At 36.4% G+C, this 72089-nt stretch overlaps 1 protein-coding gene across 2 annotated transcripts; it reads left to right on the top strand.

Moving 5' to 3' along the window:
• The first annotated feature begins 18586 nt into the window (after nucleotides 1-18586).
• On the top strand, nucleotides 18587-59026 carry LOC145684031 (uncharacterized). Of its 2 annotated transcripts, XM_081755847.1 has the most exons (5): nucleotides 18587-18742; nucleotides 28559-28687; nucleotides 37678-37981; nucleotides 46229-46360; nucleotides 54228-59026. In XM_081755847.1, the coding sequence occupies exons 2-5, from the start codon at nucleotides 28588-28590 to the stop codon at nucleotides 54463-54465; spliced, it is 774 nt and encodes a 257-aa protein (XP_081611973.1). In that variant the 5' UTR covers nucleotides 18587-18742; nucleotides 28559-28587; the 3' UTR covers nucleotides 54466-59026. The 2 variants fall into 2 exon arrangements, with proteins under 2 accessions (XP_081611973.1, XP_081611974.1); XM_081755848.1 differs by lacking the exons at nucleotides 18587-18742; nucleotides 28559-28687 and adding an exon at nucleotides 35677-35771.
• Nucleotides 59027-72089: the final 13063 nt, after the last annotated feature.

Below are 72089 nucleotides of genomic sequence, written 5' to 3'. Positions count from 1 at the left end.
GGGAGTTCAAAATTTATGCCAAAAATAGAGTTCCTTATGGGTTTCTATAGCTACACTTTTTAAAGGCATATCCTAAGGAAGAATGGGTGTTCAAATAATTTCCCTGTGAGAAGAATATATATATATATATATATATATATATATATATATATATATATATATATATATATATATATATATATATATATATACATATATATATATATATATATATATATATATATATATATATATATATATATATATATATATATATATATATATACTGAGAAAAAATTCTAGGTGGCGTACTTAAAAAGATGGGTTAGATCCTTAATTCCTGTAGTTTTTGGACTTAAGAGCCTGCCTTACTAAAAATAATACAAAATTTACTATTTTTCTTTTGCTTGATTATTCATCAGTGAAAGGAGATAATGAAATGCAAGTCACCATAATCATAGATAATGCTATTCTACAACAGAAAATATGAACCTGAAGAATGTTCAGTGTTGCCATCCATAGAAATTACAGTGTTGCCAGAAAAACAATTTCCCTAAAATCTAAGTTAAGGCAGCGAGTAGAGGAACAAACTCAACTGCATTTGGTTACGTATCATATTGTTTTGGTTTCCTGTGAACTACTTTTTAAATAATAGTTGTATTTAGTTTGTAATAAACAAAATAGTTTTAACATATAGTTATTAAAACTAAATAATAATGTTAATTAACGTACAGCAGACGTACAACTGAAAATGCATGTTTTATAATACTTTCTGTATAAGTGTTCCGTCTATACGTACTTTCCATATGAAACAATGTAGGCGGTCAGGATCTCACATACAAATGGACGTATATAACATATAGCTGACGAAGGTAACATAAGTATATGCATGTGATATACGGGAAACTGTTAGATGATAGACGTCCTGCAACGGCATGATGTAACATCTAAGGGCAGTGTCTATGTAGTATACGGATAACGTATGCTGCGTACTAATTTCTATAGTTGGCAAGAGGATCCGTATATTTGTACAATATACCGCTGTCTGGAGAACGGATTTTTCTCTGTATTTATATATATTGGCACGCAAAATGATATTAGGTACTCGAAATGTTATGTTCGATTTTGACCCCACAAAATGAAAGGCGTGGATGATGGTGTAAAAAAAAAAATCTGTAATTCAGAAAATATCCTCAGCAGCAGCAGAATCTTCCTTCAACGCTCGACCAGATTACAGATACCATGGTGTAAAACTAAGCGGAATACGAACCAAAGAAGTTACCTAATGAGTGGGTCATGATACCTTCGTTTCTGCAAATGGTTGTCTAGCGGATGGGACAAATGGTAATTCGAAGGTGCCATGCTAGAGGGAAAATGTGAGTGTATGAGCATCTTGCAACCAAATAAGAGGATGACGTCACGGACGATCTTAAAAACTTCGAGTTTTTTTTTCTTTTTTTAATTTTGGATATAGAGCCATAACATGGAAATTGTGATATGCGGTGTGTCAGCAATTTTAGTAATACAAATATTATAACAAAATTAACTAAGCTTGTTTATTAGTAGTACTAGTAATAAATCTAACAGTTATTTTTAATTCTATACTTGTTACTCGGACTGTGAAAATAAGGGCCCTGTAATTGTTTTATTTGAATTTCCAGGGAAGAGTTCCTTTTAACAAACTGGAAAACACATCCAGAAAGTAAGTTCCATTTGTAATTTCTGCACTAACAGCTCTGCAAGTACAAGAGTGAGAATATGCGCCAAGCAGCTGGACTCATTTGCAAGAGAGAGAGGCGTCAGTTTTCCAATAGACGGAAGAGCAGTGAGTTGTGGTAATGTTCAAGAAATTCAAAAGATACGTCAAATGTAAACTACAATCAGTTATACGACTTTTTAATACACAGAAAGTGTCAGCAACTGAAATTCACCGTTGAATTGAAGTGCTGTGGTGATCAGATTATGAGTGACTCGATGGTACAAAGATGAGTGCGACCGTTTAACCAGACACGGGACTCGGTGAGGAACGCTTACAGACTCTTCCTGGAAAACATTTTCTCATCATCGGATTAGCCCAAACCTCAGCCCGTTTGATTTTCTTCTCTTTTTGCACCAGAAATCTTTTCTTGCTGGCCAACTTCGAGGATGACAATGCAATTAAAAAAGTTGTTCTCATTAAATTATCATTACAGACATCATTGTTTGATATGAGGATATAAAATACGATGTCTTGTTATGATAAGTGTTTCAACAGGGGTCGCAAATATGCTGAAACATAGTCCAAGACTTCTGGTTACATTTCAGTGTGTCCTGTTCCATTACATTTTGTGTTTTTCTAATTTGTCAACGGATCTTGATTTCTAGATGATCTTTGTGCAGCCAAGAAATCTGAAATTCGAGCTCCTAGATTTAAAATCCAGTGTCCGAAATCATGAAAGCCGAGATTCTAAGAGATTTTATCCCATGTTTCAATACCTTAATCTCAAAACCCTGACATTAGTAATTTATTCTGTAGTTATTGGCTATCCACTCGTATGTATTTCTGAACAGTCACCAGCAAAATTTTGTAAATGCATACGATGATCTTTTGCCTATAACTTCCAATGAATTGAAATGTTTTTCTCTCATCTACCTCGTATTTATCAATGTAATGAAAAATTATCACTAGCTGTAAGTTATTTTTTCCATTATGGAAATTGTGTAAGTTAATTATCTTGTTAACAACAGCTATGAAATTCACTATTACAATTCGGAATCGCTGTTCCAGGGACTGCAACGAAGATCGGTTTATGGTATTGTAGCGTCCGCAAATATCATTCAATATCTGCCCCCCCCCCATTTTTTTCTTTTTTTCTTTGCATTTTATTGTAGCAGAATTCGCGTCTCATTCACTTCTTTTAAACTCCGAATTCTGTTGGGAAGTTCTTTTTTTTCTAGCTGGAAGCCAGACATCCTGTCTGCCTTCACGTCTCGCAAGCGAGTTCCCCCTTTCTGACCTGTAGGTCAAGAGCAGTTAAGATAAACATTCTCCCCTTTTTTGGTTCTATACAGAAGTCGGGTTCCTTATCTATATTGATGTAGTCTTTTAACAAGTTAGATTATTATTATTATTAGTGGTAGAATACTGTTAAGAAAACCCATATAGTTTTGTGTATCTTTTAAATCTCATTTTCTGTTTCTAAAAGAAGATTCTTTTTCGTTCTTCGGAACATTAAATATATATGTATGTCTTTGGTCGAAAACAAGTAAGATAAAATGTCGAAGGGTCTTGAGTTCATTATGTATAAAACCTTTCAAGTTTATTACTTGAAATCTTTTACGTTTAGTATATGTTTTATAGTTTAAGATACTGTTTGTACAATTCTCTGTAAAATCTCGATGTAAAATCATTCTTCCAGAGAAAGGGGCTCACACACCTAAACTCAAGGACTACACATCACACGCACACGCATGCGCATACACAAAATCTTATCTTTCGCCTGGCTCCGCCCAAGGCACCTTGTTCTAGCCAATCTAGATGTTAATGGCATGGCTTGTTCCAATAGCTAATATCTCCGCCCCTCAGAGTGGAACTCTTCTGCACCCGAAACCGTGTGCAAAGCCAATAATCTTTCTTTTCAGGATACTGGTCCCCCTCGGGCTCCACCCTAGGTACTTTTTACATCTCCACGCAAGCTTAACCTCTGACCTTACGGTCTTGGTTCAACGTTTGCTCACGTTACTATTTTGCACACAGACCGTAAATTGGTGCCGGTTGCACCTCCGATCGAGGCCCTTAAAAACGCATGTTTTGGGCTCTCTCATGGGACAACGTCCCTCTCCTGAACCCCTCAGAGACGTGCGGCCTACGAGGAGTACGCAATTCGTTAGGTACGTCTCAGTTCAGGAACTTATCACGAAGAAGTCTCTAGTTGTCCAACCCTCTGCCTTCCAACCTCTCTGCCTCCACGGAGGCCTGCCTACTCACTCTCTTGGTTACCTACCTCACTCTCTTGGTTTACCCAGTACTTGGCAATCTGTTTCTGAAAGCTCGATGGCTCAGCCAGGGTTCTCCCATAATTGCTGGTCGGCTTAGGAAACTGACGGTCAAAGTACTACCCTACCTAATCCTCACGGTAACTTGGCAATCTGTTTCTGAAAGCAAGACGGTTCAGCCAGGGTTCTCCCATAATTGCTGGTCTGCTTAGGAAACTGACGGCTAAAGTTACCTCCTTCCGAACTTGGCAATCTACTTCCGCAAGTTTCGCTCCAGAAACTGCTGGCAAGCTTAGGAAGTTGACGGCTAAAGTTCTGTCGCACCCCTATTTGATGTGTGTTTTGACAGACTCTAAGTTTATTGCTTAGCTGGCCTAAACACACGGGTAATCAAATAGTTACACCCTGTTTGATGTCTGTTCGCAGACCGGTAGATCAAACGGTAACCTTAATTCCTTCTGGTAACCATCTTTGTTTGATGTCTGCTTAGCAGACCGGTAGATCAAACGGTAACCTTTACACCTACCCTGTTTGATGTCTGTTCGCAGACCGGTAGATCAAACGGTAACCTGTTCCTAACCTCTGGTAGCCTACCCTATTTGATGTCTGTTCTGCAGACCGGTAGATCAAATAGTATACCTCTTACCGAACTACCCACTAGGACTGATTCGTGCCCTCCCAGTCTAGTGCAGTTTTGTTTTACTTGTGAACTTTTTTTTATCAGTGAAGTTATTTAGTGAGTTTATTTTTTGAGAACTATCTTTTGGAACACCGCCACGTAAGTTAAACTCTTTTATAAATACACACAGTACTTACACTATCGCCCCGGCTCTGATTCTTGTAATTTGCTTAGAGCCAATAAACTGCAGGCTTACTGCAAGGAACATATTTGTCGAGTTTTGTTTCAAGAGATATCCCAAAGGATTGTTTGGTTATCAAACCTTAATCAGGATAGCGATTCCATTGTTTCCACTAGAAGTTAAGTCTTGGCCCAGGCCAACGCTACCGTGTAATACTAAGATTCTTCAGACTGTTTTGTTAGCTGAGTTCCTGTTTCCAGTATAACTTTGCCGCTCGAGTTATACTTGGTGTTTTGCAGAAACTTTGGTTGACTAATTAGAAGTATTTTGGTAAATTACAAAACTCTCTTGTGTGGGTGCCGGTCTACGCAAACGCTTACCGCCGGCCCGGCACATAATTTGGTGTCAGCTTTGTGGGATATCTTGAACAACCTAGGATATCGTGAACTTTTTGGCCAGCCTTAGGATATCAGGAATAATCGTGACATCGTAAACTTTGATACCAGTTTAAGTTATTTAAGTGAACTGTGTTTTGTGCATGTGCATTTTGCATGTGTGATATTTAATGTGTGCAGAAAGTTTTTCCATCTGTTTAACTTTCATTCCATCCTCCTTGGCGGAAGCGAAAAAGGGAAAAGGACGCTTTTGTTGTTTGACTGGCCATCAATCAGCAAAACATCCTGCTCACTGTATCGTGACGCCAAACGCACATTAGTGATTTCAGTTCATTAGTGTTTAAATAAGTGCAGTGCATTTTAGTGTTAAAATTAGGCATTTTAAAGCCCGAATAGGTGAATAAATCACTCGTGATTAAACTCACAGGTGAATAAACTCATCGTGAATTTAGATTTAGTTAGGTTAAGTGAGAAATTCCTCTCAGAAACCATTATTGCTCAAACCTTCGAGTTTTCGCAAATCTAAGAGGTTCATTCATTTATTTAATTTGTTGTTTCCACGTAGAAACGTAATTTGAATTTTTAATCATGGCAGAAGCTGACGGAAGTAACGTACAGCCAGAATATGTTAAAGTTTCTCAGGCAATTCAAGTTATTGCAGAACCATTTACAGGAGATCGTTCTAAGTTGAGGCAATTTATTGATAGTTGTGAAATTGCTCAAGGGTTAGTTAACCCCCATGATAAGCCTGTATTATTGAAGTTTATTAAGTCGAAAATTTTAGGAGAACCTAGAAATCGTATTTTAGTTAGATTGAACGTAGATACTTGGGAAGCAGTTAAGACAATTTTAGAAGAGAATTATGCTACACATAGATCTATTGATTATTATGCTTGTTTATTGTTTTCTGCCAGGCAAGGCAAAAATGGGGGTAATAGCTCATGGGCTAGCAAATTAGATACAATTCGAGCTGATCTGAAAGCTGCTGCTTCGAAAATATGTCGTGAAACTGAAAGAGCTGGTGCTCATTCACTTATTGATCATTTGACAAAAGCATCTTTTGTCCAGGGAATTAGCGATCCCCGCATTCAAATAGTAATTCGTGGTAAAAGTACAGAAGATGATAGTTTCGCTCAATTAGTAGATTTCGCTCTAGTTGAAGAATCGCACATATTGTCTCAGAGACGAAAGCCATTAGATTCTAAGAATGAAGATAGGGCATATTCATCAAATCATAACCATAAGTCAGAGAAGAAAGGAAATAGGAAATTTTCCCAGAAAAAGCATTCTGAAAGTAAATCTAGAGATTCTCATAACTCTTCTCATTCCCGTAAGGATAGGAAAAATTTTAAGAAAAAGGTTCATTGTTTAGAAGATTGCGATCATTCAGTAGACTCGCATGAAGAACCGCATGATAAACATTGTAGTGAAAATAGTGACAAAATTGAGGATTCCAATTCTTGTTGTGCTTTACGTTGTACACACTCCTATCATTGTCGTGAAAAGCGTACCCATACTTGTGCTAAGAAACGCATCCATGTTTGTACCCGAAAGAACAATAGTTCTCCGCGTTGTTGTCATCACCGCCAAACGCGCAGTTCTTCTCCGCGTAGTTCTCGTTGCCGCAAAACGCGAAGCAGTACCCCGCGTCGCATTCAGCGTCGCCCAGCGCGAGATCCTTCTCCGCGCCATCCTCAATGTCATCGTCCAGCGCGAGATCCTTCTCCGCGCCGTTCTCAGTGTCATCGCACAGCGTGTGCTCATTCTCCGCGTCGCACTCAGCAACGCCCAGCGCGTAGTTCTTCTCCGCGTCGCCCAGTGTATGTGTGTCCCGAGCGCCGTACACCGCGTAAACTTTCTCCGCGACCAAAACCGAATAAAGTCTCACCGCGTCGTCATTCCGTCGTTGACATGCATGATTGTGAATTGAAAGAGAAATACCGTGCTGACCACAGCACCAAGCCAAAATCTTGTAGCAAGAATAAGTCTTTATGTTGTTTATCGAAACACAACTCCTCAAAAGTTAAATTAGAGAAACGTGTTGATAGTAATAGAAATCAGAATGATAATGTTAAAAAGATTTTCCTTTGTTCCACTGAACAAACGAGTAATAATTGTACGAAGGTGTCCCCACCTGAGAAACCTGATCGAAATTCTGTTAAGTCTGATACAATTGGACGTTACGCCCAATTATGCGAATGTTTCACTAATCGATGAAAAGGGTAAAATTAAAGTGCGAATGATGGATTTAAATAAGAATTACGAAATGTTATTAGATTCAGGCTCAGATCTATCGCTTATTAAGTATAGTCATTTACGTGAGTCAATGTTGAGAAAGATACATAGATGTGACTCCACTCCAGTGCATGGATTCAATAATTTTCATGCCCATACTTTAGGTACATTAGATCTTAGATTAGAAATAGGCAAGAATAGAGTGACTCATACTTTTCATGTAATGCGTAGTGATTTATTACCTCCTAATGTAGCCGGTATAATAGGCAGAGATTTTCTTCTTGAACATCATTGTGTAATTTCGTATGACGGACGAGCTGAATTGAAAATTGATGTAGGAACTAAAGTAAAGATCCCAGCACGTACTGAAAAGCTAATTGAAGTTAAGACTGAAAATAATGGGATAGGATTTTTGTCCAAACGTACTTTGGCAGACGGTGTATTCCTGCCAGACGCTATAGTTAAGGCATCCGATAACAAATGTGTTACTAGCATTTTGAATTTGACTGAAAATGAGGTAGACGTACAAATTCCTCCAATCTCTTTAGATTTTGAACCACTTCTTGATATGACAAAATCTCATAGTGTTTGTGCATTGAGCAAATCTGACAATGCAAGTCAAACTAAAGGGTTAAAATCGCGTTTAGAATTACTTAGGCAGAACTTGCGATTAGACCATTTGAATCCAGAAGAGAAAGTGTTAATACTGTTGCATTGTGAAGAATATCATGATTTATTTTATTTAGAGGGAGACAAACTCTCCTATACTGATGTGATTGAACATAGCATCCCCATTCATCCCGACAAACGAGGCACAGTCGTGACTCAGAAACCGTACCGTATTCCCGAGGTACATAAGGCAGAAGTACAAAATCAAATCGATAAGATGTTAGATGAAGGTATAATTTCCCCAAGCAAGAGTCCTTGGAATTTTCCGATACTAATAGTGCCGAAAAAGATGGATGCATCAGGCAAACCTAAGATTCGTATGTTTAGAGTTTCGTAGGCTTAATCAGATTACTATTGGGGATAGCTTTCCTTTACCGAATATTACAGAAATACTAGATCAGTTAGGGCAGTCGAAGTACTTTACGACCTTGGATTTAGCCAGTTCGTACCAACAGATTAGAATTAAACCTGAAGACCGTAGTAAGACCGCCTTCAGTACACCATATGGTCATTACGAGTATAATCGCATGAGCTTTGGATTATGCGGTGCCCCCACAACATTTCAGAGAATGATGAATATTGTTCTATCCGGATTGCAAGGATTAAAGTGTTTTTCGTATTTAGACGATTGTTGTATCTATAGTAGAGACTTAAAGGAACATATGTCAAGATTGAAACTTGTATTTGATAGGTTTCGAACCTACAACCTCAAAGTTCAACCTGATAAGTGTGAATTTCTTAGAAAGGAAGTGACATATTTAGGACATCAAATAACAGATCAAGGTCTGAAGCCAGACCCTCGCTTAATTGAGAAAGTGTTACATTTTCCGCATCCGAAAAATGTCAAGCAATTGCGTGGATTTTTAGGATTAAGTTCTTATTACCGTAGATTTATTGAAGGCTATAGCAATATAGCCAAACCTCTCACTCTTTTGTTAAAGAAAGATGTTCCATTCAAGTGGGAAACTAAACAGGAACTAGCGTTCCAAGCTTTGAAGGAAAAATTGACATCACCACCTCTCCTTCAATATCCTGACATGAGCCGTCCCTTTATTATTACCTGTGACGCCTCAGAAGTTGCAATTGGAGCTATCTTGTCTCAGGGCCAAATTGGCCAAGACAAACCAATCACTTACGCTAGTCATACACTTAATAATGCTGAAAGAAATTACTCCACAACCGAACGTGAATTACTTGCGATAGTTTGGGCTGCCAAACTATTCCGCCCATACATCTTTGGAAAGGAAACAACCTTTGTGACTGATCATAAACCTTTGCTTTGGGTGTTTAGTGTAAAAGATCCTAGTAGTAGACTTTTAAGATGGAGAATTAAGCTAGAAGAATATAATTATAAGATTGTTTATAAAGCAGGTGTCCGTAATACCAATGCTGATGCATTGAGTCGCATTGCATATTTAGACCCCGATCCAGAAGGTCAACCTTCTACCCTTGACGAAGATACAAAGAGTAGGATTCTGAAAGAGTTTCACAACCTTCCTGCCGGTGGACACCAAGGTATTCATCGAACTATAGCTAAAATCAAAGCGTACTTAGAATTGAACAATATCGATCCGAAATCTTGGAAAAGACTAAACACCGATGTCGAAGAATACATAAAGAAATGTGAGTCGTGTCAAAAGAACGAACTCACCCAACCTAATGTCAAACTTCCCATGGTTTTGACCACCACTCCTGATGTAGTATTTGAGAAATGCGCTTTAGATCTTGTAGGACCGTTTCCTGAGAATTCTCTTGGAAACAAATACATCTTAACATGCCAAGATGAATTATCGAAATATTTAGTGACCATTTCCCTACAGCAACAAGATGCAGAAACCGTAGCTGAAGCATTTGTGACGAAATTTGTTTGTGTTTTCGGTATACCTCAAACCATTTTAACCGACCAAGGTACTAATTTTATGAGCGATACATTTAAGAAAATGTTTCGCATGTTCCAGATTAAGAAACTACATACTAGTGCATTCCACCCTCAAACTAACTTCGTTGAAAGAGTTCATAGATCTCTTGCTGAGTATCTGTGTGTGTGGCATTATGTGTCTGAAAACCAACTAGACTGGGACGTCTGGTTGCCATACGCTGCTTTTGCTTACAATAAAACTCCACATTCAGTAACTAACTATACTCCACATGAGTTGATGTTTGGCCGGATGGCTAACATCCCTGGTATATTACAGAAACAAACTACCGACATTAATTACGTGTATGATGATTACATCAAAACCCTAATGCAGAAGCTTCAGAACAGTTACGAGTTAGCTAGATCAAAACTGAAACAAGCTAAGGTTAAAAACAAAGAACAATATGATAAGACCGCCTCTCATAAATAACAATTGTTTAAAGTAGGAGATCAAGTGTTACTTAAAGATGAATCTGTTAGAAGAGGACGATCCAAGAAATTGGGTTCACAGTGGATCGGTCCATATAAAGTAGTTAAAGTTAAAGGTGTTAATTGTACTATTGCTAATCGAAGAAAAACATTTGTAGTTCATGATAATAGGTTAAAGTTATATTATTAGTAGATAATATTAGTAGACTTTATTAGTAGGTAATGTAGTTTCCGTTTTTGTTCGCAGCCATCATGAGACATCCTCTCTCCTTGTCTGCTTGCTTGATTATATTTTTTTAATTCTTGGTTATATGTTAAGTGCAATTACACGAAAACTCTACAAGGTTGAGCAAATTAAAAAAATACATGGTGAAAAACCAAAGACGAATAATTAATGGTGTTAATTAACTTCATAAATTTAATTTGGTTGTTTGAAATCTAAAAATTCTCATTTTGGTATTTCAGATGTTAATTATCAAGGACTATTATTTAAGATTAGTATTCAAGTTTATTATTTACGATAATTAAATCAGATGTCATTTCAGATGTTAATTATTATCAAATACTCTTTTGAAAACTATTAATAACACTGTGTTGTCTATTAAACGTAGTCAATACTCGTAGTCAGACATATGAATTTGCATGTCATACATTAATAAAGACATCTAGATCAATTGTTTTTATCAATCAGAAAATTCTTGGTTATGTTATTAGTTTACCTTTGACAGATGGTTTAAGATTTAATATGTATAAATTAATTCCATTTCCAACTGAGCTTAAAGACAATAAGTGTTTCTTTATACAGCCTCAAAATCCGTATTTGATTATTGAAGTATCAAAGCAATATTTTGGTAAGATTGATGAACATATGTTTAATACTTGTAAGGAACTAACTTCATTTTCAAGGGTTTGCAAACAAACATTTCTGCTAAAACCTACACATAGTAACGAAGACTGTGAAGTAAAACTTATTGATTTTGTTAAATCAATTCCAGCAGATTGTAACAAACGTATAGTAGAATTAAGAAATATTTTATGGATTTCATTAGATAATAATGAATGGCTATTTGCTTCGCCATTCCCAGAAAAATTAACAATAGTTTGTGGAAATTATGTGTCGAAAACTGTTTTGATTCATAAAACTGGAAAATTAACTTTAGATAAAAACTGTAAACCTTATGGTCCAAATTCCTTAATCAGTTCTCAGGAAATATATGTAAGTAACAGTACAAGTAAAGATTTGCTTCCACTACTAAATGATAGCATTGATTGTTGTATATTCTCAAACTTAAAGATCAATATTAAGAATATGGAAATACTTTGCCGTTAAATCATATCATACACAAAGTTACAGATTTACAATATGCCAGCCATCTTGTTGAGGATGTTGAAAAATTAATTAATGAACAAGAATGGCAGATAAGACAAAGTAATCATGTATTTTCTTATTCTGTTTTGACTTATATAATCATGTTTACTATTCTGATAGTTCTTTGTGTGTATTGTAGCTTTAAGTTTAATTGTTGTAGACATAGGAATAAATGGTGTAATTCAGACTGTATCAGAACCATATGTTTTAAACCAACAAACATTGCAGGTGTACAATCAAATAGTCCAGCTCTTAATGCTACTTATCGAGCTGCTTCTGGTGAAATAACTTTTAACGATGAATCACAAGATGATGATTCACCTCATCTCAATCAGAGAGTTACTAGGTCTATGAAATATCGTTAAAATTTAATTTTGGAATTTTTTTCCTTTTCAAATTTTGATTGTAGCCAGTACGAAAAATTTTTGCCTTACAGTTAAAAATTTTTCTTTCCCTAGCAGGAAGGACTGTAGCGTCCGCAAATATCATTCAATATCTGCCCCCCATTTTTTTTTCTTTGCATTTTATTGTAGCAGAATTCGCGTCTCATTCACTTCTTTTAAACTCCGAATTCTGTTGGGAAGTTCTTTTTTTTCTAGCTGGAAGCCAGACATCCTGTCTGCCTTCACGTCTCGCAAGCGAGTTCCCCCTTTCTGATCTGTAGGTCAAGAGCAGTTAAGATAAACATTCTCCCCTTTTTTGGTTCTATACAGAAGTCGGGTTCCTTATCTATATTGATGTAGTCTTTTAACAAGTTAGATTATTATTATTATTAGTGGTAGAATACTGTTAAGAAAACCCATATAGTTTTGTGTATCTTTTAAATCTCATTTTCTGTTTCTAAAAGAAGATTCTTTTTCGTTCTTCGGAACATTAAATATATATGTATGTCTTTGGTCGAAAACAAGTAAGATAAAATGTCGAAGGGTCTTGAGTTCATTATGTATAAAACCTTTCAAGTTTATTACTTGAAATCTTTTACGTTTAGTATATGTTTTATAGTTTAAGATACTGTTTGTACAATTCTCTGTAAAATCTCGATGTAAAATCATTCTTCCAGAGAAAGGGGCTCACACACCTAAACTCAAGGACTACACATCACACGCACACGCATGCCCACACACAAAATCTTATCTTTTGCCTGGCTCCGCCCAAGGCACCTTGTTCTAGCCAATCTAGATGTTAATGGCATGGCTTGTTCCAATAGCTAGTATCTCCGCCCCTCAGAGTGGAACTCTTCTGCACCCGAAACCGTGTGCAAAGCCAATAATCTTTCTTTTCAGGATACTGGTCCCCCTCGGGCTCCGCCCTAGGTACTTTTTACATCTCCACGCATGCTCAACCTCTGACCTTACCGTCTTGGTGCAACGTTTGCTCACGTTACTATTTTGCACACAGACCGTAAATTGGTGCCGGTTGCACCTCCGATCGAGGCCCTTAAAAACGCATGTTTTGGGCTCTCTCATGGGACAGCGTCCCTCTCCCGAACCCCTCAGAGACGTGCGGCCTACGAGGAGTACGCAATTCGTTAGGTACGTCTCAGTTCAGGAACGTATCACGAAGAAGTCTCTAGTTGTCCAACCCTCTGCCTTCCAACCTCTCTGCCTCCACGGAGGCCTGCCTACTCACTCTCTTGGTTACCTACCTCACTCTCTTGGTTTACCCAGTACTTGGCAATCTGTTTCTGAAAGCTCGATGGCTCAGCCAGGGTTCTCCCATAATTGCTGGTCGGCTTAGGAAACTGACGGTCAAAGTACTACCCTACCTAATCCTCACGGTAACTTGGCAATCTGTTTCTGAAAGCAAGACGGTTCAGCCAGGGTTCTCCCATAATTGCTGGTCTGCTTAGGAAACTGACGGCTAAAGTTACCTCCTTCCGAACTTGGCAATCTACTTCCGCAAGTTTCGCTTCAGCCCGGACTCGCTCCAGAAACTGCTGGCAAGCTTAGGAAGTTGGCGGCTAAAGTTCTGTCGCGCCCCTATTTGATGTGTGTTTTGACAGACTCTAAGTTTATTGCTTAGCTGGCCTAAACACACGGGTAATCAAATAGTTACACCCTGTTTGATGTCTGTTCGCAGACCGGTAGATCAAACGGTAACCTTAATTCCTTCTGGTAACCATCTTTGTTTGATGTCTGCTTAGCAGACCGGTAGATCAAACGGTAACCTTTACACCTACCCTGTTTGATGTCTGTTCGCAGACCGGTAGATCAAACGGTAACCTGTTCCTAACCTCTGGTAGCCTACCCTATTTGATGTCTGTTCTGCAGACCGGTAGATCAAATAGTATACCTCTTACCGAACTACCCACTAGGACTGATTCGTGCCCTCCCAGTCTAGTGCAGTTTTGTTTTACTTGTGAACTTTTTTTTTATCAGTGAAGTTATTTAGTGAGTTTATTTTTTGAGAACTATCTTTTGGAACACCGCCACGTAAGTTAAACTCTTTTATAAATACACACAGTACTTACACTATCGCCCCGGCTCTGATTCTTGTAATTTGCTTAGAGCCAATAAACTGCAGGCTTACTGCAAGGAACATATTTGTCGAGTTTTGTTTCAAGAGATATCCCAAAGGATTGTTTGGTTATCAAACCTTAATCAGGATAACGATTCCATTGTTTCCACTAGAAGTTAAGTCTTGGCCCAGGCCAACGCTACCGTGTAATACTAAGATTCTTCAGACTGTTTTGTTAGCTGAGTTCCTGTTTCCAGTATAACTTTGCCGCTCGAGTTATACTTGGTGTTTTGCAGAAACTTTGGTTGACTAATTAGAAGTATTTTGGTAAATTACAAAACTCTCTTGTGTGGGTGCCGGTCTACGCAAACGCCTACCGCCGGCCCGCCACAATATGTTCGTCTGGGAGCAGTGGCTTACATGATCATTGGAGCATTCAAGCACACAAGCTCATATCGTTTCAAGACACGTCCGATGTTTGTATAGATATCTTAATATATATATATATATATTACTTTTCTATATACTTTTGTGGAAGAGGAAGAAAGATTGAAACGCGGAACCGCTTGCGTATGGTACTGTATGTGATTGATATTAGTTGATACCTTAGTTTTTGATATTCTCTTGTACGAAAAGCAAAGAATATTTGAGTAAGATATAGAACTTTGGGGTTAAATGAAAAAGAAAATATGAGATCTATTATAATTATAGGCGTAACCAGAGGGAGACTATGGATTTCCAGGACCCCTAGAACACAGTTTACTTTCTCCCTAGAGTAGTGTCAGATCACAGGCTGAAACATGGTCAGTTGAGAATAGTTTGAGAAACAAGAGCATGGAGATTAGAGATGAGGAGCCTTAAGACAGATCAAATCTATGCCAAGGACTTCAAGTAAGTATAGAATGTGGTTGCCATTCGACCCAGAAAATCCGGGACCGTCACGGAATCGAGATCTGCCGCGGCGTCCCGAAAATATTTCTCGCGACGCTTAAATGTCCCGGATTTCAGCGAAGAAGAAAGGAAGGGAATACTTTAGCTTGCTTTCTTCACAGATTAGGTATATAATTATTTTTCTTCAACTTCTGAGTATGGCAATTCAAAAGTTGGGGAAAAAACTTACATTGAACGAAGTATTTTGTTTCATTGGGCCAAGGACAAAAAGTTTTACTACTCAATCTTATTGCTATCTTTAATACTCTGTTTCAATCTGCATCTTGCTTCTGAAATATTTTAATCAATAATCCCTGACCGATATTTTGGAAATTTTCCACTGACCATTCAAAAACTAAAATATATTGTTTTAATTAATAAAACTGAAAGATAACAATGATAAAATGTTGGAATATCTTTTTAAATAGAAGCCAATGAATTAACCGCTCTAAAAAATGGACACAACACCAACAGACAAAACGCGTGAAAGGAAACATCATACCTCCAATGAGCTAAAACTGACTCTGAAAGCCACAAAACAACAGATCCTGAGAATTTTTTAAAAAAATGCTTACCAGGGGTAGGGGGTAAATCACGTTTGCTTAACTAGGGAGGAAAAGATCTACTAAAATGACAAAAAAATGTGATTACGTAATACTTGAACAACTCTATCTAATGGAAGAAAGTAAATTAGTTCATAACACACTTCTTTTCATCTGAACAACATAGTGGCAATTTGTAGCTTGCGAATTTCTGTTAGAGATCTTAAAGAACATTATTGTTCAACGCACTTGGCAACATTGAATCGCCAAGAGATCAACAATGATTTGTAAATCTCTGTGTGGCTTATCTAATGGTAACTACTTCCAAAGAAGCAACTATGCTCCACTGACCATACTTGGTCTGGTAGAGCAAAAACAAAGCATTGCATCTGTCTTACTGTTTCGAAAAGAGCATCCAGCGGTGACATTTTTTTTTTTTTTTTCACTATTGTGTTTTCGATTTCAATGGTTTCGCTGCCTGCACCTACACTTTGTTGAGTTCTTGCTACTATGTAAGCTTTTCCTTTATGGTGTTGTTTTGAACACCAAAACATTTTGTTTCTCTAAAGTATAAATGAAAAATTTCTTTTATTCATTTGGTCCTGTCGACTACATTCATAGAGTCATTTATTTAGCCTACGAAATGTAAAAACTATTCAGCACGAGAACTATTTCAGATAGTAAACAAATACTTACTATTTTGAAATCATATGTGTCGCTATATATATATATATATATATATATATATATATATATATATATTTAATATATATATATAAATATATATAAAAGTGTTGTACAAGGAAGTTTAGTAGAACACAGCTAAGGTAGTTTAGACACAAGGGCGCCCATGTTGTGGTTTCCAAGGGGGGCAAGTATAAGCGGCATTTAAAATATAGTTTCAAATTTTGCTGTAACTATTCTAAAAATTTAATTCAGTTTTCGATATTCCGAAGTACAATTTCTTCAAGGAGGGCGAACGCCTCACCTTGCCCCCTAATGAGCGCCCTTGTTTAGACACAATCATCTTTCTCATCATTAATATATCAAGAATCGAACTAGAGATTCGATGTGTACAAAGCCGAGTTATACACGATTTATGAAAATGTTTTAAGTTTTACGTCCCACGATTATGCTGGCCAGGCTAAAGGAGACGATAATGATGAGAAATGAATGAAATGATGGAATGAAAAAATGAGAGGAAACGGAAGAACCGGAGAGAAAGAGAAAACCCACGCACACTTTGTTTGTCCACCACAAAGTTCACTTGGAATGAGCTGGGATTGAACCAAGGACCTCAGGCACTACCTCAGGACCTCAAGTAGCTGGACACTCTACCACTGAGCCACCGCGGCCCCCACAATTTACGAGTTACATACCACATTTATTTAATGTAATGCTCTGTTCAACATTGCTTAAAAGAAAACAAGCGAAAACCACTGAAGCACATACAGGGTAGGCTATTATACGTACACTTTCTAAAAGCTGATTACAAGGTTTTGGATGCAAATTTACACATAGAAGCAAGAGAAAAGATTCCAGTTAAGAGTCTTCATCCCGGCGAAATTAAAATATCGCTTATTTTACAGTAATTATGTGATATCTTCAAATAGATAAAAGATAATTGAAATATGGAACAAGAGCGCCCTAGACAATATTATTTTGCGTGAGGTACCGTTGTCACAAGTCACCTAATGGCTTTTCGTTTTCAGCTGTTTAGAAACGCGAAAATAAATGCCGATTTTCAAAATGGCTCGAAATCGAAAGCAGATAAGTGAGTTGTGATAACGGTATCTCATGTAAAATAATATTGTCTAGGGCGCTCTAGTTCCACATTTCGATTATCTTTTATCTATTTGAAGATATCACATAATTACTGTAAAATTAGCGGTATTTTAATTTCGCCGGGATGAAGACTCTTAACATTTCCTCGCTTAGTTTCAGCATTATAAGCTGTCGAAAGAGTGGAAAATGAGTTAGGAAATGAGTATTACTAATGTAAGAAAACTAGCCAAAGAACTGGCAGTAGTTGTTATCATCTTAGACTTGTCACATGTTCTATCTAAAAACACATGATTCAGAATCCTAGCGTGGCGGCGCGGCGCAAGGAATTCCTTAAGGAAAGTGGGGACGTTTCCCGGATGTTCCGTTAGGAAAGGTGGATCTGATTCATGGCATATGGAACGATATCCCAATAAGTAACAAAAATCCATTGATACATCTGTATCTTGAATAAAATGAAGGCGGCGAAGAATTTTTTAGTGTGTTGTGCGTGGTTGCATAAGTACAGCTGGGAATGCCTATACTGAATAAAGAGGAAATTAAATAAAGTCTAGTTTTAATGTCCCATGAGCGTGGCTAAAAGAGGTGGGTTGTTAATAGAAGTTAGTGATTATGAAATAATTAGTAGGTCTCTTGCAGCCGCCACTATTCATATATCTTAAGCGTGTGACATACCGAATACTGTTTTCCTGTTGATCTACACAGACTGTATTAGCATCACCTTTGTATTAAAGAATGGGCAGGGCAAGAGTGACAGAAAAAACGGAACTATTCGAACAGACGGGGAGAGGGGGCGATGAGTTTGTGAAGGAAGCAGAATAGTCATTCATCTCCACCTGTTGAATAGAAGAAATCTTGCTCCACGTGAGTATGTGTATGTATGAGCATATGTAGGTATAGGATAAATATCTATGTGTGTGTGTCAGAAGGTATTTTTCAATACAATTCTTATGTCAACAGGTCCGCGCCCATCTGAGAAGGAAACCCCTTTAATTCCTCCCCCCTTCCTTCGCATGTCAAAAGAGGACGGAAACGACGTATGATGTGTGTGTGTGTGTGTGACATATGACGGAGAAAAGTCGCATATAAGAAGAGTGGAAGGAGTCGATGCGTGAAGACTATTTCACTGATCTCCATTGTCCAAAGTAGCAAAAGTCGTCTGACCTTTTGCATTGCTCTCTGCGTATTCTTTTCTCTCTCGTACTGGTTCGCAGCTTCTTCCAGAAACAGACCTATTGCTTTGGGAATCAACGTCGTTGTAGGTATGTAGAATGAAAATTTTATATGTAAATTATAATCATATTTATCTAAGAATTTGTAAGTATGTTATGGCAATCAATGGTGCAGATAGAGTTGATTTTTTTTCCTGTGCAAAAATAAGGGAGATTTCGTTACGACTTCTATGGGCGAATACTTTTCTAAAAAAAAAAAAAAAAAAAAAAAAATCTTAATTTAAAATAATTTATTATACTAAATAGTTATAAAATAATCACTGAATACAGAGGTGTTACAAGTATGTGTTTCACTTTTAGATGAAATCACACAAAATACAATCTCCTACTTAACGGTGTGTATTTTTCACATGCAATACATAAATATATAAATAAATGAATAAATCTGTTTCAGCAAAATAAAAATAAAATATTAACTAAATCAGATTGACAACAAATTACATATTTTAACACCATAAAATTCGTTTTCCTGAAAATTTTCTCGAAAACTACGCATCGGAATTTATCCTAGAAATCTGAAATCTTTGCTTAACGTACCACCGTTATATCGTGTAGTGATAATGAGAAATGAATGGAATGGTGGAATGAATAAAGTGGGAGGAAACGGGAGAACTCGAGAAAACCTACGCACACGGTGTTTGTCTACCACAAAGTTCACTTGGCGCAAGCTGGTATCGAACTAGAGACCCCAAGAACAATTTACCCTAGAGTATGACACTTAGTTCAGCTCGGTGTCATCAACAATAGGTTGATAAACTGTATGTTATCTTTGGACAAGATTAAAGGAGCAGTTCGAGTTAAAGACAAGATTGGTGCAATAGAAAGAGTTTTAAAAAAATAAGGGATTCTTATTTTTTCAAAATCTTGATTGGTTGTCTCGTTCAGCTTCTATAAGCATTTGTGTTTGGTGAATCACAAATGCTGACGTCAACCGTGGGCTAGCAATGAACTCCATGTGAGTCAGCAACCATTCCCTTGTGCACAGCTGATAAACCTTTAATAGTGGAGTGGATTTAATAGATTGTTTTGGGTTCGTTATCAGTCTTGCTTTGTGCTGAATTCTTGAAGGAAGTTTTGGTTAGTTGTTTTTCCTACAGCACTAGTATTAAATATATATATATATATATATATATATATATATATATATATATATATATATATATATATATATATATATATATATATATATATATATATATATATATAGAGAGAGAGAGAGAGAGAGAGAGAGAGAGAGACAGAGCAGTGATTACGTAGTGTTGTGCGAAGCAGTGTTTCTTCTAGACATGATTTTTTTGGGGGGAGGTGCACTGTATCCCGGTGCTCTGAGAATGCCTGCCCCCGGAAGAGACCAAAACAATTCGTCTATCATATAATAATAAATATAATAGTACTGTGTGAAAACAATGTGTGCCCCTTGGATTTTTTTTAAAGGAACACTGGCGCGAAGTAGAAAATACGTGTTAGTACCAGTAGCGACTCGTAGTCTGTACAAGCACCGGTTGCAATGTTGCAATATCAAAGGTATGTAGGTACGCGCAAGTGTTCCCCTCCCCCAGCATTCTTGAGTCCTATCCAAGAAATATTCAGGAAATATGAAGAGGAAAGTCTTTTAAGCTCTATTTGTATATTATTGATTAAATTATTTCTCGAATATTAATTTAATATATAAGCTATTTCCTTTTTTTCAAACAACCACTATCAATGTACGTTTATACACTATTTATATACAAAACCTCTACACTCATGTTATTGGACACGAGATAAATCGAATATATAGTACAGTGAAACCTGTCAACTTGGCCACCTCTCTAAGTTGGCCACCTGCTTATCTTGGCCTAGTTCGTCTTGAACCTGCATTTTCCCATAAGACATTCGTTACTTATTACTCTATAAGTTGGCCACCTGTCTATCTTGGAAGTTGGCCACACTGAAGCAATGTTTACCCTATGATGATAATGATAAATTTACCTGCGTATCTTGGCCACGAAAGATACAGTTTTGTTATTTTTCTTAACTCTTTCGAATTCCCATATGAGAGGCAGATGTTCTGTATTTGTGACTGCACACAAAGAAGCATAGATTCGCACGATTTGTTCTTGGAGGTCAATGGCCAGAACACTACCCTCATAAAGGGGTGTTGAAGGAAGGTGTGAATAAGAAAAAGCACGTACAGGAATTCAGGAAATGGTTGTACGTATTTGTTTACCCTGTCTGTTTTGGTAAAACCATTAGCTATATCAAGTCCTCTCATCAGTGGGGAGCTTTAGTAATTCCGGAAAATTCTCAAGGTTAACACTAACCATCTCAATTGTCAACTATTGGCACCTGTCGGCTTGTCAAAAGATAGCGGAGTGTTTGAGATATCAATTCCCTCAAGATTTTCTCAAAACATTTTCTGCTCCGAGGGAAACACTTCTGGCTCATTAACAAGAGGTAGTTATCTACAATATTAGAATGTGCATATCTGCCAAAAAGAATAAAACAAATATGTCTAGAATGAACCACCATTCAGTAACAACTGAAAAGATGTCATATAAATTGCATATGAATTTCTCAATTTATAACTTAGCTTTTCTTGTTTTCAATCTGAATAACTCAGTATGCTATAATATCAATTTCAATAAACTGCGTACATACTCTTCTATTTCATGGTTGTTTGTGTTATTGTATTTTCAATCCGAATAATCCAATGTACCAGACTAGTTTTCAGGAAGAGAAAGGTATGCACATATATTAAACATACTATAGTAATATTTTCTAGTACTGTATATTTTTATGATTACTCTATATACATTATTTATAAGTAGCTGTCGTGCCACTGGTTATTAAAATTTTACAATCAAGTAATAATAGAAATCCTATTCTAAAAATAAACAAATCAGACTTATTTTGTGTAAGTTGGCCACCTGTCTAAGTTGGCCACTTTTCGATGGAACCGATGGTGGCCAACATAGACAGGTTTTACTGTATGTGCTGTAAGCCATGAATGATGGCGTTAATCCGAAAAGAAGAAAAAAAGCAAGAAAATTGCATGCACGCAGTTAAACAAAATTATTTAATTATATAAACTATGCATTATTTTAGAATGGAAGGTCTTTCTTCGATCTTTCGGGCTTCAAATTTTTCTATGACTTTATTGAAATCTGAAATGCTGCTCGCCAAGTTTCTCTGAATAGAAAGCATCGCTACCGCAAATATTTTCCGCTTTATTTTCTTTGGGTCCAGAAACACCTCTCTCCTCCGACAATATGCATTTTGTTAGCATTTCTTTGTATAAATATGCGAAACAAAAAGTCCATTTTCAGGAACCACGTATTTTTTTGTCTGTAAAGAAGCATGAAATCTAAGATGTTTTCCTTTGAAAATTAAAAAAAAAAAAAATAGTTTAACATTCCAGCAAATTAGGCTAAAGAAGACAGATGAGTATTGGAAGTGAATGATTTGATATTAATTTATGCTCTCCGCCGGAAATCGAACACGGAATCATGTGCACGAAGGACACAGAGCTAGGAATTAGACCCGTAGTAAGACATTTTCTTCTTGGAGACTCGATTGACCCCCCTTCCCCCCAGAATAGGATTTTTTTTAAAAAATAAATCTTATCCCAAGAATTTTCACCTTTGTATTATAAATGTTAAATAAAATCTATTGACTTCGAACGACCGCCCCCCAAACTTTCAGCCTGGATCCGTCCCTGCTACCACCAGACTTTTGTTTGTTCTTTGCGAGTTTATGTTTTGTGAATAACTTCTTTCTTCCACGCGTCTGTATCTTCCTCACCCTATCAACTGAGTCAAGCGCTGCTAAGCGGAGGAATTCGTAACTATTACAGAAGCTGACCAGTTGCGGAAAAAATGCAACCGTAAGGGACCAATACGGGAAGATAGGAGCGTTGCAAGAATAAATCCACTTCCCCATGTTAAGAGATAGGAGCTCGCTGCCATATGCTCAATGTTACTGCTTCCAGTGGCAACGTTCGCTGCCACTGGAAAGGTAAATCTCTCCCTTTCTTTCCGTTTTTTAATTGACTTTTTTCATAAATGCATCAATACTGTTTTGCGCTCAAGAGCAAAGGTTTATTTTTTACTGATACACTACTTTAACACTTAAAAATATTTTTAGTATTTAAAAAAAAAATATCCGGTTGCACAACCATGCAACATATAGTACCAGCCGCCACTGGTTAGTACAGCGCGTGCTGTGTCTGTGAAGTGAGGTAGATATGCCCAACACGTGGTGTGTTTTCGCGTAATTCTCGTGCGTGTAAAGCTGAGGGACATAAAGTATCTTTTTTACGTTCCCAAGTCGTGAGAAATCACCAAATCGATATGGCTCAAGAAAATCAATAGGAAAATAGACCAAATAAAAACACTCTCGTGTTTATTCCAAACATCTTGAAGAGCCCGACTTCTAGCAGTCATGTTTACAGAAAGAAAAGCTAATGCCAGGAGAATCATTTACATGCAAACTCAGAAAGAATGCTGTTCCAAGTATATTATTGAAAGGTTTAGAATCTGAACCATTGAACACGAGCCGATGTTCCAGTTACCAACGTAAAAATATCGTACAAGACGCAAGACGGTTGTAATCAAGACGAGGCGTTAGAGGGTAATAGCGGCGGTGACACTCACGATTCTGAAGACACTGTTTTAGAAATAAATGTAAATACAACTGCTATACAAAGTGAAATGGGGAGTGAAATGTACTGGCTTGTAGAAGAAATCAGTGACGATGACAGCGTTCTTCAGGACATCGATTGATCGTTTTAATTTTTCTGTATCAAGCGACAATGATGATGAAACGGGTGACGAGAGTTGTTCCGCGGAAAGCGATGCGAATAAAACAAATTTAACCGGTAAAATATTTTTCATATTCTGGCAAACTTTACAGATGTTATTAGATTTTTGCCACATATGTCGCGCTTCTGTACATACCTTGAAGTACAAAATTATAGGGTCAGCATTGACAATTGCAACAAAACGTGAAAAAGAACACATGTTTGGCAATCGGAACCATATATATATATATATATATATATATATATATATATATATATATATATATATATATATATATATATATATATATATATATATATATATATATTTATATATATATATATTAAGGTGCTTAGGTGTTATAGTAATCTCATCCGTCATGTATTTAAATGATATTGGTTTCGAAATTTTAGTCCCTTTTGTAAAATGCTGAACTTATGTCACGTTTTATAATATTATATAGGCCTAAACTTTTGTGCAGCCCACCATCAGATATTATTATTTTCTATATGCAGGTGACATTTCTAAGTCTTTGCGATCTGTTCTGGATAACTGATAGTGAAAAACTCATGTACATGACCCGATTTAGACTCCGACTTCGTTCCTGTTTATTGATGAGGTCCTACGAGTGCTTCTTAAATTTATTATATTATCTGAGCCGAGCTTGTTAATCCGTTAATATTTTAACGCGTAACAGTGTCTTTAACGGTGGCATTCCATATCCCATTCAGAAAAATATACTGCCCCTTTGAACTACCAACACAGATAGAGCTAGTTCAATCATCATGCGACGTTCTTTACTGTTTTCAAAAGAGTTTATTTACGTCATAATCTAGCTAGGATTTCTCTTGGGAACAAGATGAACAGAAGTTATGTTTCATGCAACAGAAGTTAGAATAAGAAAGAATAGGAAAGAAATAAGAACGATGTGAATAATAATTTTTAAAAGATGGATTAATGAACGCTTTCACAAATACGTATTATTGCTTTTATTTTAGTTTATACGTTGCAAATAATATTTCGGAAACCACTTTACAAAAGAAATTGATTATAAAAGATTAATTACACATGATGAAATCGAAATTTTTGCTTTTAGAACTCCCTCGTGGCTCAACGGTTAGCGTACGCGCCTTCAAGGTGAGCGACGCGGGTTAAATTCCCGGTGAGAGCTCATGTAGCTCCAATTCCATGTTAAGTTGTAGGTCCATATCTTATTTAGCCTCGCTGCTGAAAAGGAAGCTAAACTAAAACATAATTTTTTTTTAAAAAAAAAAAGCAAATCGAAATACTCGTTTCAATTGAGTTCAAACTCAAGATTTTTACATTTTATTGCTCTTACGTATGTTCTTACGAAAAAATGTCAAAAAGTTTTCTTTAAAAAAAATATGGAGCAAAGAACTCATTATACCCTAATTCTAATGATTGGTCTTGCATGTACACTCATGTCTAAAATTATTGTCGCATATCTATAAATATGTTGTTGTAGGAATATAATTTGATAACGAATTCGCCCGGTATTTCTTATAACGCTCTTCTTCTTGTTTAGCTCAACCATAGGCTGGTGGGCAACATGGAAATTTTAAAACTTTTCCCTCGCTTGGAAGAGCTGTTTTATACTTCGGTAAGGTTTCTTCTTCGTAACGGCATCTAGATATTCTATCTTTGGTCTTCCTCTTCCTGCTTTTCCTTCTGCCTTTCCCTCTATTAGCACGATGATCCAATCGGAGTGCCGAATAAGATGGCCAAGCATGCTGTTTCTTCTTTTTCCTATTGTCCTCATGATCTGTCGTCCTACATTAGCTTCCTTTAGTGCGTCTTCATTCCTTTTCCTTTCGGACCATGATATACGCAGCATTCTGTTATGTTCTTCTTTTATGATGTTAGTATGTGTATAATCGGCAAAGACATGTATGAGACAAATTTCATGTCAAAAGAGCAGTAAATAAGAAAAATAAAACGAAAATAAAACTTTCTTATCCATTTAGCAACATTTTGTTTTACTCATTCTATTTAGTAATTGTCGTATTTATAATTCTGCTTCTATGAAATTTACCACAAATGTACATTTCCCGATTATATACATAATATCAGTATTAAAAGTACCCTGCAAATTATATTCTTACAAGAAGACAGTTATAGATATGCGATAATCATTTAGGACATGAGTGTACGTTCAGTATGAATGTATGATCATTTGCTTCAGCAAAATTAACATTAATAAACTTACGAAAATTTGTTAAAATACATAAAACGAAATTGAAATATCGCCGTCATCATACTTTTTAAGCAGAGACCTGGAACCTCACTGCATAGCTCAATCAGTCTTGAGCAAGTTTGCAATCGAAATGCAACGCGAAATATTAGTTAAGAATTTTTCGTAATGGATCTGTAAGAAATTTGCGGAGCTATCGGTTACACACAATGCGCAAGATTGTCGTGAATGGCAAAACTTGTTATCGCTGATGTCACAAAGAAATTCCACAAAATTAATGTAGAGGGTTAGTATAAATGATTCAGTGGGTTATAAAACAGCGTGTATTTAGGAGAATAAGACCTTACAAAAATGGGTGATACATGAAAAGATGCTATAGCTGTTCAATGTGTACGCCGTTGGTTGCACAGCACACGTTCAGACGGTATTCCAGTTCGTTCCATACGTTCAATAACAAACTCCTATCAAGGTTTCTCACAGCAGCAGTTATGCATTCCCTGAGTTCTTGCAGTGTTGTTGGCTAGGGTTAGGCTGCCAATAAAACTAAAAGAACTGATGAAACGCATCACTGCTGGAACATACGGAACGAACCGGATTATCGTCTGAACGTGTGCCGTGCAACCAATGACTGGATCTATTCAACTTCTGTCAATATTTTATTTATAATATTATATTCATAGTAAAGGCGACAATCATAAGGCTGATTATGAATAAATAAATAAATAAATAAATAGGTAAATAGATAAATTTGATAAATTAATAATAGATTTCTATTTTTGAATATTCTAAAATGTTACGTTAAAATATTTATGCAGCGAAATTTAAATGTATAAATTCTGATACAAGTTAGTCTTGATAGTACACTGTATTTTAAAATGAGAACTCGAAAATCTTATTTAATTACACAGTTTATTGCGACTCATTTGTACAATGGGTTGCCTGTCGCAAAGAGGCTTATACCCAAAATGATTTCATGACATTTCATTCAGACATTGACATTTCATTCAGACATTGACATCGAGATGGCAGAGTTTGACTGAAAAAAAAATCTCGAAAGTGGAGAAGGGATATCATGGTAAGTAAGGTTACTTACAATGTTCGAAACTCCAGGAACGAAGGTAGTAAGTTACTTAAATTTCGATAAAAGCAAAGTGTCTCAAATTAATGTATAGTATACACTCTGTAATTTTTTGCTAATACAGTGAAACCTCTGAATAACAGACAGCAATGGGGCGTGATTATTAGTTCGGAAATTAAAATAAAAAATGTTCGTTACAGAGAGGTTACACCAATTTAGGTTACTCACAGCTCATGCGGTAATTGCACATAGCATTACGTTAAATATATAGTTTGTGAATGTCAATATAGGCTAATATTGAAATAGTGTTCTAAATATTGGAATTGATGGGGAGTATTTTCCAAACAAGGTGAAAGGAAAAAGCTCTTTGAAGTTTTATCGTGAAAGATACATTTGTTCCTTTATCTTCAAAATTTGATGAAAAGATGCAACCAGAAGGGTAAGAGGGACGTGAATTTGTCAGGGAATGGAAGAAATTTTGCTTATATTTAAACTTAACCATACGACTAACTCTCCACGATTATTTCTGCTCATTTAGGTTTTCTATGATTTCCACGAGAAAGCAATTCATTGTGAACAGGAGCAAAGAATTTCAAGTCCAGGTTGGAATTGTTCTGCATATTATGTCAAAGATATTCTGTGATGAAGGGGTTTTCTATCTACAGTACTGTATCGCAGCTTTTATTTTCAAATTATAGAAGATATTTCCTGACTTAAATGTGTATCAAGTTAATAATTCTGGTCTGTTACGAATGGTTTATTACAAAATTGTGGGGGAAAGATGTCCGTATCTATAGAAGAGAGTGTTCTGATAATAATACATATAGTTTTGCCGGTACAAATACAATTATTTAACAAGAATTTTAAGAATGATTTTTAAAAAAATGGATCAAAAGATAGTGATCTTGGCCAAAAATTTTAGGAATGATTTAAAAAATGCATCAAAAGATTGCGGATTGAGCAGTTACTTTTTCGATCAGGAGCCACAAAATTTTTAAACGGCCCCTAATTTTTTTTTTATTTTTTATAACGGAATAAGCATATTATACTGAGTTAAGTGATACTTTGGATTTGGCTACGCTATATGTAGTTCTCTATATATAAGGCGTCAAGAAAATTTTTGATTGTGGTATATTGGAGTTTTTGGGTTAGCGGCCACAAATTTTTGAATGGTCCCTAAATCGAGTTTTCGTATTTTCTACGGAATAAGCACATCATGCTGAGTTAACTGATAGTTTGGGGTTGACCACTGTTTAGATATAAGGCCCTGAAATATATTGAATCTTTTGATTTTAAAAAAATGTGTCTTTTAAGAGTCTTCATCCCGGCGAAATTAAAATACCGCCAATTTTACAGTAATTATGTGATATCTTCAAACAGATAAAAGATAATTGAAATATGGAACAAGAGCGCCCTAGACAATATTATTTTGCGTGAGGTACCGTTATCACAAGTCACCTAGTGGCTTTCCGTTTTCAGCTGTTTAGAAACGTGAAAATAAATGCCGATTTTCAAAATGGCTCGAAATCGAAAGCAGATAAGTGAGTCGTGATAACGGTTTCTCATGTAAAATAATATTGTCTAGGACGCTCTTGTTCCACATTTCGATTATCTTTTGTTTTTTTGAAGATATCACATAATTACTCTAAAATTAGCGGTATTTTAATTTCGCCGGGATGAAGACTCTTAAGGGAAGTTTCACATTAGAATACATTCCGGCATGCATCAGACTCGTTATGTAGAAGTCAATTTTCTAACGTACTTTCAATTTACAGAAAGAAGCTAGAGAAGAGAAACCAACAAAATGAGATGGCTACTTCTGCTACCGGTGTTATTTGCTCTCGTGTTAGCCAAGAAGGACAAAATGGATCACGATCTTTTGGAAGAGAAAGTTGCTGAAATTGGTGAGTGCAGTTTCTAAGAAATAAAGGGAAAAAGAATACAATTTGTTAGTTACCTATTGTTTCTGCAACCACGACTCTCTTTAATGTTATGCATCACCTACTGCGTTTTTTCCTTTGTTGCACGTGCCGCACAATCCACAACAACAAACAAGTATTTCAGCCTAAATTTTTATTTATTTTTTTTCTAATAGAAAATTTCTATATTATTACAATTCAAAAGAATGAAAAAAATTACCAAATTTCACTTTCAAATAACCAAAATTATTGAGAATTAAGGTTAACTGTAGCCCATTGATTTAAATGAATTATTTTCCGGTTTTCTTTGAAATGAACTAAAATTTTAATGCTGTGATCATGGCCCCCGCAGGAGGTAGAGAGGAAGAGTAGTTGCTCCCCTGGATTGTCGACGAGCGTGCAGTTCTTGTAAATACATATCAAAACATATTAATTTACTCTCACATAATACAGGATTATTCAAAAAGAAAGAACAGATTTCAAACATTTATTTCTTCCGAACTACAAAAGATAGAAACATGATTCGAACGTTACTTGATTAAGAAAAGTTTACAGTAAAATTTAAACAGCCCGGATAGAAGTTCCAATTACGGCCGCATTGGCGCTGTTGTTTGTTGTTTGTAGTGAAATGGCGGCGTCACCACAGGAGAAGTCTTTTTGTGTGCTACAATTGGCAAAACTTGAGTTCATTGTTGCAGTTCAGCGAGCATTTCGCCGTCAATTTAATAAACAACCGCCGCATCATAAGCAAATTTACGAGTGGCATCGAAATTTCGTAGAAGATGGTTGCATCTGCAAAGGAAAAAGCACGGGACGTCCACGCACATCGAACGAGAATGTCGAGCGTATTCGTACATTTTATGAAAGGAGCCCAAAGAAATCCTCATCACGAGCAAGCAAAGAGCTTAACATTCCTCAACCAACGGTATGGCGAGTTCTAAAACATCGTCTGCACATGAAGCCATACAAACTGTGAATTCGATAACTAGAGACAACTGATTCGTGAAGTAGAGAGCAAGAAATGAGCCACCGTTTTGACATGTGTCGTGTAACACACGGTGCTCATATTGAATGCACACCATAATTACTAACAATAAATTGTAAACTTTTCTTAATCAAGTAAGGTTCGAATCATGTTTCTATCTTTTATAGTTTGGAAGAAATAAATGTTTGAAATCTGTTCATTCTTTTTAAACACTATAATATTATAATTTATTTACTGTAGTTAATAAGGAAACGTGAGTAAATAATCGTTGTTTTAAATGTTGTAGATATTATGTGTACGCATGCATCAGTGTGTGTGGATATTTGTGACCATGCTTGCGTGTCAGTCTTTCGCCCCCCTCCTCCTTATAATCGGTCTTTTTACCCCCCTTTTAGAAAATAAATTTTGCGGACGTCCTTAGATGTTCCTTTAACCTTTCCAGGCCCGCCAGGGATCTGAACAAAATCATAGACTCTCACGTTGGGAGCTTTGGTGACCCTCCTAATTATCACAAGAGTCATGATTGATACGTCGTTGGGCATATTATCGAATACAGATTTCAAAGAGGTAACATTTGTGCAATTCCTGCGCTATTCGTAGAAGAGAAAGAAGAAGAAGAAACAAAATATTCTAAAAAATATTTTTAAAAAATAAAATTTGGGGGGACCTTGGCAAACCCTTTCAGTCACTCTATGCTGACAAAATTATTCTAATGTGTAAGTAAATTACTTGTGACAATAATATTGAAAAAATGGAAGTCATTACTGCAACACAAAGCGAAATGAAAATTCAGAACGAAATTCCCTATAAAAACAACTATATATCATTAAAATTTGATATTTGCCCTTGACCCCATCATAGTATCACGTTATAAGCACATCATTTGTGTTGCACATATTATTTACAGCAACAAGAATTATATTTCTAGAGTGAAAAGATATCTTGTCTTACGTGAAACCATCTTGAAAATAAATGTAATTTACTAAAAAAAAATACTGAGACTCAAAGTAATTTATTAACTTTCCCCCCTCCCCCATATAAGTAACAAGTACACATCCAGGTTATTGCCATGTAGTGGACTACTTCATTGCTTCACATACCAATTTTTATGAGTGTACTCACATGGGCGGAATAGCCTAAAAAAAACATACGAATACGAACTTTACCCGCCCCCGTCCGCCGTGGTAACCCCTCCATACATAAAATGCATATCGGCGGAAATCTTCGTCCTTCAAAAACATATTGGTACCAAAATTATTTTCCTAGCTTAGTTTGGGGCTGATCTATTGAGGTTTAAAGCTTCACGTAGAACTTGTGTCAATAGGCATTTAAAGGCAAATGGAGGGCGCGGTGGCTTAGTGGTAGAGCGTTCACCTCCGGTGCTTGAGGTCCCTGGTTCGATCCTAGCTCGCGTCGTGTGGACCTTGTGGTGGACAAATACCGCGCTCGTGGGTTTTCTCGGGGTTCTCCCGTTTCCTCCCACTTTCTTCATTCCAGCATTTCATTCATCTCTCATCATCACCATCTCCCTTAATCTAACCGGCATAAACGTGGGACGTAAAACTTAAAGATTTCATTTCATTTTTTCTTCTTCAAATGTAGGTTATTATTCCTTTTTTAAAAAAAATGAATTTTCATTGTATAGTCATAATTTTAATACTACTGAAATTTGATTTGATTATTAGCCTTAAATATTACAGTCATGCATCGCAAACTTTAATTTTTTACAAAACGAGGTATTTTTACCTAGGCTTGATGAAGAAATCATTAAAATCCAAGTTTATTTTTTTTTAAAAAATTCTCCTATTACTTATTAGATTAAATAACAAAGCAGTGTTCGTAGATTTCCTTAAGAAAATTTCTCTCAACCTATTCAAAAATTTCTTTTTCTTATTAAATTTCTCCTAGTTTGTTGACTATCCAATTCATACGACATTAGTTATGTAATACGATTAATTTAGTTTTATGTTAAAGGAAGTGGAACATTTGCTTTATTCATTTGCTTCTATTTATTTTACTTTTACTTAAAAAAAATACACATAAATACACCCAACCAACAATTGGTGCAAATTGTACTACACTTTAAACACAAACTATTGTTATTATATTGGTTTATTTCTGTAAAACAAAGACATATTTAAGTATTTATGTTGGTCAGTCAGGGCGAGAATTTCCCTGGACTTACAACGTTTTATCGAAAAATTTCCTTTTCCCCTTTTGCTACATTTACCTACGAAATTTCCCTAGATTAGGGAAATTTCCCTTAAACTACGAACACTGTAACAAAAACTGTGTACGGATTCAACATCACGTTAAGGTGCTTCATTGCCGATTTATAAAGAAAACAGGGACTTTCATATGTTTTATAATGTTGATACTTTGATTTTCTAAAAACCAATTACTCCGTTTAAATTTGTTGAACTTTATACAAGAGTGTATCCAAAAGTTCCAGGACTGAATCTGTATTTTTTTTTCCCCTCTGAAGCTAAATTCCTCCATCACCTTCAAAGTACTTCCATTTTGCATTAATACAGCGGTCACAGCGTTTCTGCCATGCTTGGAAGCATTTCTGGAAGTCCTTTTTTGGAATATTGTCAAGTACTCGCTGCGATTCTTCTTGAATTTCTGTGCCGCGGTGGCTCAGTGGTAGAGCGTTCACCTCTGGTGTATGGGGTCCCGGTTTCAAACCCTGCTCCCGCCAAGTGAACTTTGTGATGGACAAACACCGTGTGCGTGGGTTTTCTCGGGGTTCTCCCGTTTCCTCCTACTTTCTTCATTCCACAATTTCATTCATCTCTCATCATCACCGTCTCCTTTAGCCTAACCGGCATTAACGTGGAACGTAAAACTCAAAAATTTCATTTAATTTCATTTCTTCTTGAATTTCTGGAATGGTATCGAATCTTCGCCACTTCATCCGAAGCTTCAAGCTTGGGGAAAAGAAAAAAAAGTGACATGGGGCCAGGCCAGGTGAGTAGGGGGATGGGGAACCACTTTCATGTTGTTCTTAGCCAAAATCTGCGCCACTTTAAAGGACTGGTTTGCAGATGTGTTATCGTGGTGGAGAATGAGATTACCGTTATGCCATTTCTGTGGCGTTTTGCGACGCACATTTTCACGCAATCTTCTTAAGACATCACAGTAGAAGTCCGCATTGACCGTGTTTCCATGTGGGACAAATTCCCGGTGTACGATCCTCTCTTGGTCAAAGAAACAAATGAAGATCGTCTTCAGTTTGCTTCTTTCCATGCGTGCTTTTTGGTCTTGGAAACCCACGACTCCCCCATTGAGAAGGCTGCAGTTTAGTTTCTGGGTCATAAGCATAAACGATGCTCTCATCGCCTGTAATAACGTTTTACCCAATGACATACAGAATTTGATGCACACCCTTTGTTCTTCAACTTCCGTCATACCGCCGAGATAAGAAAAATCGGAAACGGCGAATGCAACATACACACGAAAACAAGTGCAACATTCAAACGCTTCGACTTGAAACCACGCTACTCGACACACTGGCTCACAAGACACCACCGCAACACATCCTAGCGGGAAACTCGTGAATTGCAAGTGGTTCGCATTTTATGAGCACTGTCCTGGAACTTTTGGATACATCCTTGTATTGTTATTATTAGTTTCTCATGATTATTTTGAATATTAATATTAATAATATTAATTATGAATAATATAGTCATTTGTATCACATTTACTTGAATACAAAATTATAAATTGGATGATAGTACTTTGTTGTTTTTGACCAAAACAACTTATAAATAGGACCGAACAAGGGGATGGGATGTTTTAAAATTAAAGCTATAAAAATAGACATTTAGAGTTAATCCTGGCAGCCTTTTGACTTGAATCAGTCTTCTGACTTTCTTCTGACTAGATAACAGACGAGAAAATGCTTCTTTTTTAGTCTCACTGAGGAAAATTCGGGTTCGATTACTGATCATTTCGACCCGACGTTAAGAAATAGGACCACATCTTTTATAACCTCGCTACTGAAAAGTGAAGTTAAACCGTAAATAAAACCAACCAACTAACAGCCTCATCATGTGCTGTATCGTGTTCTTTTTATACCTTGTATAAGGTAATTTAAAAATTTATCTGCAATTTTGATCATATGTTCACATTGTTCAATTTATTAAGAATAGAATAGTGCAACTTGAAAACAAAAACTGCAAGTTAGAGCAGTATTTACAGTGCTTTATTTCATTCATTCAAACATTTCTTCGTTGGTACTTTTATATACAACTAGCTGAACCTGCGCTCTCTACACAGCGCATCATTCGCATATGAGCATAAATCTCCTTCTCATTGCTCACAACATATGTGCATGCCCCTTTACAAACACAAGTGAAAGACGTCTTGATTTTAAAAGATCAGCAAGGGGTATCATAAAGGGGAGATTTTTTCCATTACTTTTTCTCAATATCTCACACCGTTTGCAAGATTTGAGCCTACTTCCGGTTGGAGTTTCTAATTCATGTATGACCAGTGTTTTCTTTCTTCTGGCATGCAGTATGTAATAAGCAAATACATTACATATACAATTAATTATAATGTCAGTTATATATGGTGTTCATTGGGCAAAGCACTCAAAAAATAAAGATGTATCTTAGACTCGGGAAATGGTTATCCTTCCTTTCTCACTATTATTTGGCCATGGAACAAACGCCTGAGACATATATAACCCCAATATACAACATTCTGGTGTTGGAATGTATAACGCATAGGATATTATGCTTTATTTTTTTTTTAAATTTCAACGCTTCCAGTGTACCCTAAAAAAATGTAATAAAGAAATAATGTCCATGTTTTTTTAAAAATATTCAATTAGAACTGAACAATCTACGCAAAATTTCCAATCGATCAGTGAAAACGTCATCTTTCTAGAACCTGTAGTTTCCGAGATCTCATTGTCGAAAGGATTGGCCACAAACATATAAACATAGTTTAAAAGAACTCGAAAGATGGAAGCACAATTCGCATGCATTGATTTTAGAGAAGGCTTATTAAAATACAAAGGCTTTGAACAATAATTTTATATCCTAAACTTTATGAAAAAGATAAATTTAACTAATTTAGACTATTTAAAGTACAAATACTTAAAATGTTTGTCTCTGTTAAACGTAAAATCACACATAACCGTAAATGAAAGATTTGAAAGCCAAAGTTATAGGTTGGAGCTCGGTCGGTCAAAATTGCTATTGTAGCATTTTAATAGATAGATAGGATGGAAAAGTTGACTATTGGACTACGAATAACGGACAAAACAACGATGTAAATTTATTTATCTTAAAGTATCGCCAACATCTTAATTCTTTTTCGAGTATAAATGTTGTCTTTTGAAGTATCCCAGGCTATTAGATCGCGGTTAGGCCATTCACTTCGACAATTGTTTCCAATATATCTGTTTGGAAAACTATGATTTGTTTTTCCTGTCTACATGGTAAGATGAGGAAGTACCGTTTTTGATAATTTTGTAAGATCTGTCGTTTAGTTTCAACTTTTGTATTTGCTATGCTTTGATTTTGAGTTTAGCATCCTTTTCAGCAACAAGGCTATATGAGACATTGACCTACAACTTAACTTGGGATCCGAACCACAAGCGTCCACCGAGAACCAAACGCAAGTCTCCTACGCCAAAGGCGCATACCCTAACCGCTTAGTCATGAGGGAACTCAACTTTTGTATTTCGAACAACACTAATAGTGTTTAAGATGTGATACTGCGTATGTTCGATTTTTTTACTTTTTCAGGAGACGAAGAAACTTCACTATAGGCTATATATTTATAATATTAATATTTCAGACCTAAAAATTGCATTATCCATTGAAAAAATGCTGACACAGCTGCACTGATCACAACACACATGACTTTAATACATTGAATTTGCTGCCACACAAGGTATCATCTTAAATTGCCAACAATCGGCATGCAAGGCAACACTATAATCAATTGTTTCTCAGCAATAGATTACGTAACATATGTGCTTTTGCTAGAATGTGGATTATGTTGTTCTCATCAGGTTTATGACCCCCCCCAAAAAAAAATCGAAATCGCAAATATTGGACATACAAGGTATCACATCTTAAAGAACGTAATCATTTCCAGACAAATAGAATATAGTGTTAGAACATATAAGATCAAACGCGTAGTATATTTTTTAAAACTATATAATGTAGGCTTTTAATTCTACTTCCTACAGAAATGTTTACCAGATCCTAGATTTCAACGTATTTATCAGTTTCTTCGCTATACTTCCCAACCACACTGTTCAGTTTTAATGAATAAATTTAAGATACTGCAAAGTATCAATAATTTAGATCTTTAGTCAAATAGTATCTGCAAAATGCTACTGAACAAAACTATAATTGAATTCAAGTATCTTCATACAGACCATAAATCTAACTATGCAGCTTATGCTCTCATGATTGTCGAAAAACACTAATTTTCTCATTGGGCCTATATGAAAAGTCTTGAAAACTAGTTTAGTGTTTTGTAAACATTAACTAGTTTGTTTTGAGAAGTATGCCTGGATATAAGAAATCACATCCTTAGCAGTGTCGCATCTGCAGATGTTCAGATATTTAGTACCGTATATACAATATGTCATAATAAAGTCACAGTCCCGTCAACTTTGAACTGTTATAAGTAACTCCGTAATGAAACTTGTGGTATGAACGAGGATTGCACGCAAAGTAAACGGGATAATCTGACATATTTTTCTAAGGAAGTGAAATATTCTACATAAGTAAGGACACATGTAAGAAGGGTAAGAATGACGTTTAGTGTAAAAACAAAAATGACGAAAACTCTTTCTTTGCCCGAAAACTTTTCCAAAATACCACGAGAACTTCTGTAGCTTTAAACATGACACATATTAAAATTTCTCTCTCTCTCTGAATATTTCCTTTTAATATTGTGAATTCTATATGATGGATTACGGATGATATAAAATGGAATGAAAACAAATAATATTAAAAATATGTTCTGACGTGTGTTATATTCCCTCACACTAAAATCTCTACTTTCCTTACAGAGATGATATACTACCTTAGAGTCTGATTACAATAAATAATACGACAATCTTGGACAGTACATACAAGTCTATTAAGATATCTGCATCAATATTGCTTTTTGAGAACATATTTTGGACAAAACGAACTCGCACAAAATTACGTTAGTACTTCGCATTTACTATAGGGTTTTAAAAGCAAAGAAAAAATGCTTTGGTGGTCAATTTGTCCGAAAAGTCTAATCAAGCTTTGATACAAAAGCCCAATAGAGCTTCCTCGTGGTTAAGCGGTTAGCGATCACGCCTTTGGCGTGAGATTCGCAGGTTCGATTCCCGGCGGCAGCTCATGTGGTTCAGATCGCACGTTATGCTGTAGGTCCAAGTCTCATATGGTCTCTTCGCTGAAAAGGACGCTAAACCCAAAATAAAATAAAATCAAAAGCCCAATAATTAATAGTACTTTGCATTGTCATAACTGAAGGCTTGCCTCCCCTCCCCCCTCAGACAGTATGGAGTGGGGCCACTGCTCTACGTTCTACTTCACGATTTGGGACTCCCTAATAGCTTGTGGCTCCCCACAATGTGGGGTCTGCAGGGCCCTTATTTACGCCCCTGGTGTTTCGAAAAATAATCACGAGGGTTCATCTTTGGTCGAACACCCATATATTTACTCACTATCCGCAAAGAATATATTTATGTCCTCAAAAAGCAATATTGATGCGGATATCATCACAGATCTCTATCAACTTTCTATAATTGTCGCATTGTTTACAATTATTGTTTTTGCAACCAGCCGCTAAGGGACGTGTATTAGCATGTAGAAGCGTAGTGAAGGCCCTAAGGAAAGCATGAAAGCGTATTATATTACTTCTGTAAGAAAAGTAGACCTTTTAGTGTGCATTATTCAGTCAGTACCCATTGAATCACATACACGCTTAATGTGAACATGTGCATATTTACTCCTTTCAGTTCCGAAGATTGGTTACAGTTCGCTGGCAACACTATTTGCAGTTAAATTGAAGGTGGTATTTCTGTTAGTGGCAGTCGGAGTAGTCCTTCTGATTGTGGGGAAATTTTTTGGTTCTGGCTTTGGTGGACACGCTCTTGGCTTCGATTGTGGTGGAGGAGGATTCGACCATACTTACGGTGGTGGTGGTGGTGGAGGACCTTACGATTCCTATGGACCTCCAAGTTCGTCATCTTACGGTGCACCTCACTATGCCAGATCTGCTAAGGCAAACGATGTCAACTTCTTCCATAAAATCCTCCGAAGGTAAGTGCAAAATCTTTAAGTATTATTTACCATATATATTGTAAAAACTCAACTAGAAGGAATATTATGATTATTTTATGTTTTAATAGCATTTACCCCCTCATCTAGATCTATATGTAGAGGAAATAAAGGTGTTATGGAATAACCGTATATCTGCTGTTTTGTGTTGCATTCTTCGCCACGGAGTCCCTTTTCTATTAATACTAAATAAGGGCTCTGCAATTTCAGCGAAGTGTGGTATAGCTTTACAAACCAATTGAATAGTCCTAGAGCCTGACTTGTCTCTTTCAAATTAGTAGGTTCAGGCAAATCCTTGATAGCTTGAACCTTTGCTTCAGAGGAACATGTCCCATTTGAATTAGTAGTATACCCCGAAATTCAATAGAATCTTTAAAAAATACTGATTTTTCTAAATTAATGGTCAAGCCAGCCTTTTCTAAACGTTCTAACACGACATCCAAACATATCAAATACTCATTTGGTGTTTTGCCCATTATTAAAATGTCATCAGCATAGTTTATCACATTGGATCTCATGTCTCGTCCTAATACTTGATTTAACCATGTGACTAACGTAGCAGTTCCATTATTTAAGCGAAATACAACTCGATTAAACTCTTACAACTGATCTTCGAAAGAGAATGCAGTATGCTGTCTTGAGTTTTCATCTAATAATATCTGATTATATGCTGATACCAAGTCAAGATTTCCAAATACAGAGTTTCCCTGCAACAAGCTCAGTATTTCGTTAATATGAGGATACCTAATTTGTAATTTGATCTATTTGTTTAACTTTCTGAGATCTAAAACTATACGGAGACGTTTTCCATCCTTCTCAGGTACGATTGGATTCAAATGTGTACTTTGAGATGGACGTATTATTCTGTTATCTAACATCTCTTGAATTTGCCTTCGAAATTGTTCTTTATATTTTTAAGGTATAAGATAGGATCTGGTAACAATCGGATGTTCAGTCTCAACTTGAATAGAGTATGAGAAATCTTTACAACATCCCGGTAGGTTAGGAAATACCTTTTGATGTTTGATAAGGATACCTTTAAATTTGGGAACAAAATGAGAATATTTCATACATGAAGATTTTGCAATTTTGTCAACAGTTTCATAAAATGAAAAATCTTGATTGTCTGTTAGGTTTATACTTGTATCATTATTTATTATATTATCTCCTGTAAATCCAGAGTTATTGTTTCCTGGATTACCTTCTGCAAGAAATACATGTGTCTATAACATTACCGTCATCAATAAGCTGAACCTTTAATATTCTCTGTTTCTGGAATTAAGTCCAGAATAATCTTAACCTTATCTGTTAACATATGAACTGAAACTGTCTTATTCTTGAAATTTAAAATTGCATTTAATTGTGTAAGAAAATCTAAGCCCAATAATAAATTCGCTTTTAATTCAGAAATTACTAAGATAGAGATATTAAGATCCAAACTTTGCAACGAACGTGACAATTATTTGTGTTTTTCCTTTGACTCTTTTTTATGTTTACCAGTATAGTCAACAAGAAACAAATTATCGGCCTTTTGTAGGGTACGATTAGAAATATCCTTCGTTAAATCTAGCCAAAATGAATATGACAACAATGACACAGAGGCTCCAGTGTCAATTAACGCTTGTGTATAAGTAAATTTTACCATAATTTGTATTCGGGTAGTACTATACGATTTCAAAAATACCAAGTCGTTGTTTATATGTTCATCTTCAATATTATCAGCAAAATTCCAAGAACAATTACGCACTGGTATATATATATTGATTTGAATGAATATTTTCTAAAACTTTAGCAATAGTTTCATTTTTATTATTATGTATCATATTATTTCTTCCTGAATCATGAAGACGCATTAGTTTTAATGTTACCATGATCCCGCATTGATCCAACATTACTTCCGCACCCAGAATTATTCGAAGAGTTATCCAAACTAGCAACTTTAATGTTACGTAAGGTAAAATTAGATTGCCCTTTCACCTTGTTATTCGCATGCTGATTCCTAGAGAAGTTATTATTGTGCACCAACATGCTTTCATATATCTACACTATTAATAAGAGGTGACTAAAACTCATACATTGATTAGTCAACGGCATTTGGTGTAATGTAAATGGTAACAACACGCGGATAGATGCGATAATTCTTGAATCAGGTTGATGCCGGTTAATTAGCTTTAAATTATTATATACAGACACAACAAAATCAGTGATACTTTTGTCAATCTTGGGATCGTAGTTTCGGTTTCTTATGTCAGCATCTTTATTCGCTAACACATAATCATTTGCAAAATTACACAAAAATGCTAACTTGAAATCTTCGTACGAATGTAGTGTACTTTTTACGGAATCGAACCAAGTGGAACTAGGTGGCGTAAGAATATGTGGGATAACTTTAAGATATTTATCCTTACTTAGTTCTATTACATCACATTCAGTCTCAAATTTTTCTAGAAATGAGCTCACTGGGATATCATCTACTGCTCCATTAAATTTAGTAAATGAATTAATATCACTTAATTTTAAGCGTAAATGAATATTCTTCTTATTAGAGTTACTGTGATGAACTTTGTAATTATACTTCCTGTGTCTAATTCTTCGCTTCGACCCTCGGTCACTGTCGCTACTAGTTTGATCTTCGCTCTCAATTTGCTGTATATCCTTCACCAGGGCGCATCCGTTATTTTTACTCGTTCTTTCTGGGTTTGAGACCTGAAGGCTAGATTCCTGGACAGAATCAGACGCTTCTACTACTACCCGTTGATCATTATTCCCATGAAAGGGCACATCACCTTCGACTTGATTATTTGTGGCTGACACATATGTTCTTTGTGTATGTTTCTGATTCCTGACAATTTCTACTTCATTTCGCAAATCTTGCATATGGTTGCGATTATATTCAACTTGCTGTTGAATTTCGTTAATAATTTCCTTGAAATTTCCCACATCTTGCTGACAGGTCTGTTGTGTGTGTGTGTGTTTTTTTTAATTTACGGAATACACGTTCTTCCAATTGAGCTCCTTCGTGGCTAAGCGGTTAGCGTACGCGCCTTTGGCGTGGGAGACCCGGGTTCGATTCCCGGCGGGAGCTCATGTGGTTCGGATTCCACGTTAATCAGTAGGTCCACGTCTCATATAGCCTCGCTGCTGAACGGGACGTAAAACTCAAAATCAATTAATTAATCAACGTTCTTCCAATTGATTATTTGATTGACTAATTCTCTCGTCTATGTACTCCTCTAATCTTCTAAATTTACTATTAAGTTGTGTACTCAAGTTATCGTTCATTTCATTTTTCAAACTACTTAGCTGAGAAATCAAGTTATAAACATTGGAAGATGTTTTGAAAATAACAATCCGTGTGAGTACATGTTGAGACATTAGATCCTACTGATAATATTTGTGATTCTTCACTGTCGGTGGACGACACTCGATCTCTGACATCCATATTGATATACATTCTTTTTTTTATTTCTTAGTAGATGGTAATCCGTGATGTAAGTTATTTGAATCTGTGTTATCCATTACAAAATCTGAATGTGTATAATTCTACTTAACTTCGAATCAATACTGTAAACAATCCCTTGGTTACGGTACCATTTTTATATAACTGTAGTTTTCGTTATATATTATTCTCCCAAGTCCACTATTTTATAACACTAAACGTGCTAACACAGTTTGAGATTTAACTAATTTATTTATTTTATATTCCAATTGTAAACACATTTAAATTAGATATCTAATTTAGATATTATACTTGGTTTTACGTAACATTCAATTTCAACAATTAAATCAAGGATCTTATAAATAAAGGATCTGCCCTAACAATAACGCCACCCCTACTCTGCCCACTCTGCTCAAAAGGATCACAATGTTTTTAGCCAACAAACATGGCGGAAACGAAAGTAGCCAATCAGACGATGTCGGAAACAAGAATAGCCAATCAGACGTGCCGATGCTCGGTTGATTTTGGCTTCATCGATTTAGTAAGATGAAGATACGTATGGGCAGATCCACGACCCGCTCGGGAGAGTAATGCTCCCGCAAGCACATTTTTTTTTCGTGCGCTACTCTATCCAGCTGTTTTACACGCTATCCTAGCCAGTTGTTTTAAGTTGGTCACAAAATTTATATCATGGAGTACAAGGGGAACAAAACGAGCCCTGTAGGGCTTCTAACTCGTTCCTACTACTACTACTTATCTGCACAAAAGTAAGTAAATCACTTTTTTGAGTATTATTTTCATATTATTTTAATTCAAAAAGTGTTATTAAAATGTAAAAAAATAAACTTTCGTTGGGCCGGGTTTGAACTCACGCCAAAAGAGATTTTTTTTACTATCATATCGCGCTAGCCACGAAGACCGACAGCAGCAATCGTTTGATTTCTGCTATTTGGATGCAATGTGGCAAGAAATGGATAACGCCAACCAATCAGAACTGTGTTTTTCGTTCCTGCTTCCGGGAGCATTACTCTCCTGAGCTAGTCCTGCAGATCCTCTATTTATAACATCCTTGAATTAAACTCTATATTTAACAGAATATATTTGTTCATCTTCTAATTACATAAATTACCTGGCGCTAATATACGGGCACTTGTAGCCAATGGCACTACTTATCGTTATACGTGACTGTTCTTTTTTCTCAAGCAAATTTATCAATTTAGTTTTCCATGACTTGCAAAATTCTTTAACAGAAATATTGACGTTGACGTTAGGTGATAGATAGCGAGAAGCAGTTTGCTGCAATCAATTAAGCGTCCCAAGAAAATATGCCCCATTTTGATTCTAAATTCTCTATTAAAACCGGAAGTGGCAAAAATAAACCACTTTTTACTTTAATGGTAACCTCCGCAGAATAAAAACTGTAATAAATAGTGACAAGATATTTTCTGCAATAAATTAAGCGTCCCAAGAACATGCTCAATCTTGACTCTAATCTTTGTATTAAAACCGGAAGTGGTAGAAATGCACTACCTTTTTCGGTTTCTATATAAATTAAGAAAATATTGCTCTATATAAACTAAATTCCTTCATGTGGTGTACACGTGACAGTGATACTTGTTTTATATATCCTTCGATAGATAAATTTCTTCAACTACAGAACATTACTAAAGTACGCGACAGTCCATTTCTTGTTTGGAGTGAACCGATGAACTCAAGATATTCTATTGGCAAATTTCCGGCAAGAAGTTTACTTTCAGCTATCGAAAATTATGATAAGTTGACAAAATTGTCGTTCACTACAAGATATAATATGTCGATCCACATCATTGTCCTGGCAAGGTCACTGTACGCGGATTGGTTGATTTGAGAGCAACTCTCAAGGCCGAACGTCAATTCGGCTGGTCTGTATAATAGCTCTGTCTTGTCATTTCTTCATCAAAACACTTAAATTAAGGCCAAACGGCCATTATAATCCCAACTGCCTTGTTCACACAATTGATTAAACTTATAGCAGGATTATGTAAGATTTTAGGTAACATTTTCTTCTAGTGAAAAAGTACTACACAGCTCTAGCACGCTACATATGTGCAAATGTTTTCGGATTTCGGATTTTCAGAATAGGAAAGATTGAATTAATGAGTGACTGATTGAGTGAGAGTATGAGTGATTGAATTATTTCGCATCCTATTCACCTTTTTTAAATCCACTATCATGTCACCATTTATATATGTAATATAGGTTACTTTAATTTTGTGATTATATTGTCATCATATATTTTTTAAAGTACATGTGGAAAATATACGTAACATTTGAAGTTGCCAGTAAGTGCAGTCCGCAAAAAGTACATGCTTAATAACATTTTTAAAAATATCTAAAAATCATAACCACAAGTTGACTTTTGTCGACGGAAAGAAAATTTCCCTAAATAGCGAATGTCAACTGAATCGTTGATTTGAGAAACGTCATAAGTCACTCATTGGCCGGGAATGAGTTCACATGTAGCTTTGATTCTTGAAAGATAATTATACCGTTGGGTTGTGAAGTGACAGAAGTCGCACTAGTAGTTCGTGCACTATCGACCTACAACAATTGTCTGTGAGTTGAGAAACGTCACAAGTCATTGACTTATGACATTTCTCAACTCAACGGATGACCCAGACCAATCCATTAGGAACAAAATTAATACGACTGAAATCAAGGACAGATGTCGGAATCATGAGCACTTAATGGGCATAGCGTTTGACTTTATGCAGGTGATCAACCTACCAAAAATTCCTGAACATGACAGGTTTTATTGGCGGCAGTTGGACGTGAATATTTTCTGTATTCATAATTTATAAGATAATTCCTCCATGATTTATCTCTATCACGAAGACAGGCAAGAAGTTGCCATACAAAGTATGCACTTTCCGTACCGAGTATACTCAGAATGAGACACCACAGACAATCACAGAGCTCCACTGGTTTAGTGACGGATGTGGTGGACAAAACCGCAACCACACTCTCATTAGAATGTGTTTATCTCTAGTTTCGAATAAACGTTTTCACGAAATTCACCATTATTTTCCCATTCGAGGCCATTACTTTATTTCTAGCGATGGGGATTTCGGTATAGGCTATTAAACAGACCCTACAACGTCACGATCGGTTTTATGTACCACTAGAAATTATTCGTTTGATCTTTGAGCTGGGAAAGAAATTTACTGTGCACATGGTTGTAACGGCCAGTATTCTCAATTTCAAGGCATGGTGGCCATATTACTATAAGCAATCATGTCTTGTTGATCTTCTTGTTCTTGTTGAAAACGGCTGAACGCGTATGTTTTCGAGATAATAACTAATCTGAAACATTGCACACTTACCATAGAGATGTTTTAATGTAATATATTGTACATGTACGTGTGGTGTTTTGTACAATACTCGTGAAATATACCATAGGTTTCCCTTTCATAGCAATAATGTGTTGAAAATGTAAACCTAACTTAACCTATTCTACCCTAACCTATGCTAATATTTTCCTGATCCTTGTGTTGGGTTGAGTAATGTCTTAAGTGAAATATATTCAATATTTTTTTGTAGATTTATTTCTCGATGTAACAGCTGTTTCAACAGCAGCGATAATCCGGCTAAGTGGCCGTGAGAGCAGTCACTTTAAATAAATAAACTCTGTGTGTAACGTTTTTACATCTCTTGTAAAATATAGTTTGCATGACTTATGGCGTTTCTCAAATCAGCGATTCAACTATAGTCAATGTTTTAAAACTTTTGGTCCGTATCTTGGACTTGTCGAGACTAGTTACCAAAGATGCTCCGTGCGATGTTTGCGTTCTATTACCAAAAATCGACCTCGCCAAGGCCGACAAAGCTCGTGAATACCCAGAGAAGGTCGCTAGATACGTAGCAAAATGAAACCAATGTTGATTGTGTTCTGAAGTGCCGTGTCAATGTGGGTAATGAGTACGTAGCGAAAGAACATTTTTCATCTTTACATGTCGATCTTTGTTCGAAATGATCAGACCTGTGGAACTCAGAGTCCCGAAGTCTGCACCAGGATGTATTCCATTCATGCAGCTCATATTCTTGTCCTTTTCAGCACAGCACAAGATTTTGATGTTTCGTCAAGCTCACTACTCTCCGGGTACAGAATTGCGAGACTTATGTCAGTTTACGAAAATCAAAAGGTACCAGACAGAAACTTCCCGAGGAGAGACCCAGTGCAACGCGATGGCTGTTCTCGTAGCACTTTCAAATGAGGGGTTAAAAGGCTGTTTGTAGCAGTGGAAAGGCTAGCAAACACGGTGCGTGGAAGTAGGTGGTTACTAATTTAAAGGGGATTAGGACAAAAAATACGCCACGTGAATGTATTGGTTTTCCGGAACCACGGTCAGATACTTTTCCGATAGGCCTTGTATATATATATATATATATATATATATATATATATATATATATATATATATATATATATATATATATATATATATATATATATATATATTATCTCGTTGTTGTGGATGCAGGTGAGAATCAGACTCGCAACTAGGTAGAGGTCAGATGTCCGAGCCATTCTGAAACTTTGAGTTGTTAGAGTAGATAAATATATGGCCAAACAGTATGCAGTCACGAATATGAGAGGAAACCTTGCTCTCCTCCCCCTGTCTAAGTATTCTGGCTACAAACCTAGTGTGGATGTGGACATAGATATTAAGAAAGGATGAGAACAAGATATTTTAAATCGGCGCCTATATTTATATTCATTTATTTATCTTTATGCTTTTCTTTCTTTACAGCATCGACTTTGTGGACTTAGGATTCAATGTTTTGGATATTAACAATGAGTCCTGCCGAAAGAGATTAATATGTGAAGTAGACAATATAGCTACCAACCAACCAATCATAAGCTACGCTCTTAGATTAATAGGGTAAGTGTTTCTAATCATGGACGGTAAGATTTGGAAAAGCACTAATACTTATAGAATAGCTTAGGACGTAAAATTCTATTTTTCATTGTAAAATAATCTTACTGAATATACTGTAGTATATACGCATAAGTAACTTCTCCTGTTCAGAAGAATTTTACTAGATCCTTTCTATTTCAAGTGTGCTACCTGATGGCGCTGCTGTCGATGTAAATATGTTTACGCGTATCTCCCTCGAAAGAGGAGACACAAGTTGCTGTGGCCGAGATCCTTTAATAGTTGGATGCAGACAAGAGTTCTTTTCCCCAAAGCTAAGAGGTTTCCTCCGTAAAACGGGGTAGGGCAGAAGTATGGTTCACCTATTTACGGAGGGCACACTTGAAATAGAAAAAGCTCTATCATGCTATACTATAGGAGAAGATTCCGGTATTTTTATAAAACCATTGAGGGAAAACCAGATTTACATTTTTCTCACATCTGATATATATATACAGAAGGTTGTTTCAGCCTTATGGTGGTGGATTACAGACCCGTGCCCTAGGGCGTAAAACCTCGTTTCCACCAGCGATCATGTTCGATGTGAGAGCCCCGTTGGTGAATGATTGCACGAGATCGTAGTTTCCACTTAAGAAGACCTCTATTGAGCACTGCCTGATCCAATTTCGCCCACTCCTCCTTGCACACTTCCCAAAGGCCACCAAGTGTGGTCGGACGACGCTGATTGATGTACCGTTTGAGAAGACCGAAAGCACAGAAGTCCATAGAGGATGCATCTGGTGACTTGACGGGGATGTCTCAAAATGAGATAGCCGTTACACCTGTCTCCTGTTCCATACGTGTCATGTAGGCCACCGTTCGTTTGGCAGTATGGCTGCTGGCCTTGTCCTGGTGGATGAACACTCTGTCAGTGTCATTGCCATACACAGCTGGGGAATGTTGGCGATAGATGGGTTCCAGTACATGCTCGATATAATACGCTGCATCCACCTTGACATTTGATGACACCCGGTGTATCGGAAGCTTTCCTTTTGCACAGAAACCCGTCACTACCATAAATCCCTTTGGAAAACTCTCCTTGCAGGAGCGAACCCACTTTGTATGATCAGTTCCATCACTGTGGCGATAGTAAATTGCACGCATCTACTGGAATCGTGTCAAATAGACCCATGCTTCATCCAAGCTGATCACATAACGCCATTTGTCACCTGCCAGGTAACCTTCATACAGCCTTTTGCATGCCACCCGCCGTTCTGCGATGTGCGTTGGCTTCAGAACATGAACGCGCCGCTTGCGTGCACTTCTTAGTCCCAAATTGTCGCGTATGATTCGGTGTACAGTTGCAGTTGACCGTTCAACTCGCCACGCTATGTCACGTTGATTGAGTGGATTCTCCTGGGTCACAAACCGGCGGACCTTGGCAATGACGTCTTGACTGCGTTGTGGAGCCGGTTGCTTCTTTTGCCCCTTTTGACGACGCATGGCAATGGTTTGCTCTGGGTTTGCATTGCGATGGATGGCTGCATTAATTCCCTTATCTGACACTGTGAAACCTTTCCTCTTGCACTGTGTTCTTATTCGGCGATAGTTGTAGCCTATATCAGAAAGTGCTAGGATATAGCCCTCATAAAAAGGGTTGATTTTCGGCGCCATTCTGATCACACACATCTCTCCTCTGCATGGCTTGTACACAAGTGTCTGGCTACTCCGTACTGCGTACGTGACGACGCTGACGCGAAACTAGCGCCTCTGGTGGCGACTGCAAATTGCTACCATAGGGATGAAACAGTCTTCTGTATACAGGATGCGCAGCATAAATTAAGAGAAATCTGTAAAAATAAACAACATACAGAAAAGTAGACTGTTCTATTTTGAACCATATTATTCTTTATTCAAACATAAATATAGTCATTATTCTTTAAATTGTTTTTAAAAATCTTCATTTGATGCAATAATATACTTGATTCGACTTCTGAACCATGAGCACGCTTTAATTAGATTTTCTTTATTCATAAACGTGATAATCTTTTCAATATTAGCTTCAACAACCTCTCCATTGCAATGAGGTTTATTTAATATCGTCTCCCTCATAAACACTACTCCTTTTCTCGCACAAATTCTTCTCATCGGAGAAGAAAATCAAAGGTTTAATTTCTTTGGAATGCTTTAATTGTAGTAGCACTTCCTTTGATTTTGCTAAGCGCCCTTCCTTTGTCTGTGGTGTCATAAATTGGCCTATTCTAAAAACATACCTCTGTATCTGATATCTTCAGCAGCCATCTTGTGGACCGTTGAATCTGACATGTTGAGTTCTCTTGCTATGCACCGCATTGACTTTAAGTGATATTCATGAATGACCTGAATTTTGTGCACGATATCTGAAATTGTAGGATCCTTGCGTATCATACGGTTTTTTCCTTGTTGGTGTGACGATATCGTGATCAGCATCATACGCAAGATGCGCACCCTAAAATGTTTACTGAGAACTGTCCATAGTATTCTTTTCTTTCGGGGGGGGGGAGTCCAATACGTCTATATAACATTGACCCTGTCGAATTCTGCACCCGAAAAGACAAGTAATTGCTAATTACTACCACTTCTATTTTTAGAAAACAATAACGAAACTAGATCATATTTATAGGAAAAGAAAGAGCACAGAAGAGGCGTAAAATTAAATCTCTAACCTACATCAATCATTTTATGTGAAATAAGTATAGTTTTCTTAAAAGAATCTACAAATGTTAGATGAGTTTCGTACTTTTAGGAGGAGGGGGTGTTCCGTGGGTGTGCCACCTTTCATACACCTTCTTTAAGTGACAAACGATTTGTAAAAAGATGACTGGGCAGTGAGGGTGGATAATCAGGATTTACCTGATATGCGAAGGACTCTGAAATCTTTCTTCCAGTCTATCACTAACTGGATCACATCAAACTGTAGTGAGCTCTCTACCCAATTCAGTTGCTGGTCTCCCGCTAGGAGAGGTCGCTTTAAATCGATGACGTAAGGGGATAATGAGATACTCCCATTGCACGAAAGGCTGAAACCAATCTCCCAGCTACACCTACTGGCAGAAAGGGAGTTCCCTATCAAATGAGTGTCCACCCGCATCTACAGTGGCAGAATTACAGCTTTAAAGCAAGCGCACATTTCCCATTTGGCAGCTGAAGGCATCGCTAGATGCCGTATTCCATGGTATAATCACGACCCGGTAGAGATCAACTTATTTCTGGGTCTCCACAGGGGACTTCCAATCCCAAATCTGCCTACCTCAAGTTTTCAAAATTCCGTGCTAAGGTACTACGTACACTCCCGAACACAATTGCACGTGCTAATCGCTCATTTGGAAGACGGAACAAGTCTCTCTTTCCGTGGTAAGGTATCTTCCATCTCCACCTCCACTTGTCCTGTCACTGTACATTACTCTATGCACATAAATTTTCTTATGCTTTCACGGAATAATTAACTTCCGATCACGAGGTCGTACGTCGAAAGGCAACTATGTAGTTTGGGAGGAATGCATTGTCACATGCTAGAATAACAGTTCCATTTTCAAAAGTGAAATTAACCCAGATTATCTAACATTTGCGGAAGATCAGTCCTGAAAACGCATCTTTGGGAAAAATTACTATGTTAAAAATGGATGCGATATCGCTAATTTGAGTCTGAGTGTAGAGGGTATTAAGGAATAGTTCTCAATTTTGTGAACTATGAGATCAGTTCTAAGAAACAGTGTGTGTCCGTTATCTGCTGTTAATACATTCTGAATAAATTCCACTGTTATAGAGTAGTGTTATGCATATTAAAAAAAATAATTAGACCTGATTTTAATTTTTAGCAATGAATTTAATTACACCTTCTATCTTATACACGTTCTTCTAGTCCCATATATTCCCTTTTACGTGTACAATCACAGTATATCACAATCTACAAATTCGAGAGAAATTTGGGAATTTTCTCTAAAAAAGGTATTTTCTTTAATTTGGGTGCCCTTAATGAAACCTCAAGGTTAGGTATATGCAAAAAAGGTATTCTGAAAATGTGTAATTCTCCTAGGCTATATATTTGCTAGGTTTAAATTAAAATATGGTTAATAGTACTATGAAGATATAGAAGGTTCTAGGACCTAGAACAACAATTTTGGAAGCGAGTATGACTTTTGACGGATAGGGAGAGAGAGGGAGGGGGATTAGGGAATTAGATTTCTGTGCTTTCAGGATTTAAGGCCATGTTAGCCTGTCATGCACGGGGGATGACGTCTCTTGGCGATCACACTACCCGCGGAAAGGTAAGGAAGGAAGCGGCCTGGGACCTGTGTGTTAGATACCATCCTGGCATTTGCCTGGTGTGAGTGAGGAAAACCCAGGAAAACTTCACTGAAAAAGCTTTTACAGTGGCTCGACCAAGTGCCTCACCAGGAACCGAACCCAGGACCGCTGGCATAAAAGGCGAGAGCGTTAGCGACTACGCCACGCGGGGCCGCAAGCGAGCGCGGGAGGGTAGCGGAGACAGAGAGAGAGTATATTTTTATCTGTATACTAGATGGTAACTGTAATTTTATATGTAAGAAGGGTTGCATAAATACTACTTCTGTCTACATATATATGAATACCAGTCATATGATAACTTCTGTCTGTGATGGATATGGTGCATCGCTGATTTTAAAGGAGTTAACAAAAAGTTAACAGTTATTTCAAGAGTACTAATGGCTATAATATTAGTTTACGCAAATTTCTGACTCCAGCGCTAAGAAACGTGCAGCAAAACAATTGCTTGATGATGCCATTAACATGTAATTCAAACATGCTTTTGCACACATCTTTATTTAACCCTTCGTGGTCCATGCATAAACACTATTCTAAAAAGAAAATGAAATTTTTAGGGTACCGTATGTCTAGGTAGAGACAATTCCGTTTCTCATATTGGCCTAGGAAAAAGTTACTTGCATTTCTGTACAGCAGATGACAGCAAAAATTAGTGCTGCAACGTGGTTTCAGCGTGTGATCAGCGGGAAACAGATAACAAAACTCATAAGGTTTGTTTCATGGTGCAACCACTGGGACACAAAAGGTTAAACATTTAAGTCGACAGCGAGTGGAAACCCACCATTGAACGAATCGAATCGAATACGAGTTATAACTTAACTGAAATTACAAAAAATAAATGTTGAGTTTCTTGAGTACCATTTGACATAGGGATGGTAAGCTGAAGATGGAGGGAAAATATAAAAGAGACGAATTGTTAATTCAAGTGAATGATTATAAAATAATTTCGTTGAATGATAACGTGGGATGAAAGAAAATCCAGACACACGATGTTGTCTACCAGAGATTCACATAACCTAGAAACGAACCAGGAACCAGAAATAGTAAAATATTAAATATGTTTTCTTGTATACTAAATATGTTAGTTTGTCTATTCTCAAGAAATATAATTATTAAGATCTACAAGGGGCGTTCAATAAATTTTGCACAGATGGTTAGCTATAACATCGTTATTAGTTGCAATATGATAATGAAATTTTAGATAAATATATTTTGATTCTTTAGCTACAAGACCATGTCACTCAATATAGCCTCCATCTGCTGTGACGCATCTTACTTTCCATGCCTTGAATGGACTTAGGTAAAATTCAGGTAGTTGTCTTTTTCACCGTTGCTTCACATAAGAATACGGGCCTTATCACTGTCGAATGCTTTTATTCATAAGTGGCCCTTCAGACGACCAAACAGGAAGAAATCCGAAGGTGCCATGTCTGGACTATAGAAAGGTTGAGGAACGACTTCCCATCCCATTTTCATGATTTCCTTTCTGGGTCATCCTGGTTATGTGAGGCTTGGCGTTGTCATGATGGAGTTCGATTACCTTACCTTGCTGCTTCAGTCTCTCTGTTTGGAGAGTACGCCGTATCTTATCCAGTGACAAACAATAACGCTTCTTGTTAATTTTGGAGTCATGTTACAAGAAGTCTATGAAAATAACACCGCACTGATCCCAGAAAAAGGAGACCATACTTTCCTGGCTTGATCTGGAAATTCTAGATTTTTTAAAGAGCGGTGCAATCAACGTTGGATACTAGCGCGGTCTAATGTGTGATTCCCACAAACCAGAAGTAGCTTCCTATGAATTGATGTGTTTGTCTTATCACCGGTTTTGAAAAGGAATTCCAGTACCGTTGTCGGGTACTGATGTCTACTTCAGTGTCTATTATGGTTTACCTGTAAACAATGAGAAACAACACTTTTTACCATTTTGAAGCCAAAGGATCATAGTATGTTCACCTAAAATTTCATCATTATATTGCAACTAATAAAAATGCTATAACCATCTGTGCGAAACTTATTACACGCCATTTGTACTTAGAAATATGCATTTTACTATGGCTTGAACATGTGAAAAGTGGATTTGGATAATGGCTTATGTAGCAAATTTGACATTTTACAAGTAAAGTTTCCACCTTTTAGTTTTGTTCCATTTTTAGACAGGTTTTGTTCTTTTACTTGGTTCATATAGATATGTGCTTATCCTCATTGTGTCAAAGACTTGGATAAGCTTTGTGCGGACATGAGTTCATATCCGAACACAGTTATTTGTGCAATAAAACGTATTTTCATAGAAATGTTACGTAAGTCCTTATCCAAACCAATCCTTTATAGGAACTGTTTGAATATCAAGTGGGTTAACTCTAAAGTTGAAATTTTACAGAAAAGAACTTTAAATTTATAACATTTCACGTAAATCACATCAAGAGAATGTTATTCACTATCAGCATAAACTTCATAATTATTATGTTTTTTGTTGCAACCATAAAAGAAATATGAATTTTTCGTGAGATATTGAACTGCAAAATTCTCTCCTGAAAAAGTTCAATTTTGGAGTTACACTATTTGGTATCCAAGCAATTCATATGTACAGAGTTTGTCTGAAAAGTAGTAGGACTGAATTTTTCCCGCCAAAACGTGATGAACGAGGGTGATGTTACTGCGCTGGTTGTGAGCCTTAGTTGCCAGCGCACCAGTCACAAGTCGTCTCGAAGCCTTCACGTAGTGTAGACCGAGTTTAACGAAAAACCCCTTTCAAGGTACCATGTCATCTCTACAATGAACTGTGTGTTACAGCAGCGTTACGCTATGAAGTTTTGCGTCACATTGGATAAAACTGCGAGTAAGGCTCATGACATGATCAAGACAGCTTATGGGAATTATTTCATGGGTCGATCAAGTGTTTTTGTGTGGCATAAATTGTTTCGGAAGGGGAGAGAACAAGTTGAAGATGAGCAACGGTCAGGACGCCCTTCAAAGCCAAAATGTGGCCAAAACTTAATGAAAGTGAGAAATCTTTTGAACTTTCACCGCAAATGGAGAAAAGAAGAAACTCAGAAAACGAGTCGCTCGCGTCCGTCTAGCAATCGCTGTATCATGGAAGATTCATCACGAGAATGCGCCGAGCCACACCGCCTTTGCTGTCATGGATTCCCTGACCAAACATGGCATCACACAGTTTCCTCAGCCACCCCACAACCCAGATATTGCTCCTGCATACTTCTTCCTGTTCCCCCTACTGAAAATAGTCATAAAAGGACGGCACCACGGCTCAGTTCAGGTCATTCAAGAGGTCGTAATGAGGGAGATGAAGAGCATCCCAGTTTCTGCGTTCCAGGAACCTTCAGCGATTGGCAGAGTCACTGGAAACGCTGTGTTGATACAGAAGAGGCATATTTTGAAAACTATTAAGATTATATGTCAAAATTGTGAATACATTTTTTTAAAAATCAGTCCTACTACTTTCCAAACAAACCCTGTATTCGATTACAATGCCAGCTTAGTCTTTAAAAGAGTTACGCACTATAAATATTTTTTTCTTGCTTTCTTGAAGACCCAGCCTGTCTAGGTATAGACGGAAGGAGCACAGAGGGACCAAGGATTGTGGAGCTTTATTCTTGGACTGTCCAAATTCGAAACTTGAGACTCTTTTCGGAACATCGTCCAGTCCACCGCCACCTCCTGAAGGGATCAACATGACCGAAGATGATTCATTACAAACGAAGCGACCTTTAGTAAGAGAACCTTTAATGGGGACCATAATCAAAAATATAAACAGTCATCATAGTTAGAAAGGATTGCATACTACGACAAAATATCACGAAGTTCCCAAAATGGTCTTACTAAAATTATACAAAAGAAATAAGTTATAAAATTGATTAATATATATTATTATTATTATTATTATTATTATTATTATTATTATTATTATTATTAGTAGTAGTAGTAGTAGTAGTAGTAGTAGTAGTAATAGTAGTAGTAGTAAATTGTAGGCTACTGCAAACACAGTTCTTACCAGAGAAACAAGACCTATTTGGACTGCGAAATCCACAATTTGCGTACTTGATAGAAGCACCGTATAGATGGCACTAATGATTATAGAATAAGATTAATGACAGTAAATCATTTCTAGTGTACGAACTGAAGCAATATTTTTGTGTACAACCTTAATCATCGTAATAAATATAGGCTATCTGAAAAGCAGAACTGTAGGTCAATAATAGTATTGTTTCAATACATGTAGAAGTTTACTATTTGCAGGACAAGCACGTTAATGCCCTCGTTGTGAAATAATATGTTGAACCCTTCACCTCCACGTAAGACAACAGGTCAACGGGACTTCATAGAGGTCTTACTAGTACCATATTTGCCCGTGGCGTTTGGAGAGAAATTTCTCCCTAAGTTTAAGAAATCCATGGCTTTTGATAAATTGTATATTAATATATCAACAAAACCCGTGAAACTCTTATGGCCAAATATGAAACGACACTGCTGTTACAATCTCGTACTACGGTATAGGAATCTTTCAGAAACTCCCATTTCTGGGACATAATTGGACATTTTGATACGTGGATGTTCCATCAATACATTACTATTCCCCTTACACGGGACTGACATCCAAGGGGCGTGTCTGTGCAATATGGGCTAAATGAAGGGTTGGTCCATCTTGCTAATAAAATAGATCTAATCCTCTTAGAATTCCTGATACCTAAAAAATCGCCGACTTGAGAAATTATAATCATCTAAAAGACCGTTTTTGGAGGGAGCATAGGGGAGACGAAATTTCGTTTTCAAAAAGTGTGAGTGAATCTATCCTCAACATATACTGCTATAAATCGCTTGCCATAAAGAAGGTTTAACTTTCTGAATTCGGAATTTGTTTTATTTATGAAGAATCTGAAATCAGTTATATCGGCGTAAGAAAGTTCCAATTCGTTGAATTCTAATGCCCCTTTCCAGCACCAAGGCTATATGGAACATGAACCTACAGATTAGATGGAATTCGATCCACCATAATGTGTTGAACGCTCTCTCACCAAGAATTCAACCCGGACTAACAGCGAGGGCCGTAAAGAAGATTGCATTACGAGAAGAGAAAGAAAAAGAAAAGAATTGATTGAACGAGAAAAGAAAATAAAGAAAGAGAACTAACGAACAAGAAAGGTAGATAGATTATTTTTATTATTGTGTGCGGCAGCCGAATTGACGTTTTGATATTGATGAGTGGTCTGAAGTTCACCAATCCACTAACAGCAACGTTGCCAACGTTCTGTGATGTGATAGTCAAATTTGATCGATACGTTGTATGTTGTTAGTGAGAAGAGAACTTTACTCAATATTCACCTACTATACGCAATTTTCTTACCAGAGATTTGGCAATAGCATATCACGAATTCATTGGTTGACGCTAAATGTCATTTCGGCTGAAATGTAGTATAGTCAGTCTCCTATCAGAATAACTCCGCCGGTGCCGATACTTCTATCACAAAACTGAATTGTGCATTTCACTGTCCAAGGAAACATTGTCACTCCCACGTTATATATCTTCTGTATATCAAAGTGTTTTGTTTAGCTAATTGTGATTTGCGTAATCCTCTTCTTAAAATTGTATTTCACCCCTCCACTTGCATGGTGTACACTGAGTACACCATGCTTTTATCATGGGACACACTATTTGACCGAAACCTCTCAAACCACGAACAGTTCGGAAGTTTTATGCTGGTGTGGTAGGGTGATAAGCACTTGTAAAAGATAAACTAATTCATGTTAGGTTTGCGAGGATCTATCAAATTTTCAAATCTTGTTTCGTACATATTTCTGTCAATGTTTGAAAGTTAAAGGGTTAAAAACATTTGAAACAACAGCGAATTCTTTGTTTCAAAAATAATAAATAAATGAACAGATAAATAAACATGGTCTGGAAATAAGTAAATAATTTCAAGATGACATTTAACGTTGCGTGGTCTTCTGGAAACTGATCATTACCAGATCATTACAATTTCCAGCTATATTATTATCCTACAGCTTCTCTTAAGAGAAGCCGTTCCATTTTGGGAACTTTTTGATGATATACAAAGCATAACCTATGGTAACCTATATATTGAAAAATCTTGTAAAGGTGATCACCACCCTAGCTTCCAAAGGAAGATGACGAAAATATACAAGTGAGACCAATTTATAGAGTAATATAAAACCGTGTGTAATGTCACAATTGTCAAAAACTTATTAACTCTACCAACTTAAGAAGTGGCCAAGTTAAAAAGGGTTGATAAACTTTCGAGATTTCACTGTTACTAATTTACTCCACGAGTTACACTAAATACCTTATGAAGATGACATTCAGTTATTTTTCTTTTTAGTTCTAGTTTATATATATATATTTCTTCAGATTTCGGAAAGCAGTAAAAATATTTAACGAATGATGCCATATGTATATTTAAAATCAACCAGAAGTAATAGCACGAAATAATCTACTTTATACACTGAGTATCAAAGTTATTCTTATTTGTTAAGTGTATGGAAAAATTTAGGGGTCAGGAAAGGCTGTATATATTTTCTCCTGTCTTTGAGGTGTTAATTACGTTGGTAAAAGCTCTTAATTTATATGCGATAACAATTTGGCTCTTTGGTCTTGAAATGTTACAGCTATGTAGGTGGTGTATGAGTTGAGATATTCTATTTCAAAATCATTGCAATAATTTTACAGAAGGGGAAAAAAACTTGAAAACATTTGTAGACGGCGAATAAACTTAGTAAGTTTGTAGTTCTTTCCATTATCTTTCATGTGTGTCTACGTGTACTACTTTTGAAAATATAGCCTTTTCAAAAATGAATGAATCATTTATGGTAGCCCTGTATTTTTTGTTGGGTTTCAACTTCGAATCATTTTAAACCGAGATTCCGTAAGTCTTTTATATAAAGGTTTTATACATATTGTTCAGGAAATAAAATATTGTTCTTACACCTAAAGGTAATAACATTCTCTGGAGGATATTTGAGCCATTCATATGCCAAACCGATTAATTCCATCAAATTAGATTTTTCAGTAGTAAACATTTAAGCAACTTAGTTACAATGGGCCTTATGCAGAGTCGTTCTGACGCGCGACTAGTGCCATACTAAAGAGTTCGACTAACGTATATATCTTGCAGTAATCAGGCCTTTAGTATGACGCTAATCATACTTCAAAACGACTCTGCATTAGGCCAAATGTATTTAGAGAGTAATCAGGACGTTTACGCATTCTAGTGGCAAACTGTTAAACTATAGAGTTAATCGATTTTGCCTTTCAAAAGAATGTAGCTTTTCAAGTCAAAAATGTATAAAACTAAACAGAAAGAAAAGAAGAAAAAAAAGAGAGAGAATCGATTTGGATTCTGAACGCCTCATTTAATGTACAAAAAATCAACACAAAACTAAAAATAGTTTTTCTTTTGTTTCATTTTTAATTGAACAAACTACAGCAGAAAAATGTTAGACTACCAGCACAATATTAAAACCATACAAAAACCGAAATGTTCTACTTGAAAACATTGTCTTTCACTATAGCTGAGCATTGTATAATAATAAAAAAAAAAAAACAACATGATTTTATTTATGACTTCTTATGGGAATTGTTTACCAAGGTCTCCATCCACAGACTTCTACTAAATTGTATATACATTTAAAAAAAGAAAATGGGTCCAGAACAGATTGTACCGGTAGTAAGTTTGTTAATATAGGCCTAACTTTTGTAAAACAAACAATAGTAAATAGTAATTATTATCGAAAAGACATAATCATAATGTTAACGAAATACTGTTTCATTTGTACAAGTCTGTGATATCCGCTTGAGTTTTATTTAAATGGCTATTTTGTATCTTGTATTATGTTTATATTGTTATTATTATTATTATTGTTATTAAAAATATAATAGTGTATTTTATATATGAGCATTTATCTTTCTTTTTTTTTTAAAAAAAAATCAGTTTTGGAAACTATTTAATATAAATATATTGTTTTCTTTATTATACGAACAAATACAAGGAAATTATTTTTTTTAATTATTTAAATTATGATGTGTAAATGTGTCATTATTCTTTTATATATATAATTAATGTTGTCGCCTACCATGATTACTTAACGCTTGTTTGTCGTATTTTGTGATTACAATACAAACGAGTGCACTCTAACGTAACAAAAACATCTCGCTTAAAGTAAAAGATTGGCCAACCAGCAATATACAGTGATGCAGTTTCACTTTAATGCGGCGATCTTTAATACTTTGTTTCAACTTTGTTGTGACTTTTTTTTTTTATTTTTTTTTTTAAGGAGAATGTCCACAGAAACTTAAAGAAATGGATCTTACATCATTGCCCGTAGTCATTATATTTATTCAATAATAAACCGTGTTCATTTCTTAAATTTTTGTTTTGTTTGTAGTTAAGAAAGTAGCATCATTTCAGGACTTGCTCGGTGTGTGGGGGAGAGAGCGAACTGTAATATAAGAGAAGTTCACAATTTTCATTATTATATTATAGTATGATAATCATTGATTAATCATATATTTCTCAAACATAGTGGGGCGATTGTCTCCCTTATAAGTGCAAATGACGCAACTGTATGAATAAAAACATGCCGAAGATGTCTCGCGGTCGAGGTTTAGGTTGCGGTTGCTGTCTCGATGACTGAATATTGTCACACTCGTCGTAGCAGTGTTTCTCCTCAAACTGAAAAATTACAGCGAGGACGCGACATCTACGCTATGTGCTCCCTTCTTCTATCGCGACCTAGACATCGAGGTAGTGACCGCGAGTTAAACCTCAACTTCGACTGCGAGGTATCTTCGGCATGTCTTTACCGTAATTCGAAACATATTCGTGGTTGTATCATCAAGTTATTACAGCAATGTTGCCAATGTATGAAAATTTCTCACTTATCACGTACAAAATTCACCAGAATGTCACTAGATGCGCCATAAAAATTTACCATAATCTAACTACCTAGAAATAAAATTATATTAGAACCAAATTTTGTCGGGGAGAACCGGTGCAATGGGCACCTCCAAAGAAGAGTCTAATACCAAAACAAAACACTATTTTTTTAACGTGTAATGTCAGCTATTGCACATTCCTTTCACTACAATATCGCTGTTAAATTACTATCCAGCACAACAGAAGCAAATACTGTTGTTTTTCTTTAAAAGATAGCAATGATTAATATTAGAATAAAGCAATCAAGCAATATTACCTAGGTACAATATATCCTGATATCAACTGCAGTAGTATTCTTTATGCTACGCTGGTGTGATAATTTAACACTAATTTACATAGTGGTAAATTCTTGTTATTGTAAAATCTTGTAAAAAAATGTATGTGCTAACTTTAATTGCCAATTATTTACCCGTTTCCTATTCGCTGATGCTGACGTCCTCAGATAGCTTCAGATTCGATTCTCGGTTATGGCAGGATTTTTAAAGATGACCCAGAATAAATGAATAATATGGAAGCTATTTTAATTAAGGAGTAAAAGATAAAATATCTGATAGGATAACGTTAAAATATGATATCCTGACCCTATATAACCTCAGAGCCAGAAGAAATATATTGAAAATTGCATGAAATAAAATTTCTGGTATAATGTCCCATGCTTATTCTCTCTAGGCTAAAAGAGACGGGCCACTAATGAAAGGGAATGATTCAGAAATAATTGGTAGAATGATCATGTGGGGGAAGGAAACGAGAGAATCTTAAATCGAAACGATGTTGTCTACTATAAACTCTCATGGCCTGGGCTAGAACCTGGGATCCGTCGCAACTTAAAGTAAGCGCTCGACTTCTGTAGCAACGTGCCCCCTAAAGATATTGCAGTAGGCTAAGAATACACTTCTATTTGTGGAGTATAAAACCATTTTTATGTCTTTGTGATTATTTTCTTTTTCAAAATGTATGCACTGTTCCACAGTTATACGATTCGAGTCATAAACTTCAAAGTGCAAAATACTTGTAAAGCCAATACTTGGATAAAATTTAGTTTGAGAATAACGGTTAGGCTATATGGCTGGAATATATAGAAAATTACATTCTTTCTTATTTACTGAAAACTGTACTCAAATTGTCCTTCCATTCTGAAGCTCTTTACGAAACTAACTCTATCAAATGGAAAGAACTTTTGTTGCTGGCTGTACAATATAATACGTATGTTTCCTGGTTAATTGAAATACTGTTAATTTCATTATTATTTGCACATTTGCATTATTGTGGCACATTTGCTGAGAACTCAATTGTTGACTATTATAATAACAAGGGATGGCCAGAACCGGTTCCTGGTGGAACCGGTTTTCGGGTCTGAACGGATCCGGTTCTAGAAGATCCAGTTCCGGAACCGGTTTTTCGGATCCAGGTCTGGAACCGGGTTTTCGGATCCAAGTGTGGAACCGGTTCCTAAGATCCGGTTCTAAAACAGGGTTTTCGGATCCAAGTGTGGAACCGGTTCCTAAGATCCGGTTCTGGAACCGGGTTTTCGGATCCAGGTCCGGAGCCGGTTCCTAAGATTCGGTTCTGAAAACCGGATCTCCGAGAACCGGTTCCTCGTGGAATCGGTTCCGCCGGACCCGGATCTTTGTGGCCATCCCTAATAATATGTCACCAGGTACAATAGACAGTCTGTCAACCTTCGTGCTTTACATTCATATGTATCCACTTCGCAGAATTATTTACTTAACAACGACTGAGATTATCAAAACCTTGACGGCATGCTTAACTGTAATATCATAATGTAACTGTGAGGGAGGGTTGAAAGATCATTGATACTTTAGTCATCTGCGGTAAAAGAACGAATGTAATAAATTATATTAATTCAGCAGAAAGTCAATAAAGTTTTACTGTATTAGGAAACATATTATGATTGATGTTCGTAATTTCCTGAGGAATTGTTTTCGTAAGAGAATAAAGCAACGTGTGCCTATGTTTAAGCTCATTTCCGATAATCGCAACATGCCATCACAAAGTTACAATCCTGACTGCGTTGTTTTTTGTGACGATGTACTGTAAAATAATATCTCAAATCCTGTCTATTAACAAAAATGTATCCTTGGTTGAAGACATCCCTGAACTTCGTGCTTTGTTAGCTTACTCAATAATAGCTACATGTAAATAATTTCCCAATATTCAGCTTAAGGAATTAAATTGAGATGAATAGCGTTCTTTTTATCACGCAGACGCTCTGCAGTGAAAAATCTATAACATACATAATCAATTTTGATTTCGTATCATAATTGTTCCCAAGTTTATTTTCTGTTTTCCTCAAGTTCATGTTCGACTTCTCTGGTAACCTCACAATCAGTGTAGCTAAATTTAGTACGTTTTGAACGTACTGACAAGGATTTGCGTCGTGAAAATAATACAACTGACGAACACGAAACATGTCACGGTAACATGTTCCTCGATCATAGTGTATTAATTGATTTTTTTTTTTTTTTTTTGCTTTCAAGTTGCAGCCAAAAGGACCTATTTCACATGAAAATGAAAATAAATCTTTATTTAGGCCCTATGATTATGTCCTTGAGATCAATTAGAACGAATTGTAGTAGACGTAAATATACTAATTATAGAAGACTTGGCTGATCGCCAATGCAGGAGGAAATGGAAGAAACTTTAGAAAACCCATAGACTCTATGTTGCCTACCATAAATTCAGATAGAGCTCCATTTTGGTCCAGCATGGTTAGCATACTTGTCTTTTGCTCGGAGACCGAAGTTCAATTCCCGGTGGGAGCTCATGTGGTTCGAATCCCAAGTTAAGTTCTAACTCCACGTTTCGTATAGTCTCGGTGCTGAGAAGGACGTTAAACATCAATCCATCACTGACCAACTATATATTCATGTTCCAGTCCCCGCCAAGTGAACTTTGTGGTGGACAAACACCGTGTGCGTGGGTTTTCTCGGGGTTCTCCCGTTTCCTCCCACTTTCTTCATTCCACCATTTCATTCATTACTCATCATCACCGTCTCCTTTAGCCTAACCGGCATAACCGTAGGACGTAAAACTCAAAGATTTCATTTCATTTTTTTATATATTCATGTTGCCAAAGAATCGAACCAAATACCCTAGCACCAAAGGTGAGCACTCTGCCACTGATCAGTTTTGCTTCTCCCGACGTCGTCTTGTACTGGGAACATTATTGATGGAAAAACTGAGAGAAGGATTATTTAGGAGGAAGTTGTCCAGATCTTATATTAAATGTATCATTTAAGCGTTTCCTCTGGCGGACTTAAAAAAAAAAAAAAAAAAAAAAAAAAAAAAAAACTATGGAGAAATAGGATGTTTCCCACTTGCGTCGAAAGGGAATTATTGTTTCATGAAAAATCCAATAGAATTACATAAAATCAGACGTAGGAAAAAGAATTACTATTTCATATATAACAGAACTTCTTTTCTTTGGCATGCTTTCCCCTCCAACTAATTTTTCTCCTTCTTGATTCTTTGTCCAAACAACCCTTAAGAGGTGAAAACACCTGGAGCAGCGACTACCCTTGAACTTCCGTGAGGTAATATGAGATCCCGTTACGAAAATCTTTTGAAGGGGGTGGTTTCGATCTTCTTTTATCTGAAAATATAACGGAGCAGTTACATTCCTCGGATATTTCTACAATGGGTGTAAAAGCCTTCTTGTTTTTATTTTTTTCTTTTAACTTATTTCTTTCTATGTTACGTAGGTTGGAAAAAAATTCCCGCTTTGATCATCTTACTAGCTGACTGAAAATGTACATACATTTTATACAGGGTGTTTACAAAACAACACCGACAACGTTTAGGAGGTGATTCCTGACCTGACACCAAGATAAGACGAAAAGTATAGATTAACCTGGGTGCACAAATGCTTCCTTACGGAGTTATAGGCTGCCGAAAACATACAAAAATGAACTTTAAAGGCCCATAATTCCGAAACTATGGGACCTACCGTAGTCGGGTCAAGACTTCACTAAGGAAATAATATATATGCCCTATCCAAAAATCCATGTTTTAGGTACTCACGCGACAATTTTTATAGAGGAAGTTTGGATACGGGCTCATAATTTGAGGTACTCAGCAACTACCTCTATAAAAATTGTTGCAGAAATACCGTAGAATTCTGAAACATGGATATTTGGATAGGGCACATATTAGTTCCTAAATAAAGCATTGGCCTGACTACGGTAGGTTCCAAAGTATTGGAGCTATGGACCTTTAAAGTTTATTTTTTCATGTTTTCGGCAGCCTATAACTCCGAAAGGAAGGATTTTTGCACCCAGGTTGATCTATACTTTTCGTGTGATCTTGGGTGAGGAATCACCTCCCAAACGTTGTCGGTGTTGTTTTGAAACACCCTGTATTCAGTGTGTTTCATTCCTAATTAACTAACTCCACTATTTAAAAAAAAAATGAAAAATTCATTACCATAGAAATAAAATGAACCAGTGAATAAATCATATCCTGTATCAGCCAACAGAAACCATAACAATTTTAGAAGTTGTCTTCGGTCTAGAAAACAAGAAAAAGTCAGAGTTGCTAGTGACAAATAGTAGTTTTCTTTTTACTGTACACTTCACACAATACTTCTCTAACTATAACAATCCCTCATTAACCTTAACTCCAGAAATTTTTATATCATTTAGTACCGACTGGATCCAATGAACCCACGGTCATCGTACATTTTTTTGTGAAGAGTAACAACGAAAGAATAAATAACTACTTTATTCCATTATATTAACTAGAATAGGGTTTCTCAACCTTAGTTTTCCTTTGGGTCACACCAAAGTACGTTTCAAAATTTCGCGACACCCTTGCATGTGATTTTTTTCCTAGATCCAACAAAGAAACACATAAAAATACATACAATACTTTTTTTTATTATTATGAAACGACTATGGGACACAAAGTGTGAAATCAAGTCGATTGACGATAAATTTTTATTTTATTTTCTTCTAAAGATTTCTTTGTGGAAAATCTTAGAGGACATTAAAAATCTCACGTCGCACCTGACATGTTTTCGCGACACAACGGTTGAGAAACACTGAACTAGAAAATTAATGAAAAATACTTAGTCGTGCAATAAAGATACATAGCGATTCCATTAATTTTGCTTTCCTTTAAGGAACATGTAGGATTTTGATATCAAATTATAAATCACGACAAATCGATAAATTAAAATAGCATACTGAGAAAAAAAGGACTAGGATTTCCATGTGGACACATCGTATTTACGCGCGTGCGCTTCTTAAGTAATGTAATTTCATGTATAAAAGTACAGCAGGTGGGAAAACCATGCCAAGTCTGGAGTTCGGCGTCGAACTAGACTCGCTGTGATTGGATAATTTTATTCACATGATTGATTTTGTGTTAAAAACTATTACTCTTGTAAGGTAGTGAGTCACACACTTAGAAAGAACCAAGAGGGGACAGTCGTAGGAAGGTAGTAACAACATTATATACCTAAGTTACCACCGTCGGAATGGGTATGGCGTTAATTCTAGATTTGAAATGGTGGTCCCACAATACAAAATTTTCGCTGGACGGTGGTGTAGATCGTACTACTGATGAAACAACATTACTTAATGTGGTGACGCGCGTAACCTGGTAAAAACATTTACATGCCGACTGGATTATGCATTTTTCTCCGTGCAATAATCGTGGTAGAATACATGAAAATCCGTGGCTGTAATTCTGGTGACCTTATCAAATGTAGTGTAATTTTTTCAAGTGACCTATTGAGCACTCTTATATTAGTTATGTAAAACAATGAAGGGGATACCGTTTTAAAATATTATGGGTAGCGATCTATATACGTACTAGGAACACATTAATACAATTAAAATTTAAAAAAAACTAATTCTACACTTTAATCAGTGACAGTAGCTCTGCTAGCAGGTCATCGAATCCAATGCAATTTGGTAATTAAACAGAAGCATTGCCCATAATTCAAAATCGAAAGAAGTACATGTTCTGCATAAGTGAATGATGTAACGAGGTCTTTTCCACCTGAAGAGTTTTGGATTCATGGCATTAAAATGAACAAATAAACTCTCAATTATAATGTTCTAAGTACCAGTACATATCATACTAAATGAATTATCTTCTTGTTCGAAACACACACACACACACACACACACACACACACACACACACACACACACACACACACACCAAGTTGCACCATCAAAGTGAAGTAATAAAAAAAAGGTCCGAATCTCATATGTAGAAAATTTGACCGAGATCGGTCGGCTGGTTCAAGAGACAAAGTCATAAACGCAGTCATTTTCAATTTTATATATTAGATTAAAAAATAGCTAGCATAAACTTGGTAATTAGGTGACTAGAAAGGACAGCAATGCTTTTTCCATTCTCAAACTACACTATGAAAAATCCATCCGTCTGTCTGTCATAAGATACCAGTGCAATACCGGTAAGAGATAGCGAAAATGTTTATTTTATATACGATTGTTATCTTGGGGGGTGCGGTGGCTCAGTGATAGAGCGTTCACCTCTGGTGCTTGGGTCCCTAGTTCGATTCCAGCTCGCGCCGTGTGGATTTTGTGGTGGTCAAACACCGTACTCCCGTTAAGGGGTTCTCCCGTTTCCTCCCACTTTCTTCATTCCACCATTTCATTCATCTCTCATCATCACCGTCTCTTTAGCCTAACCGGCATAATCGTGGGACGTAAAACTTAAAGATTTCATTTCATTTTTTTACGATTGTAAAATATTTATTTTAGAAATACAAAGATAAGTTTATTTCCAAATAATGTTTACGTTATTTTAAAGCCTGTACAGTATGTATTTTTCTACGCAATGGTCATTTCGGTCGATGCATTTTCGCAAGGCACTGAGGAAGTTTTTGTATAGTCATGTCATATCAACTCGCCACCATGTGTTTGAGGAAGCCTCGAACCTCATTTTTCATCTTGTTGTCGTTGCTGAAGTGCATTCACCCCAATGTTCTTTCAACGTGAGGAACATGTGCCAATCACTGGTTTATTGACCAAACTTAGTAGCGAAGTGGGGAATATCAAGAAATGTGCGTAAGCAAAATTTAAAGTGCTCATGTCCAGAAAAACGGTTGCACCGTCCCCCCCCCCCCAAAAAAAAAGATTGATCAGAATAAGCCAGAACACATAAATTGTAGATGCATATTTGTTTTTATTTTATTTTATTTTATTTTATTTTATTTATTTATTTATTTATTTATTTATTTATTTATTTATTTTTGACAATAAATGTGTGCTCAATTTTGACCTACAAAGGCTCAATGAAGGATGTTATAAATAGAGAATCTGCCCATATGTATCTTCATCCTATTAAATCGATGAAGCCAAAAAACAACCGAGCATCGGCACGTCTGATTGGCTACTCTCGTTTCTGCCATCGTCTGATTGGCTACTTTAGTTTCCGCCATGATTGTTGGCTCAAAACATTGCGATCCTATGGGCGGAGTGGGCAGAGTAGGGATGGCGAAACTGTGACGTATGGCTTCAAGATTTTGTTGTAAGGGCAGATCCTCTACTTTATAAGATCCTTGGGCTCAGTACTTTTTAGATAATCTGATATAGTAAATGTTCCTTTTTCAATAGTACCTTGCTCAAGGGAGGGTTAAACCAGGAGACTCCCACTACGAGGGCATTGGATGATGTCATCTATAGCGTAATAGGCATAAATGTGAGACCTAGAACTAAAAGATTTAATTTCATTTTCCTAATCGTTTCTCACACACTTCAGGATGAACACATATAGTGACTCGAAAAGTATTTGTGCAGTACCAAGTTTCGTAAATCCAGAATACAATATATATATATATATATATATATATATATATATATATATATAGGGTGCGGAAAAAGTCCCGGAACGGTCCAATATCTCGCGAAGTATAAAGATAAGCAAAACAAAAAAACACGTGTTAAATAGTTTTGAAAAAGCTATCCAATGATACCAAACACAATCCCCTATCCCCACCCCCGTACGGGGATACGGGGGATAACTTTAAAATTTTAAATAGGAACCCCTATTTCTATTGCACATTTGGATTCTCCAGAAGAAGTAAGAGTGATTTGACCCAAATTGAAAACAGTGTTTATGCAGATGGCGCTTGAATCGACACACACAAAAAAGGCGGCGCACCAAAACGTTACGGAAAATGCGAATTGTCAGTCTTGTGCTCTGTGTCCGTATGGTTAGCATATTGGATTGCGGAGTTAGAGGTTTTGAATTCGGTCCTTGTTCAAGGCAATCTTTTTCTTCCATTTCCCCTAATAAATTCCGTACATTTTAACTTCATTTAGTATTTTTGAAGTTTGCAAATTTCAATAATTGTTTTTCAAACTAGTTTTATGAAGTAGTTCTTAGTAATAGGGTTATTAGGGTTAGAGTTCATAGAGTTATTTACAACAAAATAAACCATTTTTGTCGCTATTTGTATTTTCATGCAAATTAATAAATATGGACAAATACATTATTTTTATCGAAGTTAAAAGGAAAGAATTTATTATTTGGGTATTAAAAATTGACAAAAATGTTACTCTGGTCGGGAATCGAACTCAGGACCTTTGATTTCGCAGTTCAGTACGCTAACCGTATGACCGCAGAGCACGATACTAAAGAGCATAAGGTTTCGCCGCCCCTTTTTTGTGTGTCGATTCAAGTGCCATCCGTGAAGGCACTTCTTTCAATTTTGGATCAAATCACTGAGACTTTTTCTGGAAAATCCAAATCTGCAATAAGATGTGGGGGTTCTCATTTAAAATTTTAAAGTTACCCCTGTACCCCCGAAGAGGACGGGGATAGGGGGTTGCGTTTGATATCATTCGATAGCTTTTTCAAAACTATTTAACACGTGCTATTTTTGTTTTGCTGTTCTGTATATTCCACGAGATATTGGACCGTTCCGGGACTTTTTCCGCACCCTGTATATATATATATATATATATATATATATATATATATATATATATATATATATATATATATATATATATATATATATTTCAGTGATACAATTTATATCGTTAATTAAATTACGTGTATTGGTTTACACATTTACACTATGAATGTATTAATGTTGGTATGTTTAATTAGAGGCTGTAACAAAAACTAAAAAATAAAATAGTTCTAAAATTATGCATGGAAAAAGTATTCGAATAGTTGATATATTCAATATAATAATTACAAGGATAGCATTACTTTTCTGTTAATGAACACTTCGTGGGGGGCCCTTCAACTATAATTGCCAGAAGGGCACCCCTATTTCTTATTGCAGATTTGGATTCTCCAGAAAAAGTCTCAGTGATTTGACCCAAAATTGAAAGAAGTGCCTTCTCGGAATGAAAGGACTCAGAGTATTTTTTTTTAGATCTAATTTGTTAGAAATAAGCCACTATCTTTTTTTTTTCAAAGTAGTCAACTACTTCCCACAAATATTCTATAGATGTCTGACGATTCTGAGGGCTGTGTGAAATTACTTGGTTATATACATTATCACCCATATTTTTGTATTATATGCAGTATACTTTGGCTTGTCATCGTGGATAAATTCTGAAAGCTTCATTTTGATTATTCTTACTTAGATCACTTTATAGCAGATTGTTCTTCAGAATATTGATGTAGCTCGTTTGGTTCATTGTTTCTCGTACGAAGTACAAATTCCTGACTCCATCAGATTTAATGCCCTCCGAACTTGCACACAGATGCCCCACCATATTTACTGTGGGAGTAAGATTCCTGAGACAATGTCAAAATTTTCGGCTATACATCAATCATGTCTCTGTTTAACAAATATAGTTTTTATTAAGAAGTTGAGCTTCTTCGTGGCTAAGCGGTTAGCATACGCGCCTTTGGCGTGGGAGACCCGGGTTCGATTCCCGGTGGGAGCTCATGTGGTTCAGATTCCACGTAAATCAGTAGGTCCACGTCTCATATAGCCTCGCTGCTGAACGGGACGTTAAACTCAAATTCAACTCAATTATTAAGAAGTTATACAAATGTATGTATGACGAGTTACAAAGTTTTCTTGGGAGGGAGGGAGATCTGGACCCGGTTTACTCTCCATGTGGGTGTGCTCCTGTCCTGGATAGAGATCTTAAAGATGACATATATAATATACAAAATGCCCAAAAAGTGAACTTGATTCCCTTGTGCACTGAACGCGCCAAATAATAACCTATGTGCACTGAAGCTTTTGTTGGAGCTTTAACCCTCGTTCTCTCAAAATATGATTTCCGGAGAAAAAAATAATTCTCCACGTTCACGACGATATAAGGTCAATGGCCTATAGCTTTTTTATTTTCTTTTTTCTTCCTTTCTTTTTATTTCATAAGAAACGATTCTTCACCTGCGTTATTCAGCAGGGAAGTGAATGCCTCTACCTGCGTGTTAAGTGACCTTGATCCTCAAAAGTTAAAAAAGAAGCAACCAGGTAGAAAGTCTGTTGCGGTAGATCATGGTCCCATACAAACTACCCAAGTTCTTTCTTCTTTCTTTTGTCAAGGATCTGGCTTTTTGATACACATAGTTGATATAATTACTCAGTACTTGAATATTTGTATGCATAGTATTTTTTAATTATAATTCATAATTTATTCGATCACGCCAGGTTTGATCTCGAGTTCGAACCCGAACAACACACTTGGCAGGCTAACGATTAGGCTCTAAGTAGGCTAATGCAATGGTTACCAACCTTTTTTGAGTGACGACTCACTTTATTGAACTTTACTACATCATGGCACACTTATGAGTTATGTGAAACTTCGATAGACTTCCAAACTATGTGAATTCAATAGTCAAATTTGAAGTAATACATCTATAACTACTGGTTGCTAGAGAATAATAAGACAAACGATAGAACCTGTTCCTCGAACTCTGAATCCATATTTAAAAAAGCCATAATTCGCTATCCCTTACCGTTTTTGTTCTATGGAGATAAAAGTTGAAACCAGAAATCGTTAATTTGAACCTTTCCCGGTCTGAATCTATATATATAAAAGAGAACGTACAAATCCTTTGTGAACTCATCACGCTAATACGGCTGAACCGATTTCTTTCATTTTTGGGGGGTTGTTAGGATTTGGACCCTAGATGGTTTTTATCATATCACTTTAATTTTTAATTACCAGTGTCTTGAGATAATGGACCATTCAAGTCTCCATAGTTCATCATAGGTAAAAATAAACGTATGTATATGCAACCCGCATGACCACGTGACTCGGCGGGTTAACATAAATGACAGGCGCTATAATAATATTTACTGCAATTTGAAAGCGAAAAAGTAAAAATTATCTAAGTAACAAAGTTTATTGCGTTCCGGGGTGACCGCAGCGAAGCGGGGTGAACGCTGCTTCACTCGGCGGGTTAACATAAATGACAGGCGATATAATGTTAACATTTACTGCAATTTGAAAGCGAAAAAGTAAAAATTATCTAAGTAACAAAGTTTATTGCGTTCCGGGGTGACCGCAGCGAAGCGGGGTGAACGCTGCTAGTATAGGTTAAAGGAGAGATTAAAACATATTCTTGAAAAGCTGAAACGATTGCCAAACCGCTTGTCGATATCTCTTACAGTTTTTGCTCTACGGAACTCAGTATCGAAACCGGAAATAGTACTAAATTTCAACCACTTCCGTTTTCGGCAGAGTGCTACGGGTTGTGATAATATGTTCTCTTGAGATCCTATATCGATTACAAAGAACTGCTTGTCGCTATTTGTTACCACTTTTTTTCTATGGTGATAAATGTTGAAACCAAAACTGGTTAATTTGAACCACTTCCGGTTTAAATAGAGGGTTATCAGAGAAGACAGAGCTATCCATGGGAAGCTAAATCAACTGTGTAAAACAGGATCTCGATATCACTTTCCGTTTATGCTCTACGGAAATCAGTGTTGAAACCAGAGATAGTAGTACACTTCAACCATTTCCGGTTTTGGTAGAGTGTTGCGAGTTATGCTGGTATGTTCTCTTGACACTATGAATCGATTATAGAAAACCGCTAGTCACTATTTAATACCATTTTTGTTGTATGGTAATAAATGGTAATAAATGGAAATTGAAAATGGTTAGTTTGAACCACTTCCGGTTTGAATAGAAGGTAAATGGAGGTGATAGAAACTATTCTTGGAACGCTGAATCAATTGCGAAAAAGAAAACTTATTTCGATATCTCTTACCGCTTTTCCTCTATGAAAATAAGTATTGTTATCAGAAGTAGTATTAAATTTCAACCATTTCCGCTTTCGTGCAGTGTTGCGGGTTGTGATGATACTGTTAAGCGACAGCGGAAAACCGCTTGTCACTTTCTAATACCAATTTCGTTCTATGGCGATATGTGATTAAATCGGAAATGGCTAATTTGAATTACTCATGGCTTGAGCCCAAGGAAATGGAATCTATTGTGGGACGCAGAATCGATTGAAAA

Source organism: Thermobia domestica, chromosome 4 (assembly GCF_964235325.1).
Source record: "Thermobia domestica chromosome 4, izTheDome1.hap1.1, whole genome shotgun sequence".
Classification (NCBI taxonomy): Eukaryota; Metazoa; Arthropoda; class Insecta; order Zygentoma; family Lepismatidae; genus Thermobia; species Thermobia domestica.
This window is presented reverse-complemented; position numbering and strand designations above follow the sequence as displayed.

Excerpts from the sequence above, each read along its gene's own strand:
- LOC145684031 (XM_081755847.1), top strand. The coding sequence starts at position 28,588 with ATGAGATGGCTACTTCTGCTACCGGTGTTATTTGCTCTCGTGTTAGCC. Across the intron at positions 28,688-37,677 it reads AGAGAAAGTTGCTGAAATTG|TTCCGAAGATTGGTTACAGT; the intron begins GTGAGTGCAGTT and ends TACTCCTTTCAG. Across the intron at positions 46,361-54,227 it reads TACGCTCTTAGATTAATAGG|ACCCAGCCTGTCTAGGTATA; the intron begins GTAAGTGTTTCT and ends GCTTTCTTGAAG.